This window comes from Poecilia mexicana, unplaced genomic scaffold (genome assembly GCF_051168715.1).
Source record: "Poecilia mexicana isolate PSO_F unplaced genomic scaffold, ASM5116871v1 scaffold_5, whole genome shotgun sequence".
Classification (NCBI taxonomy): Eukaryota; Metazoa; Chordata; class Actinopteri; order Cyprinodontiformes; family Poeciliidae; genus Poecilia; species Poecilia mexicana.
Genome location: NW_028263374.1, coordinates 25,541,066 through 25,603,670, shown reverse-complemented (window position 1 = coordinate 25,603,670; position 62,605 = coordinate 25,541,066). Strand labels below are relative to the sequence as shown.

The window sequence follows — 62,605 nt, the reverse complement described above, 5'->3', positions numbered from 1 at the left end:
TTTGCAGTGTGACCTTAATTAACATCAGACTTTTCGCTCTCCTAGTCAAATTTAGTTCTCTACAGCGGCTCTATATTGGTGAGAAACATCTTACATAATCACTTTAATGTGCTTTAGCAATCTAACTTTCCAAAGACAGTCTTTTAAAGGATTTCTGTAAGTAAAAAAGAACTTTGAAGAACATATTTACCCTAAAGAATTATGCTGTTATGCATTTATGTTTCTTTTTTCAACAGTAGTGTAAGGTAATTCTACAAAAATATTTCAAAGAAACAAAAATATCCGAAGTTATCAAATTACACCATTCTGCTTTCTGTTTCTTGATTTGTCTAGTTACACGTCACAATTTTCTAATGTTTAAGTAAAACAAACCATTCCTTCACTGGCTTTTGCCAGCTGAGAAAATAAAACCTTTGGAGTGCAAAAACATTTTTGAGATGGTAAACCGTTTGCTTCTTCTTTTTATTTTCTCAGCTGGCACCTGCTGGCCTTGTTATGTGGCGCCCAACCGAGATGCTCATGTAATACCAGGGATGACCACAATGTGTCACTAATAATTGCTTAGATACAGGACATCCTAAAATGAGCACGATTTTAATAATCAAAACCTATATGATAATAAACAGTTGTTTTGTTTGGCAGTTGAATTTTGGTTGAGGATTTAACATGGAAATTTAAATGTAACCAGACGCAAAGAACATTAAAAGGAATTATGCAAGTGTGTGTTCTTCTCACATTGAGAACTACAGGAGTTGCCTTTTTGACTATTAGTTTCAGACATATAATCCTTCTTCACACATATACACTAATATAGACTATATTAGTGTTATTTGTTAGCAATTTCATCAGACATTTATCTGAATAAAAAGGGAGGGAAGGAAGGGTGATATAATTGCACATGTTCAGAGAGGTAGGATGGAACCAGACCATGTAAAGACTTAAAAACAAATAAAAGATTCTTAAAACAAAACAAAACAAAAAAAATCTAGGTTACTCATTTCATCAAGATACTTAATCATTGACTCCATGTAATAGAGTTACATGTCTTGTTTCATGTGAACACATACCTGGTTGTCATCAGCACAAAGATGAAAGGAACATTTGTACTTTTTCAAAAGTGGAGCGCAAGGGAAACAGAAGCAATTAAAAATGAACAGACCCAAGAAATAAGCCTTGTGGTACCCCACAAGAAAGGCACACAGAGGACAATTTGAAAATGCACAGAATGTGCTCTCTGTCAGATACAACCAACATTCCAACAAAAGAAAGTCCTTTGAAAACCTATATGGTGTTCTAAGCAAGAAATTAAAACGCCTGTGTCCACAGTATCAAATGCAGCTGTTAAACCCAATAAAACCAACATCACACAATTTCTGGAGCCTGTGGTTGGAACGATGTCATTAAAAATCCTAAGCAGTGCACACTCTGTGCTGTGACTAAGTAAATAAAAATGTATTAATTTAGAACCTTCAAGATTAATATTACAAAATGAAATACAAAGACTTTCACAAAAACAAATTTAAAATATATCTTAATATATATTTTGTTTTAAAGTGTATATACATGTGGGTATACATGAAGTGTATACTCACATGTATACACTTCAGAGAATACAGCTGCAACAAATAAAGCTTTGCCCAATTGTTCACTTCCAGAACCTCTGTGTCTTAGTCATCAGACTGCATCTTAGGCAACCGACTGATTTGAGATTTTAGTAATTGTTATTTGAGCTTTCATCCACTTGGGTGTGCCATTGTGTTAGAGTCTGTTCAAAGGCCTTTTAGGCTCTCAGGCTCATTATTTTGAAAAAAAAAAAAAAAAAAACTGTCACAAAACCAATTATGCAGAGTAATTTGTGAAGTTAGTCAATGTTATTTAGTTGTTTTTGCCAAGCGTATTTACTTGGCTCTCTAGTCTAGTATCAATAGAAAGATAAAAGTTTAAATAGTTCCTGTTGAGTTTGAGCCTGAAGTCCACTGTTAAGAAAGCAATCACTTTGCTGTTGTCTTCATTTAGGCTTGGGAAGGTATTTAAAATAACTCCGGGAGCTAGATTAATTGTTCCTCTGAAACAATGAAAATTCCTGGAGTCAAAGGCTGTCGTGAAGTAACTTCCTCTTTGCTAGGTCCGTTTGCGTTTGTTTTGATTAATTTCTTCAAAGAGAACCCCAACCTTCACATTGATGCCTTTTTGAACTGTTTTTACTGTATGAAAGAGTTTGGGAATGACGGTCGAGAGGCCTCTGGCATCAAAGATTGCTTGTTAGTTTAAGAATTACTCAGTTTTCTTGTCATTGTTTTATAACTCTCTGATTTGTCCCTCTACTGTTTGCACAGCAAGGATGACTATTGTGAAAAAGGATATTTAGTCTGATTCAGCCCCAGCAGACATCCCCTCCCTGCTGCAGACAAACTTCACAGACAAGGTTAGGAGATTACGGGCATCCTGTTGTTTAACATGTTGGCTGAACACTGCATCAATATGAACACCTATACACAAGGAGTATTGCACAATACTGACCAAGCTTGTATGAGCAAGAACTTGAGGAACACTGGCTGTCCAGTGGTTGACCTTTACATTTAAACAGGAATGTTTCAGAATAGAATAGAATAGAATAGAATAGAATAGAATAGAATCATCCTTTATTGTTCCACAGGGGGGAAATTCAGGTGTCTTAATAAGTTTAGGTAAGCAGGAACATACATATTCAAAACATATAAAAAATTAAAAATAAGGAACTGTTCAGTACTGTCAAATTTACAGCATAAGAAAGGTAATACTGTGCATTTGTTTAAAAAATAGTTTACCCACATGTAAAAGTAATGTGCAGCTTGGTAGGTTAATTTCAACAAGAAGACAAATGTACAAAATGTGCTTGAATAAGTGAAAAAATCTATGCAAAACATGGATGTGCAAATAACAGCAGAGTTATAAAGACATATTTAGTCTGTTGGGTGAGGTGATGGTTATAAAGTTTTACAGCTGCTGTGACTCAGCTCCGCTGCCGTACTTGAATAGGTCCTTTTTGTTTTCTCACAATCTCTTGAAGTTCCTTTAAGTGGCATTAGTGGCAACACTGGCATAAGATTTACAAGAGCTTAAAGTGTTTCCACCTTATCGGTAGAAACAGGACGGCTGAATAGATCAAGCACACTCATTACTTCAATTCCCACACACCAGATCAAAATAATAGGCTTTTTTTTCCATTGACATGACGACATGCTGGGTAGCGTGTCGTGATGTGTGCGGAAGAACAAGGCTCCAGTGTTTTACAGAGCTGTCTTTGCTAATGAAAGATCCATTGGCAGAGCCTTTGTGCTGCCATTGGGTTTAGTTTTGTTCCCCATATATTCTTTCTCAGATACGACCATGATAGTTTTAAACTAATTTAAAGTCATATAAGCTCCCTGGATGCAGCCAGTGATGTGATAAAAATACTAGAGGTCTTTGTTTGTTGACAGAAAGAGGATAGGACAAAAAGTTAAGGGAACATTTATATTTTCCTCTAATTAAAACAGCAACTGTACCCCACATGTTTAATACAGACTTCTAATATCTATTTTTTATTTGTTGTGACTCACTTCAAGACTCAAGATACTTTATGTGATCAACATTTTGTGCCAACCACAAAGAAAACAACCCATTACTTGTTAATGAACTATGTTTTATAGGTCAGAATTAGAATTCACTCAAATTAAATGCAACTCACACTTGTTCTAAGTAATAATTTATTTTCATAACTTGATCATGGTTTTTGTGAAACAATTTCTGTTGTTTTGATTTCCTATTGAGATAGGACTAAGACTCATCTCTCTTTATTTACCTTTGGTCAAAATTGGTAAGACAAGAGCACATGCCTTTCAAGTAGGTCAGATTTCCATTGGCCTTCCTGCTTGCCTAACATTGTCCATTTCTACATTCAACAATTAAAGCTGTAATGGAAATGTTTGGAAAAGACCCACTGCACAAATATTTTGGCACCACACCAAGTTAGTACGTTTGAAAGAGAGCTGAAAATAACTCTCCAAAGTCTACCGTCACAGAAGAGATACACACGTTTCTATGATTAAACTACTTCAATTAGACGTTAAGTTTTTTCTTCTGCACATAAAGATAGGTTTGTCTCTGTAAGATTACAACTACTCCCTTGTTGTATATCAAAACGATGGTAAGATATTCAAAGTGCACATGTAAAAATGTTTGAATATGTTTTGTTTCATTATTTGGAAAGCTTTGGCATTAAATTGTAAATGTCTAACTATATGTCCTGATATGTTAATTGGAATCACTGCCATGTTTTTACTGCTTACAGGGATGAGGCAGTGACCACATATGAAAATAACATCTTCCTGCATGCAGGTGTTTCAGAAGTCAGATGAGTCACAGGAAATACCTTCACCACCAGCTGTAGTTAATGCTGATCAACTGGTTACTCTATGAACTTACCTTGTTCATGGATCAGTTTTGGAACATCAACTACATAGTGGTTGATGGCAGTTGTGGCACTGAAATCTAGTTCTGAGTATCTGTCCTTCTCTTTTACTTGATAGGTTAGTGATAGTCAGCTTTTCTAGGAACCCAATTGGCAGACGTGACGGAAATGATGAAATCCTAAAGCATTTATCTCACCAAAGCATCATAGAGAAAAAAAGAAAAAAAACTTTCCATGAGCTGTAAAAGAGAGAAGAAAATGTGCCAACTGTCTTTCAAGGGGCCAATAAAGCTCCCATCCCTCAGAAAAAACAGTAAATTAACTCAGTATGAGCAAACTAAATGTATCTCCCCTGAGAGTGTGTGTGGACTGTAGCTGCATAAATTAATGGAAGTCAATGCAAAGTCCTGGTAAAGATAAAAAAACAAAACATGTGTGCGTGTGTCTGTGGGTGGATGAGTGACGTAGAAAAAGCATTTCAGGTCAATGAATGTAAATGAATGAGGATCTTAAAGTCAGGATATAAGAGGAGCTCTGCTTTTCCTGTTTGCTTAGCTTAGTGGTTTGTACCCACTGGTTTTGGTTTCATTAGCAGAGAAGTAGAGGCAGATTTAAAACTACTGCATAACATTCATTCATGTTGTGGTTGGTAAGGCTGGCTGCTGCAGCACAGTGCAGCATGCCGCCCTGCACGCACACAGTTTCTTCTTCCCCGTTTGTCGGCATAAGAGTGTGGCGAGGTTTTAGACCACAGGAGCTTGTGATGTATCAAAAGGCAGAGTGTGAAAAGAGGCTTAGAGAGTTTGGTAGCCTGGAAATCATCAGTGAGTCAGACAGAAAGACTGAATAGGCGAGGAGGAGACTTGCACGTCCGCAGTGAAGAAGGAGAGAATGAAAAGGTTTGGATTTTACTAGTTCATATTAAAAAGGAGAATGAATAACATATATGGCCAGTTGCAAGAACTACTTTTCTAAGGAGACAGGTCATATAACTGATGAACTGATTGCAACATAAAGAAACTTACTTACAGGAAGAGGACATGAAAGAAGAAAACTAACACATTGTAGAAAAATTTAATCTTTGAGAAAATGATAATTGAGATGGCAAATAGCAGCACCCGTCACCCCAGGATATTCTATTCTTATGTTCAAGGTTAAAAAAATTACAGAGTAGAGTCACATGTTTGGCTTCTCCTTCGTGCCAATTGCCTCTCAAGGTTCGCTTTTACCCAAAGAGAATCAGGAAGAAACAGAAGAAGTATGACGAAGTGATTGAGATATAAACTGGTGAATTAATCCATTGTTGTACAGTGTTGTTTTATTTATTTATTTCGAACATGATAGGAGTATAAAATCACACAAATGAACAAGGAATGCAAAAGACACATTTTTATACTACAATAAACTTAAAATGCTCAAAAAAGGTTAGGAAGAAATAAGAAACTTATGAACTCCTGCCCCATAAATGTTGACATTGACACAGTTAAATGCAATATTTTTACATAATGTGAAAATGTATTAGTCCCACTACATCCAGATTCTGTTTAATGCTCATGTCACATTTAAGTGAGTCAGATCACCAGCCAGACAAGGATAAATACAAAATACAGATTTTAGTTTTCCCTTTCAGTTATCAAGTGAAAAATGTTATCCCAGGTATACTGACTTTATGGGAAAAATCCCAAACTTTGTATAATGGTTACATCACCCTTGACATCAACAACAGCCATCAGCGGTCTGTTTAAGATCCTGCAACAGAATCTCTGTTTTATTTAAATTTGGACTTTGGCTTAACATTTTCTTTTTTTTGCAGTTTCAAGTTTAACTTGTTGGTGTGTTTCAGACCAGCTACGTAAACTCAAGTGTAGTTAAGTTTAAAGTCACCAACTGATGGAGAAATCTTCACCTTCAGGATTTTCTGCTAGAAAACAGAATCATGGCTCTTCAGCACAAAAGCGATTCCAGCACCATCATACTGCCACTCACATATTTTATTGGCAGTAAGATGCTTTATTTCTGAAATGCTTTACTCTATGTCAAATATAATCAGATTCACACTTTTCAGAAAGTTTAATTTTTGCCTCATCTGTCTCCAATGTTTTTTCAAAAGTTTTGGGGACCTATCATATTAATTTTGGTCAGCAGTGATTTTGATTTTGGAACGCATCATGAATGCCAAGCTTTGATTATTTGGTTTCTATTACAAAATTGATTTCAAATATTTTATTTATATCCCTGTATATGCTAGTAAAAATGGATTTTAGAGGAATAATTTAATAATCCATTCATATGATCCTATTTTCACCATAAATTCATTTGCTAATCAGCCCCATGAAATAGTCATCAGCATAGTGTTCATTTAAACTAAAGGAGAAAACCGGTCTGTTTTTATCCTGTGAAAATACTGAAAGTTTCATGTCTCAATTTCTTAACAAATATCACTTTTGGTTGACCTTTTTATAATTTAGTTTTAGAACTTACTGACTGATTTGTTCTCTGTACTCAACCTTTGTCAAATCACAAAGAGGGAGGAGCAAAGAGAGCAAGAAGCTTCAAAATCAACAACCACAAGTAAAAATGAGAGAGGGAAAAAAATTAAAGAGCAACTAGTGAATTATGCAGCATCAGACACAGGGTGAGTGTGTTACTGGTCATGCCACAATCCATGCAGAGCCAGTGTAGTCCTGAATGACCTGGATGATATGGCATTCCCTCTGTCACAGGTTGCAAGGTTAATAATGCATTGCAATCGTGCAAACAACAGATCGCTTCAGGTTTCCTGCCTCCACATTTACGAAGCTCTCACCACTTTGCCTGATCACAAGAAGCACTGAAACTATCCTTCCAGTTCCATTAAAAAAATTGTTCCACATTACGAATTTCCTCTTTTACCATTAAAACACAATTTATTAATTAACTTCCAGCTGTGCTTGGACAATTTTCTAATTTCTTAGCTATTTTTCTTTTAATATATTGATATAATTTTCTCTCAAATGAGGCACTCAGTTCAATTCCCAAGGCACACAGGACCAACAATCATGCATGCACACACTCACGCAAAGACAACATTTATTTCAGTTCATTTTATGTAAAAAAAAAAAACAAACAAAAAAAACAAAACAGACTCAACTGAGTTCATATCAGCAAAAATCATGTCATTCAATCCAGTAAATCCAATTAGATGCAATTAAAACACAATTCTGAACAATTAGATTTAGACCAGTCGGCAGAAAGTTGTCAATCTAAACATGACTTTTGGCACGATGCAAATAGCAGCTATTATGACCTTCTCTTGCCACTTTTTAGTGCAACTCTTGTCATGTTTTTAGCTTAAGTCTTAACATCAATCTAATAAGGGACGGTCAGATGGAATATGTCGTTTGAGGGTGTGACTTATCATTCTGTTTGAATAATTTTATTAACGTGGGTCCAAGGCATAACAAATGTCTTTCCAAGGGATTTTACAAGACAAATATTAAATTCAACTGCATATAATAACAGTGCAGTTCTAGTTATTACTTGAGTTTATGATGACAGTAGTTGTGTTGAGTTACAGTGTTTCTTCCTCAAAATGCTTTACCAGATTGTAATGGCCTACTATGGGTGCCATATTCATTTAGTGGAGACAAACAACAGAGTTGTTGCCACTTGCAAATTTTCCTACCTTCTCAGTTACTGTGTGACACTGGTGTGCAGTGACAGGATGGACACACACTCTTATTAATTACCTCACAGAAGAGGACCATGGTCCTCCATGTTCTCTGTTTTGGCTTGGTTCACCTCTTACCTCATTTGGCTCTGGGGATCCAGACCTCAGAGATGCTCCAATGAGCTTCAGCAAACACCGCACACTCACACTAATGCAATGCGACAATCTGTTTTTTCTTTCCGCACGGTACTGAAGGGAGCCAATGGAGTGATGTTTTTCTAATTGCAGAAAATGGTGAGGAGAGAAGTAGGTGTGTTCCCTGTTCAGCGTGACTTTTTGATTCTTTTGTGAATGTGGGCTACCAGTTGGTCAAAACCCAGGAGATAGTTCTGGTGTTTATTTGTTTATTGGTCCTGAGAATTCAAATTGAATGTAGTGACATTACCACATATGTCAAAGTGACATCAATGGGCACTCAATACGAAGTCTCTCTTTCAGCAAAAACTGTAAATCAGATCCATTGAAGAGATTTTAACAACTACTTAAACGGATTAATTAGAAGCTCAATACACCAACCAATAAGTTTGGGTAATGTAAATTCCTCACCAAACATCACAATGGCAACAAGGTCATGGGAAAGCTTACCACTAAACATTCACAATGACATTTACAAGTTTGATATTATATACTGGCCTCCTTTGTTCCCGGATGTTTAATTAGTGAGGAATTAAACACATTTAGTTCCAAACACAATCACACACCTCAGTGGCATCTTAATTCCTGGCAGCCTTCGGGGCCAGCAGCAGCAGTAACGCAGCCTTTGTGGGTCCTGCACTGAAAGGAGTGTGTCAGCAGTTCAGCAGAGATCTAGAGCCATGTTTTTTTTTCCAGCTGCCCGGTCTACTGCGCTTCTGTAGCAGGCAGTGAGCAGAGCTACAGAATTGGTCACTGTGAATCAGGGCCTTGTTGGGAATGGGTAACCTCACAAAGATGTGTGAGGCATAATGGGGAAAAAAAGAAAGTGCATTCAGTCCTTCTGTGGAATCTGGCTCGTTTGGGAGCAGTCGGTTCATTCTGGTTAGCTTTTGGGTTGTGCCAGGCCTCCACAGTGCCAAAAGCTATGAGTAATGCTGCACCGGCACATGGGTGCCAACAAGTGCAGAAATACATTTTTCTCACAGGGAAAGAAACAGATTTTAAACTCACAATGCATTATCTTAAATCTAAAATGTAATGAACACTGAAAATGTCTGTGTGTCTGCAAAATGACTATTTGAGCATTTCATCCACTCTAGTTGCATTTCCATTATAAATGTGCAGAAAACGTTGTCCATATTCCGCTAATGTTGAAAAAACACAACTTTGCAATTGCAGTGTTTCCAGTAAATAAGAAAAGGTATTAGAATCACACATTAGTTAGTCAACATGAAAAACATGCGGTCCCAAGATCCTCAAACTACTTCCTGTTGTCTTCTTCTTCATGGTTTCCCAGAGGCAACATCTGGTTGTTAATCATGTGACATGTATGATGCAAAAAATTGCTTCCATTGTGAAATTCTTTAGTCTATCTAAACCATCCCAATCTAGTGCCAACATTTTTATTTAAAAAAAGAGAGAGTTTTCCCATGGAGCACATATATTTTCTAAATGAAATTCTGTAATTATGTTGTCATTGGAAACACAGCTACCTTAACCTTCCTGAGGAACCACGGATTACATAATAAATTATCAGAAAAAGATTTTTTCTAAACATGGAATGCAAACAAGATATGGAAAAGTTTTGTAGAGAAATGCCACACAGTCTTTTGAGAACTTGAGTTGTTACCACACCTGGCCATATGTTAACTTCTGTGCTTTATCTCCAAGTTTCACAACCAGAGTGGAACTGAAAAACAGTCAGAGCCCTTGGATCACGTTCCTGTTTTCTTTAAATCCTGTCACACTTGTTATAGGTTGTTGAAAATGTCTGCTGCAACTATTTCTTCTGAACCTGAATCTTCATTTTATCTTGTGAATCACTCAAATTAAATGCTTGTTTAACCAGTTTGTGTAAATGTTTTAGTTTGTTTGTCAAGCAACTGCTCTGGATTTCTTTTTCTTAAGAGATGTCTACGTTTTTAGAGCACTGCTTGGAGTCACAACCTACCTAAACTAAAAGATGTTGTGTAATCAGTGGACTGTCGCCATGTAGGCCAGAGATCTGTATCAGCTCATGGTGGATTTAGGGTTATTTTAAATATTTTTTGTCTCTGTCTTGGTTACACAGTTAAAACCAGATGTTTACATACGTTTAATAATAATAGTGGAAAAGACTTTTTTCTGAGTGTTTGACATTAAATCAGGGAAAATGATGGTTCGTGTCTTCATGGTTTGTTTTTGGATCTCTTACTCCATTTGCTCATCATTAGTAGAAGTTTTGGATTTTTTTTAAATAATCTTGACCTTTCATATGTTGTTGCCCATCATTTGTCTGAACTGAATGAAGCCTTCTGAAGAACGCTACAGGTCCATCAAAACCTTGCTATTCCCAAAGTTGTTACCACAATAAACTTTGAATTTTAAGCACCACATTAAACATAATACCACATTAACTTAAAGCAATTTTCAGAGGATTATCTCTATGGTTGCTATGCATTATGTATTTTATCCATTTTAATTTAAAATAAAACCCGGCTCTTCAGTGTGCTGAATTTTGCTTTATGCTTACACAATGACTATAAAGAATTTGATTTTATTTAAAAATCATTGAAACCTTCTGAGAGATCATCTGCACTAAGCTAAATTTCACTGTTTCTGTACTTTGAGCATAAAGTGGCGTTAACACGTGTGTAGGAATGTTATGCAAAAACTCTAAATTCTTAGAAACAATAACATTCTTTGTGTTGGTGAAGCAAGAGTTTGAGTAAACAAAAGTAGAGACAATGCCCATGTGTTTCCACGTGAATTTGCTCCAGAGTACTCAATTATTGAGTTGCTCATTGAGCAATAACATCTGGTCAGTTTGGAGTTTGCTTCCTACGCCTGCAAGCAAAGCAGAGTATTTTAATAAACTCATAATTCAGGCCAATGGTCAAGAGTTTGAATTTATCAATATTTGTACATTGTCACAGGCATATATTATTGGCTGTAGTACTTATTGCTATATAAGGAAACAAGTAAGCAACATGCAAAACAAAACTGTCATGAGAGGTGGGCAGCTTTGCAGCGTCTTTAATCACGTTTTGCTACACCACAAGGGCTTGAAAAATGAAAATCCTTTAAAAGATCAAGGGAAACAGGAAACTCCTTCCATGAAAGCCAGCTGATCAATCACCTGACCAGTTTGTTGGAAACCACTGAGCAAATTCTTGGCAATTGTTTTCAACAAATTAGAGAGCAGCAGCTCTGCCAAGAAACAGTTTCAGCGCATTATAATCATGGCTTTGTTACAACTTTTCACCTTTACGTAAGTCTTCATTGGCGTTCCGGGTGCTTGGCTAATTTGCTTAGCTGTCCCCGTTAACAAAGAGAGCATGAATAAAGATAGCACTGGTGTTTAAAAATATAAAAATCTCATCAAAATCAATCTACAGAATAGTGAATCAGAAAGTTTCTTCATATTGGAGTAAAAAGATTTGCCTTGCTATACAAGTTGTATTTTCCATCAGCATGTGATTTTTTTCATATGTTGAATAACAGCAATATGAAATCATCATTTCTTTTGGTTACCTTTCTCCCAGAAGCACACACAACTCTTTGTTGAAGGAGTTACCTATTTATAATCATCAAAATTGTTTTCATTTTCTCTAGATGCAACTGGGGTACAACCTTTGAAAAAAAAAAAAACAGATATAACGAGATCTTGATCTAAAGAAATTCAAGAATACATAAGAAACAAAGTCATCAACATGAGTTTATAAAAAACGTCTCAAACCCTTTTCTGTCATAAATTACGTGGTCAGACGTGGTGAGGATGAACACAGGACCCAGGTTGTGAAGAAAATTATGAATTAATGTTGAAGCTCACACAGTCCGATACAGGTGGCACGGCAGAGAGTATAGCACAGAGCTAGTTACCGGTAGCAACTGATACATTTAAGACAGAAAACGAGAGCTAAGCAGACCAGGACTTCTCAGTTCAACTGGAGAGCCGACACACAACAACTGACATACGACAACGATCAGACAAGAGATAAAGACAACAGGTGGACTTAAATACACAGGGAGGGTAATCAAGGAATGAGATACATCTGGGAAGCAATCAATGGGGAAGACGCAGGAACAGAGACTCACAGGAAGGAAACTGAACACAGAAAACCCTAAAAGTAAATACACAGAAACACGGATCATGACATTTTCTACTTTGGATTCCAGCAATTTACAGAGAAAACACGGAATAGTGGTGAACATTAGGGACAAAACAACCTGCTTATTGTAAAATGTCATTTTGTTTCTAAAAGAACAATGTTAGTTTTTTTCAGTTTGGTTTGTAGTTTCTATATGTCTAAATTCAGCTTTCTTTGTGTTAATTACTCAAAGGAAGCTGTATGTTTGCTCTTTTCTAACCCCCTGTTTAACTCACCTGCATTGATTTTTCCATCAAAGTGCCTGTTACTTTATCTGTGCTCCATGTCCTCTCCATGCTCTGTTTGAAATGTGTAGTTTTTAAACCATCACAAATTTTATCCCTAGTTCCTGTCTGCATTTTGGTCTTATAAAAAAACCTACAAAACATTACACAATTGGGTTATGTTAAAGGAGTATGATCTGAACCACACCAGTAACTTGATCTCTCAGTGACTCAAACAGAAAAAAAAACATCTGAATGAACTAAAACAAAATGAGTTGTGACAGGCCTACTCAATATTTTGCCTTAAATCTAAGTGAGATGATGTGACGTAACCTCAAACAGACTGTTTTGAGTCGTAGCCCCACCAAAATGGCTGAATGAAAATGATTCTGAAATAAATTGTGCACCAAAAGTACTCAGCAGCGAAGTAAAAGACTTATTGTCAGTTATTGCAAAATACTTGGTGGTAGGTGTTCCTCCCAAGGGTGGTACAACCAGTTATTAGGAGGCAATTATTTCTACAAAGAGCCAGCCTGTTTCAACAGATTTTCACTCATAACAAGTGAAATCATCATTTTAAAACGGCATTTTTGTAATAAATGGGGTTATATTTGTCTGATATTAAAATGTGTACAATAATGTTAAATATTTCAGTGTGATTAAAAATACAAAAACAGCAGAAATCTATAAAGGTCTTGTTTTTCACAGGGTGTTGGTAAAGAAGTTATCTGTCTGATCCCCTTGTATTGCCCCCGTTATGCTAACCATTAGCCTCACTCCTGTGTGAGAGAATTATCTCCTGCTTCTCCAAGCCCATTGTGATTTTCTGTTCATAGCAATAAATCCAGTATGTACCAACTGTTGCTAACCCTTTCATGGAGCCCCACTCCATGAGGTCCTGACTGTTCCTTTAAGGGGTTAAATAAAAGCTCACCTATTGCACTGAGGTACTATGAACAGTGAAGCGGTACACACACACATGCATTCGTGTTGACTCTTGATAGAGCCTATTGTATTGCTCTAGGCTTGTGTGACGACACATTGGAAATTATTATCTTTAAAGAGAGACAGACATTGAATTTTTGAATGGCAGTAAGAGAGTCTGCTTGCATACAAACACTAGGTTATCGGTCTTCCTGATAGGCTCTGTTCAGATAGATATCCCAGTTTGAGACGTGTTGATTGCTGAGGTTTCAGGTCTAATTAATGGACACAAAGGAAGCATCAAGATAAACTGTAGAAATCCATTGTTCTTTCTGTGAAATAAGTTACTGGTAAATTGATTTGCTCAGCTGTGGAAACACAGTGACAAACATATAAAAACAGTTTTTCTAACAAATACACATGGAAGTGAGAATTCCACATTCAAGCACAAAGGAGGAAAAAAAGAGCATGATTTCAGTCATAGTACAATAAAAGCTTTTATTTTTAATGTTGATCAATCATAGTTGAGTTGAACTCAGCACAACTTCTCTCCCCAAAACAATTTCATCAGTCAGACGTCTGCTGGACCGACAAAAAGATATCGCAGTCTGGAACAAAGTAATGGAGCAATAGTCACAAACAAGCTGAGAAACTGTTGTCCGTAGAGACAGTCTGTGAGAATTGTTAAGAAACACAGACCTACATAACTGTGACCCTCTCTGGGTTAGAGCTGTCATCCAGAGTCAGTTTGGTATCCATGGTTTTGCCAGTGATGCCTTTGAGAACCTCTTGGATGGTCACAGTCCTATTCATGAAGTGGACAGATCCCTGCACTTCAACAGCCAACCCTTTTTGGCACAGCACATTATTAGATCCTATCAGCCAATTATGCTCAAAGCCCTTAAAAAGGAGGATGACATGTTTGTGTTTGGGTTTCTAACAAAAAAAAGCAACCAAGAAAGAAAACAAGGCCTGAATGCTGCCGACGGGTGAAAGATATTTATGTTTTTTGATCCTGATAAATTAAAGGAATCTACCCAAGGATTAAACTGAGAAGTTGTGGTCATGTTGACAATTAAGTTCTGTAAACAAAACAGTTATTGAATTAAAAAATTTAAAGTTTTGGTGACATAGCAACAAAAAAAGAAGAAAAGGAACAACTTTATGATTAACAGGAATGAAAATAAGAATTGTAATAACACAAGACTTTATACAAATGTTAATGCTGCTGAAGGCTAACTTGTGATGCTGTAAGTCACAGGTTTTAATAACCAGCCGTACGGAAACAACAGGAGCCAGTTGTGTACCGCTTTCTCCTCATGATGAAAGAAAGCCTTTGATACATTTGTTTAGATGGAGGACAACCCAGATCTTGCTTATCAGGAAATAAATCTGATTTTTGACAGACCCAAGCCCAGGCTCTAGGGACACAGTATTGCGTCTGCATGTTTGGTCAACAGAAGGCCTCCAACAAAGATACAAAGCGTGCCGGACATGCACATGTCATTGTACACATCCTGCTGTCGCACTTCCGCTTATAGATCTGAATTTCTTATCTTAATGTTATCATTCACTTTGAGTGGTGATCAAAAATAAGGAAGTTCCAAAATCTCACCTTGATTCCATAACAAATAAAACACCAGAGAAGCAGCAACTATTAATGCTAGACTTAAGCATTTGATGAGGCGCGGTAAAGAAAAAAACGATAAGGTTATTTTGCTTCTTTGTTAGTTTTTTTTTTTTATACTAAATTAACCAGACATGACAGCTGCTTGGCCTTAAGGTGGCATCTTCATTAACACTGATCTGTACTGATTTTTATTAGCTTGTTGCTAATGCAGTTATGATACATGTGTAAACTAGCATCAATAGCAGTGATGAATTAAATTATATGCAAGTTACTGCTATATAATTATTTTATTACAATGGGTCATGAACTGAATGAGAATTTAAAAGTTCTGATTCCAAGATCTCAGTTTCCAACTTTGCACTTTGGGACCTTTCTCCCCCACTCTTTATGCCCATTTACTGTCTGACTGCTGCAATAATGGATCCATTAGTGCCATTCTTTCACTAAATGCAAATGAACAAATCAAGTCGTACTCTGCCTCACGCCCAATGACCTCCAGAGTTAATCACCAGCCTCCCGTGATCCTGCAGAGATAAGAAGTTTGGACAATAGATGGATTGATGAATGGAGTTTGCTCCGAGAAAGTAAACACATTCTACACCAAATCTACAATTTTAACCTGGTCTATCCTTCGATTTAAAATTAATTAAACTTTACCTCAGGTGGAAAGAGCTACAGACCACAAATTCAATCTTGTTGTAGTTGCAGTAGGGAGTTCTGAGAAAACTTGAACAAGCACACCTTACAGCTTCATCACCTTTGCTCTCTGCTGTGCTACAGCTCGCTATCCATTGCTCTTCCTTCACTGCATAGCCTGCTGACAACTGGAGAAATCTGCAATTTTTCTGTTGTTTCTGCGCCATTAGCACAGCTACAGCACACTGAACGACAATACCTGCTGAACAGAGTAAGGGTGTGGGTGTGCCCAAGAGCATGACATATGTCTTTTTAACATGTCCTGTCCTGCAGTGTGGCACTCAGAGTATTTTTCTGAGTGTCAAGGTGAGGCCCAACAGATTTACTTTCACAAGCGGAGCATTTTGGCTTTCGCCATGGTGTTCGAGTTGATATGAAACGTTGCCAAAAATAGCTTTGGGTTTATTTCAGATGTACAGAAATTAAAGGAAGAAAGGTAGGGGAAATGTTTAAAGGGACAAGAGTTAGGAGTGGAGGAAAGAACGCAGCACAGACAGAACACAAGTCACACTGTAAGACGGCCTCTAGACCTGCAGAAAGATAAAAAAAAGAAAAAAACAAGAAAAGACAGCTACAAACAAAACATGCATATATAATACTAATTATTATAACATCACTGAAAAGTACATGTTACAATTTAAAACAAGATAGTATATTTAGTGGCAACCACACCCCATAGAGTGTAACTGAAGAACATCTAAGGCCCTCCTTCTGGCTCTGATTTGTTGTTTTTGACCTTATGAGCATGTGTGAATGTGGATTCATGTTCTCAAATTGTCAAATTCACAAATTGGAAAATTTGGGTTTGAAGCAAAACTTTTGTTGTTATTCAAAGCACATACCTATGCTTATTTTCAAGCGGGTGAGTCAGGAAACAAAGTAATCCTTAATCTGTTCACCTTTGTGAATAAAACACCCTCTCTTGTCTCCTATTCATATTTCAACTTGATATATTTATGCAACCTGAAACACACAGCCAGGAATCAACCGTTAAGCAGTTTCAGGATGACATAATGATGACAACACAAGCTTTTGATTAACAGGATCTTTTTAATACATACGAAACGTCACTAAAAAGGAATAGAAATACCAAGTATTAGGAAGATAAAGTCAAGAACCTTGGTTTTATAAGTACAGTATATATCATATTTGAAGACTTGAGCGCAGATTGTACAGGTAGACGTTCTGATGTGTTCCTGTAACATTTCTGGTGGAAAACAAAACTGTATAAATGTAGAAGTAGTTTTGATGTTAATTCTGGCTAAATTTGGTAAAAAAAACCCTACTATACAAGTGTTCAAAACACCACTCTACCTATCCCTACAAGTAAGGTGGGTGAAATCAGCCTTATATTTTCCAAGGAACTCTACAGTTGACTGCTTTTTACTTTTAGCATATTGTTTAAGGGGAAGTTCCCCGTGTGAGTACAGTTCTTCTTTTGCTCATAGTTGCAGCATCACTGCTAGCTGATAAGTATCATATGTGCACAGAAACATGAAACACTTAATGAATTATAATTAAAACAATTTTTTCATAGAAAATTGCTGCTTCTCTGTGTAATCACTCTACACATTAACTGAATATACTCTGAAAAGTTAGAGAAAAGTGTCCTGAGAAGAGCATTTGGGGCACAAAGAAAGACTGACTCACTGCGAAGCAAGGGAGGCTACGTGCGTGAGGACACAGATCAGGTGCGGACTCTCTTTGTGAACAGGTGAATTCGAGCCGCCTGTTGAGTCATGAGAAAATTATCCTGGGCACTGTCCGGTGTATTTGATCTCACCATGTTTACCTGCCTGCAAAGAGAGAATCTGAAGGTCTCACATCCATGGCACAAATCAGTTCAAACAGAAATTATGTTAAAGTGCCTGACAAAAACGTTCATGCCATCAATAATTTTGCACATTTCTTCACGAGACAACCAAAAAAACCCTCTGCTTTTTGTAGAGACTTAATCTGATAAATGAATCATGCAAAAAGTAAAAGTCATGCATGATTATGTGCCTTTTCTTTCAAGCTTATTTTCATGGATACCCCTAGAGAAAATCCACTGTAGTCTTCTGAAGTCACATTGTTAGCAATAACAATCCACCTGTGTGTAATTTAATCTCAGTATAAATAGAGCTGGAAAGGTCTCAGAGGTTTGTCAGAGAAAATTAGTGAACAAACAGCATCATGAAGACCAAAGAACATGGCAGACATCTCTGAGAAAATATTGTTGAAAAGTTTAAAGAAGGGCTGGATTGAAAAACAATATCCCGAATTTTGAACATCTCACGGAGCTCTGTTCATTCCATCGTCTGATTGAAGATGGAAGCAGTACTTGCACCGCTTTATTACTTTGCATATAAAAGCATCAGAATCAAAATCTGCCTTATTCACCAAGTTTGTGCACATACTGCTTTGCTCTCAGTTAAAATGTAAGCACTTAGAAAGGCAAAATAAAAATATCATGTATGTGTATTTTACAAAAGAGGAAGACGAGGTTGAATTAGTGCAATTATGCATAGCATCAATCTGGGCATTCTGCATTTACAAAAACACAGCCTTGGGGAGAAAAACTGTCTCCCTGGTGATTGGTTTTAGCAAGAAGTGTTCTGTAGTGTCAACCTGATGGCAAAAGTCTAAATAGTCTCCAGGATGTGTGGGGTCTGCAGAGATGTTAGCTATCCTTTTTCTTACCCTAGCAAATTCTGGATGGAGGGAAAGCCCTAATAATCCTCTCAGCAGACATGGTTGCATTGTATGCTGTCAGTTTTTCTAACCTGTCGTTTTACTTGAAGAAGTAAAATGTAAAATTGTCATTTTACTTGTTTTTTTTTCTGAGGCAGTTATGCTTGTTTGGAAATACCTGTTGTAACTGAAGATAATTTTGCCTGGTTATACCCATTGGCTCGCAGTTGCTGAATTTTCTATAAAACCTAACTTCTGTGTATCCAATAACTTATGTAACATTTATCTTCAGGCAGTACGCAGCTTTTCATCATTTGCAGACACAATAGAAATCATGTCAGAGGATTCTTGGAAAGTACAACATACAGAAAACTTTGGGTGAAACATCCTGCAGTGTGTACTCCGTATTGCGGTTTTATACGTAAAGGCTTTGTTCACAAAAGACCAGACTTGAACTCCATGTGACAGCCATCCTGACCGTTTGATTTACGACACAATACCACCCTTCAGAGCATTTGCTCCTTTGTTCCAGGAATATGGCTGTTATTGTTTTTGTTGGCGTTTCAAAGGATTTGCTGGTTGAAATCAAGCAATAACAAACAGTTTCAGAGTTTGCCATTTTTCCTCTTCGTCTCTGCTACTGCATGGATGCAGACGTTCTTCCTCCTCTGCTATCATGATTATTTTTCTTTTGATTTCTGTGAGATCTCGCAGGATACAAGCTTTGGCAATGTGCATCATGGAAGTTTTATCCTTGCATCTAGACTGTGCGCATTATGTTATTTTGTTTGTTTAAGAAATGGACAAAAGATTTCCCCCCAAAAGTTGAGTAAATACGTTTGAATAATAAAAGTGAAACTAGATTCAGCTTCAGATTTTCTTCCTCCATGTTTTCAGTGGACTGTTGTCTTAAGATTTCAAAGGCAATGAAGAAAAATACAGGCCAAATTTTGACAAACGTATCCTTCCTCCCCATGGTGCTTTCAGGTGCTCTGCAAACACATGTGTTTCCTTTACAATCCTTGAAATTATTTTCTTTTCAGTTTTTGTAACAACCTCTGGACACCTTTCAAAATCCCACACAAAAGTTCTTAGTTTTCATTTTTAATATTTATTTTTTGAAGCGCTTGGAAGCAAACACTACAATTTCACAGCAGAGAGGCTGAATGAAAGGCAAACTCATGGGAAAATCCATAGCTTGTTGTTTATGGAATGAGACCTGAAGATCAAACAGATTTTGCTGTCACGGAGCTAGAGATAAATTATTGAAAAATGACTTAAGCCACAGAAGCAGTTAATCACCCAAGAGGCTACAGTAGTGACATGCTTACTCATGAGTCTAATAATAAATTGAATAAAATTAACCCTGAAACGTTAACTTTTTGCCAGAGTGAATTTTGCTTTAATTTCAAGTGAAGCCAAATATTGTCAGAAAGACAATAGATTTTAACTTGCTGAAAACCAAAATAAATCACCAAATTTAGTACTAATAAAACTAATCAATTTCATTTTTCTCAAAACATCAATTTTAGTATATATTTTTTGGGGGATATTTAGAAACCATGTCAAAAAGTAGTTTCCAACTTTAAAGTTACACAAAGAACCCCAGTAGATTTTGGACCATGTTCAATATTTTTGCAAATAAAGATGGAATATAATTCCTTATGCTTTATGTCTCGCAAAGGTTAAAGGAAACATCATAAAAAAATGTATATATAAACAAAACTGTGCAGGCAAGCGGGTGTGGGATTTATAAAATCTTTTAACAACAAACAACATTTCAAAAGCAGATGATTCATAAACAGAACAAAATTAGGGACCGCCAAACTAAACTTAATATAAGAGAGGATTACTTGCGATCAAGGGAAGGGAGTCAAGTGAAGACTCAATTTTCAAGGAGGAAATTAACATGGGACCAGTTAGATATAGAGTAAATTAAGCCTAAGTACGCAGATAGAGCAGAAGACATGATTAAGAACAAGCAAATAAGGAAAAGACAGAGTAAGTACTGGACTTTAATCAACGGCTTTATGTGATACAAAGTCTCCACTGGCGGGGGTTTTCCAGGCCCTCTTTATTCAGCTAGAAACCGGAAAAATGTGACGTTTGAGATCGCATAAAGTCCACTTGGAATGCAAGGACCGCCTTTTAGAATATAGTTTGGTCAGTTCTTGCATTTTTATGAAGATATAAAGAGTTATGAAGAGTAAGCCATTACTAATCACTGTTTCTGAAACTAACTCTCCAAGCAAATCAGAGAAAGGTTTATTGAAAAGAATTATACAACCAGTGCTGTTGGACACCATTGACTTAATATCCTTCTCTGTGGTTCTGGTGTGGCTTAACTGACAGTTTCAACTTTCAATAAGTAGTATGGCAAATGTTGACACACTTTTTCAACCTTTTTCATTAATCCCCAAACTCTTGAATAGGCTTTGCTTCATAATTATTTTAAGGCTACATGCTTTTGTAAATCTTTGTTTGGTACACTTTTTCCTTCCACTCAACTTTACATAATCCAGGGTATACAGCAATGACCTCCTGTAGTATACCCATCTTTTGGGGTATGTCAATGACTGCTGCACAACTGTCAAGTCAGTTTTCCCAAGGACTGTGTAGGTCAACTGTAACAATTTTTGCATTCAAATAATTTTTATTGGTGTTGTGTAACATTAAAATTTTCTGATAAACCGATTTTTTAAAGCCGCTGTAAATATTCAACCTTAAATTTGCGTACATCACCCTGTGTAATATGCAATGTGTTTGTCTGCATGAATAAAATTAACTTTCGACGATATTCCGGCTGATTAAAAGTCACATGTAAGTACAAGGCGAGAGGGAGGAGCTTTATTTTTTTTATGGACCTCCTACATTTTCCAGTGTTTGATAATACACAAATGGTCAGGACTCGCTCCTCTACGGGCTTCCGCTAAGTGGGAGGACCTTCATTTGCTTCGGACAACCCATTTAGAAACTCGTCATCTTTGCTATATCAACGCGTGGCTCAGCTCATGTCTGCATGTCTGTTTCCATAAGGTTGAAGAGGCAGAAGGCTGCTGGACCTGGAAGTTTTTACACATCCACGAAAACTGCGTGAGACGAAACAGAAGAAAGGAGATCTCATTTCAACCGACGGAAGGGTGAAGGTCCAGACCTGATACAAGGTTAAAGAGAGAGATACCACGCTGAAACAGAGAGAGACTTCTTGAAAAGTAGAAAACTCCCAAGACTCAAAGGCTTTTCAGAGGAACAGAAGCTTAGTAAAGATGAACAATTTCTGAACGGAGATCCGTAGGAAGGCTGTCCATCAACTCTAACGATAAACTGACAGACAAAGAGAAAAACGCCTTTCTCCTTTCGCTGCCATGGACTCAGGAAAGGTAATAAAACTTCGCAACAGCAAGCTCTCTATCCTGTCAAACTCGTTTAGTTGCCGGTGGTTTTAAAGGCATTGCGTGAGATTTCACTTCACCCAGTTCTTATTTTTTAACCCGTTGGGCGCCATGACACAGCTAATACTTAAACATCCTTTTGTCTGCTTATTACATAGTTGTTGCGTCTGATAGTCTTTTAATCCCAAAATTATAGCTATTATAGTCTTGATTTCATCTCAAGTCAATATGTGTGTCTTTATTTAATAGGTCCGGTCACATTCAAATTATTTAAAGTTGCGGGAATATTAAGTCCACATGTTTCATTTTTTTTTACTATGCGTCATGACGTCACGGAAGGGGGCTCGATGCAGACTGAGGTGGTCCGTTCCTGTAAGGGGCTACGTGACTAAAGTTACAAAAGACCCCCGGATACGTCATGATTAATACTTATGTGTGTGGTACTAATATTCCGAATGTATTCAACGTTAATCCTTTTAGTTATGAAAATAAAACAATAAAAGTAACATTTAAAACAAAAATAAGTAAGATAATCAGGATTACATTTTAGATTTTATTTTTCAAAACAAAAGGAAGGGGTAAAAAAAAAAGATCTGGTTTATAACTTCTGCCTATCTGATTACTGTTTCAAAGTAATTTCTGGAGTAAAATACATGAAAGAGAATCTCATAGGGTTCGTATTATTTTTGCTAAATATTGTAATACCACAGGAATTTAGAAGGCGTTTCATACTAGGATGTGTTTATTAAACTTGAAGTTTATGAAAGTTTAAGTATAGGCCAACAAAATATTCTCAGTGTGAAAATCTTATTAAAATACTAAAAAGTGGCACATTTTTCTTATAAAACTAATAAAAAGTTAACAAATTTTTAGTTGCTGGAAAATGATTAGCTTGGTTTGAAAATAATGACATGTGCCTTTAATAATTTTGCTGCCTATTATATTCAAAGATACTAATGTTTAGCTTTAGTCTAGTATCAACATTTTTTAAAGGGATTTACTTTCAAAACAATTTTCCTTAACAGTCGATGTTTTTGACAATCTGGTTTCAGAACATTCTAACATTTTGTATCAGGAACAATTTATAAAAACTGGTGACACTCTGTCAGTCCTGCTGATACAGTATCAAGCTATCAACTAAAGGTTCTGGTTTGTTTCAGAACAAAAATATTTAAACTAATCATATCGGAACAGTATGATGGTGTATTTGTCTCATTAAGTTCAGAGTTATGTATTATAATGCTCCATGTCCTGAAAATATGACTTATCTGCTGCGTGATAATGTTAGCTCCATCCTGCTACGTTTTTTGGTCACAAGTTGCACGAAGACCAGTGAAGCATAAACACTACAGGACTTCAGCCCCCCCATCCTCCTCCTGCTCTTCCCTTGATGTTTCCCTGGCTGTCCTTTATGTCCCTCCATCTGCAGGGGGGGCTCAGGGACAATATGGGAATGATTCTCAGTGTTTCCATTTCACAGTGTGATGGTGACACAGAGTTGCTCCTGAATAAGAGCTCTTAGAGAAAATAGTGAGTCTTCAAGCCTAGAGCTCCCTCTGTGTCAGATGTTGCTTTCATTGGTTCTTCTGAGCTGTTGTGTGTATTTATGTTTCCGTGCATAGGCTAATCGCCGTCTTGTGATCGGGATTTTAATATGTGGCGTTCAATTAGAGTTGGGTAGTTAAGAGCAGATTAACACGTCACCAGTCATAGTTTGGCCTCCATTGAAGTGATTCATTTGTTTAATCTGCAGCGTCTCTATTGGCAACTATTGTCCCAACAAGGTGCGGCTTGTTAATGCTGTAGAGGAAGGCCATTGTTTATGGAAAGTGCTTTGGTAATTATTTCTAATATCTTGAACTTATCCTTTTAGCATTGGATTTTCAGCAATTTTTGTCAACTGGAAAATCCCCCCCACCCCCCCACCCCCGTTTTCAAACCCAAATGAGGATTGTTAACTGGGGCCAAGCACATGGCTGATCTGCTCTGTTTGGAACTGGAGAGCTGTTAACTTCTTGCCAACTCGTATGGCAGCAGGTATTTTGATTGGGGGGTCCAGAGTCAGTACCGTTGGCTCATAGTACATCAGCAATGACAGCAGCTGAAGTCTTTTCCATTCCCTGCTTGTCAGACCTCTGCCAACTCTGACCGCTCTTAAAATGCTCCAGTAGTTTTTCCTTTCATCTGCAATACTGCCTCCCCTCGGCATGTCTCCTAATGTAACTGTCATCTTTGTTGTAATGAGGCACAATGAGGATTTTCTGCAAAAGAAGATTTCACTACAACTTGACTATGATGCAGAGTGAAGCAAGATTCCATGTTTAAGGTATTTTATTAGTCCTCTGACTGGTATGAAGTCAGACATACTGTGTTTAACATGTATTAAGGTGTACCCTACCATTGTTGGTAGTTTGGAGACTTTTTGGAGGATAGAAGGGCAAAACCTGCTTGACCCAAAGACAGAACAGCTCCATTAGCTGAGAATCAGCTGTACACCCTCATTGAAAGGATAAGGGACAGTATTTTGGGGACAGTAAAGCCCACATATTTTTAGTAAAAGTGACTGTCAGTAAATAGAGAAAAGAAAGCAGCTCCTGGTGGATTCTCCACCATGTTTGTCTTCACATAATGTCCGACCATCTGTGACCACAGTTTCTTTAACACATGAATGCCACTTGGGTCAACAGTAAACATGCTTCATATTGACTTCAAAAGCATTAAAGCCCCAGGAAGTGGTTGAATCCTTTTTTTTTTTTTATAACAAGTGAAATTTGTTCTGAAAAACAAGACCGATTCTCAGCTCCTTCGAATCTGCACTAGACATGGCCAGTCTAAAATTGTATAAATGTTTTAAGCAGTAATAGTTTCAAAAGCACTTCAATGAGTTACCATAGCATTCCTACACTTCAGAGTGCCTTTAATGAGGTAAATACTGAGGAAAAGATTTTAGTCTCTTGTGGGTATTTGACATGGAAAACACAGTGGCACAATGCTGTCCCTCTCCCCTGTTACTGTGCACTGCCTGAAAGAAGGCTGATATATTTTTATCTTTCGTGCAATACCGCTAATCTCAGTTTGAAATATCTTTAGACAATTCCCTTTAAACTAGCAGAGCACCATCTTACTTACTCGTAACCCTTTAGCTACTTCAATATTGAATTCTTTTGTGATCAATGGATCATAAAGACCATGATTAAACCCACCATGCATCGTAAATCTTATGTGTTCAGAGGTCCAGATTGTTTTAAATACTGATGGGAGCTGGAATAAATTGGAGTGTTTAAACATGTGGAATTGACGTGAATAGTTAGCAGGAACTTAGTTTGTAAAGATTTTATAAAGATAAAGAGCAGAATGCCGGAAAATATAAAATTCTAAGTAAGAAGAATATTTTCTTGAAAACTACATATTTAACAGTTGTTTATTCTAATTTTGTACCTGAGGTTTCACTTGTACAAAACAACAATAAACATAGTGTGCCGACGATCAGTTTGTAACATTTTATAAACTACAACGAAATGAAAGTGGCTAGATCATATTACACATGTTGTTTTGGATTTTATTTTTGTTTTGATGCTGTCATGGTTAAGTTGGCCACCCATGCCTTATGTCCAGAAATATACACACTGTTGACTTTAATATTACAAGTGAGCTGTCACTAGTGTCACAATTAAATTCAGTCAACACATTCCTGGGGGCGGAGCAGACTATAAATACGTCTTTATCTGTGTCTGGTTGAAGTGTCACTGGCACTGATAGATAAGGCCCTGAAGACTTTTGCAGTGGCATTGGCTGAGTACCCCGTACATAGTGTACAGGTGACCCGATGTTCTGCGTGAGACCAATTGGAAATGCTTTACACGGCAAACATGCAACGTTAGCTGCTTCATATTCTTAACTGTGGACACAAATGTGGATAATGAAGCTGGGGTTGCATACAAAAGATGATTTCCTGCAGATATTTCATGATACAGCCCTTCCGAAAGAAGGAGATATCTCGTGTTGCAAGAAATTTCACAAGAAATACTTGGCAAATTGAAAGTACGTCTGGGCCCAATTCCTTCTTTTCTTATTAAAAATGGAAGTCTATTCCTTATTTTGTTGGGATTTTATTTAACCTTCAACTTTTCAGTAGTAACCTAAACAAGTCCAGATCTGAAACAACAACAATGGGTTAACATATTTGGCATATCAAAACAGAAGAGGCAGACAGCTGTTTATTTTTTTCCTTGTTGGGATTTGAATGATTTATATTTTGTTGGTATGTAACAGTTTTACCTCCACAACAACAGCAAAAGATTACGGATCATTTCTGGAAAGACAAATTTAGAGCTGTGCCCAATTTTCGAAATTTTTTCAAATTAATAAATTTTTTTGTAGCTGGATGTTTTTGTTCCTGTTAACTAAGAATTTCAAATGTAAGCAAAAAATGAAAATGTTATATACTTTGCATTGTTCCCAACATTTTTCATGTTAAGAGTATTTAAATTTGTCAAATTTAAATCCTGGCAGTCCAAACATTATTGAATTGCGTGTAGGGGCCAAACAAAATCACTCCAGTGTCCACAAATGGCCTCTGAACCACACTTTGGACACCCCTCATGTAGACAATGCTTGTCATGATTTGCATTTTTTTTTTTTTAATCATCTGACTTTTTTTAATTCACTACAGTATCACAAGATAAAGGACATTTCTTTCAGAATCTAAGCTATAGCTTTATTAATCACAAAGATGGATGTATTCTCTGCTGACCACTGCTTAACTGTTAAGTGACCACCGTGGGGAAGCAGGGTTTGCTATCAGTGTGAGGGCGCTCTAGGAGGCGGGCGTATGTCGGGATCCGCACAGCTGTGTAAGCTGAGACCAAAGAGATGACATGCTGAGAGACGTGATGGGTGTAGTGTAGGCCAGAGCGGTTGATCCGGCGCAGACTGGCAAAAAGGAAATGAAATGAGTCGCACTTCTGCCTGCTTTTAATCCTTTACTCATTCACCGGGGAAGTACTTATGAATGGCTAAGATGAGTCACCGAGAAACAGAAAAACTACCTTTTGCAGAGCTTCACTTATTACAAATATGTTTTGCTTAGTTTATGCAAAAATGTTTTATTCCATAATATTACATTTGTAGTGTTTTTAAGTGAATATTTTTTGTGTCTTAGAACATCCTCAAGGACGTTTGAAAAGTGTTTGTAATTTTATAGACCAGACACCAAAAACCATTTGTAGCTCTATGTTTGTGAGTGCAAGTGAGATAGTTTTAAACATTTATGACTTATTTTGCATTTTAAAAACACAAGGCTGCTCAAAACTCTCTGTTGAAGTGACCTACTTTTTGATTGCAGCAGTTTTGAAGTTCCTTATTTGGAGTCGAACCAAAGTGGTTTTCCTTTTAATGTGCCTTGTGATGAAATGTAATTTTTTTTTCTCATATGACACGTGGAATGCAAATTAAAAGAAACTAAAGATCACAGACACTGCTGCTCATGTGTGAAAAAACTGTGGTAAGCAGTTGGTTATACATCCGTTTTTCTTCTATTACATCAGATTGAACTCATTGCTCCCTTCGTAAAGAATCTGTTTTTTCTATTTTACACTTCATGAATGGAGATGCTATACTTTGTGCCATGTTTGTTGGATAAAATTAATTTTTTATGACTTAAAGGGCTTCTCATGTTTTTGTATCTAAATTTAAGGCATTAAAATGACTTAAAATCTTTTATAATCTAAATAAGTTAATCACAGGTCTTAAATTCTGTCATTGCATGACTACTTAATTTTCTATATTCTATGTAGTTTTTCTTTTTCTCATGGGACGTTTTCGTCAGGCAAAAGTTTGAGTCGCACACAAACATTTTTGTTGCGTTCTGTGACTTGAGGCAGTGGAGACTACCACTAGTATAAACTATCTGCTAGTATAGCTTTTCTGTGTCCATTGTGGGTAAATTCAAATTTGTTACCAGTTGGATGGATGACGATTGTTTTTGCCATTGGCTCACTTCTGTTACCAAATCCATAAAAGGTTAGGTATATTCTGTGCACACCAACTTTTAAGCTAGGCACTGTGGATGTCAAGGCTGTAGAGAGTCATATGCTGTTTGAAAAACACAAAGCTGCTGCCAAGAGCCACAAATAGACCCCAGAAGTTTCACTGATTTGCTTGTAATACTATGATCCCCCAACCATCAACTATATTTATAATTTTTTTGGTCTTAATTTTAATTCAGGGTGGTAATAAAAAAAGTCTTCAACTTAACTTGCCACAGCCCGCAGATACTCTTATTTTTAAGGTTTTTTAAGGTTTTGAGGATGCTAAAAGGATGCTTTTAAGGACCTTATCTGGCAACAGGTGTTGAATCACTTGTGGATTTCCTGTTGACATCCCTTTTTGTAGCTAAACCCTCATTTTCTTGATTAAATTATCATGAATTGACGTCACCTCTCTGTCAGCTGGCTTGGATTCTCACAGCCTGGGCTGTATTTCCTTTTTTGACCTTCACGGTCGTCAGGATAAGGAGAAATATTCAACTGCACAAAGAGTATAAGGATGTTAGGAGGGAGATTCTCCTTTATCAACAGGAGATTCTGTACTTCAGCACACTGATCCCTTCAGGTCCCCTGGCTGAGCGGGAGGATGGAGAGTGAAATGCTGGTTCATGTCAGTGGTTGTGGTTACACATGCCCAAATTTGGGTCGGGGCTTCTGCCCTGCTTCATTTCCTCCTACGTTTTATTGTTGCGTCAACTGAACAAGAGCCAGTTCTACGTGACTGAAAAAAGGATCAGAATGGCTGAGCGTCTACCGATTTGACGGTGGTTTTTCAACTCTTCCTGTTCTGCTCATCTGACTGTACCAGTTTACATGTGCTCATTGTTGGCTGTGTTTTGTGCACTGCTGCCATGACTGGACAGAAAAGTCCTGCTTGCAGACTTATGTCTTGCTTAAACCTTCACATGCAAACAAAAAACATTTGCATGAAGGGATCCAGGAAGGGCTTTGATAAAGTTTATTCAAAAACCTTGTGACTGCTTGCTCAGGTCAAACCACTTGTTTTGGAAATGTAAACACATCTGAAAGCTCCTGCTGCATTAAACATGCCAGGGATGTAACACGAATCTGAGAGGCGAAGCACGAGGAGAGAAGGATTGGCTCCAACGTTTCGATAGTAGGATAGTTCTAATGGGTGTAACCTCACTGTTTCTCTTGTGAGGAAGCAAAGTATAATGCTGGCCTTCTTGTTTATGAGTTCCAGGAAACATAAAATATCTCACCTACTTTCTTATTCTGGATTTTCACAGTAAACAAGGAAGGGTTTGTTATCATCTGGGAGAGTCAGTTCTGGTTAAACTGTTAGGATTTCTTTAGAATGCTCTCTTAAAGTTTTACTCTGTGCTTCTCATAAATTTGATTCCCTGTGCAGTTTGTGTGATTTGAAGGGTTGAAAGCTAGAGTATCTAAGTGCTAAGAGCCGTTTGTGGCTGAAGTCAAACATCCACATTTGAGGAGATTTTTTTTTTTTTTTGTGGACAAATACATCTATTCCCTGAAGAGAGGAGGGATTTAAATAGATAGATTTGTCCCAGAGGCACCAACAGGATTTCATTGTTGATAGTAAAAGGCAGCTGGTAGTTCTCTGAGAGCTCTTCAGAATATACCTTCAGAATCAGAATGTGGGTTTCCTCATTTACCCCAAGGCCTGCTTTAAACCTCAAACCCAGAATGCTAAACGAAGTCAGTGTGTGTTTTAATATACAGCTGACAAACTGCGTTACGAACTCGATGACCTGAAAAACGGGAGCCGCTATTGGCTGAAAAAGTAAGAGTCAGTTTGTACGTGTCCTTTATAGAAAACAGGCGTGCAGCGACAGCCTCCAAAAAACCCACACACAGGTTTTCTTCTTCACTATCAGATCTAGGGGGAGAAAACTGGGCAGTTTCAGGCTTGCCAGGTCTTCTGTCACATTTAAAAGTAGCGGTGTGCGCTTTCATAATATCTCAGAGGAGAACAGTTTACATAATCATCTGAAATAGTTTCTCAGGGCTGTTTTTTTTTTGTTTTTTTTTAATGAAACGCTGAGAGGTTTTCTTCAAAATAATCTTGTTTTTATTACGTGAAAAGTTTAATGTAAATGCCAGGCTGCTATGAAGATTTCAGCAAAATTGGAGATTTCTGGAGAAACAACAGCAGTCATCACTGTGTAAAGAGCAACCTTCTGAAAAAGCAAGAAAGAATTTGGTTTGTTTGTCGCTCAGTGGACCATATTAGCTTTGCGGCAGAAAAAGCTGGTTGTTAATGAGATCAGCTGGAACTGATTCACATTTGGCATTCGGTTTCACCTGCTGTGCTTCTTTTTCAAAATACTTAAAAAAAAAAAACATATGTACCTTTTTATTGAGAACTTTTTGGGTTTGTTACCTTAATAGTTTTCAGACTTTTCACCAATCTCCCAAAATTAAGAAAATCAGCGCAGATAAATCTGTGCACCCCTGGTACCGGCTAATGTCAGTCATTTTGTAACAAAACAAGTGTTATACCTCTTAAAAAATAAATTTTTAATGTAATTTGAACTGAATTTGAATTAACGGAAACGTAGCTCCGCTACTAGTGCGTTGGTGTGCCCACCATTGCTTTTCTTCCACAACATAAGCATTAATAATGAATACCCATATTGTTAAACATTTCCCAATCAGTATCCCTAGTTTAAAGCAAACAAACAAAATAGTTATAATGTATTGAATATACTTTTCACCACTCCCTCCATTCCTAGTATGGAGAATAACTTTCAGTTCTTCTGGTGATAAAGAACGGACCTTCATGCTCTGCGTTGAACATGGACTCACCAGAAGGGCTGGTTACCGAAACAAAAACCGATGAATTTAGCTTCCTCCTGAGGAATTTAGCATCACCAGCATGAAGCCTCAAACAGTGCTGCTCTAATTGCATGATAGAAATGTTCTTGGCAGTTTGGGTCCCATAAACCCACTTAGTCATCACTGAAGGTTTATAGTCATAGTTTCCAAACTTCTTATTGCTACTTCCAGTCACATGTCACAAAAGGTGTTTTATATTACTTACCCTACACGTGATAATGAATAAACTGTCTCTTGGACTTTAGCATGTCATTATTTACAGCCTCAGGGAGTGCTTGTCCTTTTTTGACTTTAATATCATTATGTGGCTAAACTCGGTAAGGCCTCTGCTTGGTTACTTCTCCTCAGGTTAGAAAAAGCCTTTGAGGTGACATCCAGGCATGTGATTGTCTTATGTTTCCAAAATACGAGGCAGCTATCCAGAGTAAATCACTGAAACAGCACTGGACGTATAAACAACATGAACTTTCCAGCCTGGATGATCTCAGTGAGTTATAAAAGACAAAACAGTTAAAAACTAGTCATGGGAGGTTCTCACAGTATGAAAACCTAAAGTAGAACTACCATAAAATTCTACAAAACAGACAAACTAAATCATATAGGATATTACACTTATATTAGAGATTATGTTGACTGACATAACCTAGAACAAAGAAACACAAGTATAGCAAACCGGTTAAAATGTTTTATTGGTGATTGAGCGAGCTGATCAGATAACTCCTGAATCGACAGGCCACTAAAAATAGTGTCATGTTAAGACAGTTGGTTGTTATTCCTTTAGATTTTTTCCTTACATGAATGTTTTGTCTATTTTTTCTGGATTTGAGTGACACAAAAGTTAAGTGGTCTTTTTTCAGCCAAGCTGAATGACAGTGCTTTGCAACAAGTGCGGGAGTGACAGGGTTTTGTTACACCATATACCCAGAGAACATATGATTGAGAATTTTTTAAAACTTTAAAATAATTAAAGCCTTCATTTACCATGAATTGAGGCAATATACTCAATTAATTTTTTTTTTTTTTTTTTTTTTTGTGAAAATGTTAATTTCTGCAATTTATGTATATAACCACAGCAACTCGTAGTTCTGCAGAAAGTCGTTGTGGCTAAAAGACAAAAAGATAGTGTTTTAATAAGGTTGCTATTTCCTTGGCCTGCAGGAGGAAAGATGAAAGCAGCATACCCCACCATGCTTTATTTACTTCTTGGTATGAGGAAAATCCTTTCTAATCTATGGGGCTCTACTGAGCTTCAGCTCAAAATGAGCTCTGTAATCACAGGAACACGAACACAGACAAAGCATCACTCCACCTGGGGTTAACCAGGACCGTTTTCATCAGAGAGGCTTACATAGAAAACCCCGGTCAAAAGTTCAGGGACAATAAGGATGACTACATGGGGTTGAATATGCCTCATGGTCAAATACCTTAAACATAAAAAGCAATACAGAGGGATAATATTGAAAGTAATAAGAGCAGTGGAAGGTCTGGTAAAGATATCAAAGTGCAAAAAGTAAAAATTTCCAAACATGCAACGGTTAATATGGTAAGATTAATATGGTTAATATATTTTCGCGAGAACCCAGATGAAATGTTGACAAAAGCCTTCTCTACCTGTTACTGCACACTGCCTATCAGCTGACTGAAAGAAGACTAATGCAATTTTATCTCCCTTAAAAAAAAGACAAATAATATTTTGAGCCACCCTTATGAAGGTTAAATGTTTTTGTGCAAGCAATTGATAACCAAGTCAAGTTTTGACTTAATATGGACATTAACATGTCATTATTACAAAACCAAATCAAGGTTAAAATCAAGGTTATCAAGCAGTAGAATCCCATACCGACCGCTACCAAGAAACATTCCTTACTATTCAGTCATAACATTTATCTTAATCTGTTTTGTTTTTTCATTGTAAATATATAAATATAATTTATGCTACATGTTGCAATATTCTTTTACTTATTATCTATGAGCCTTACATTATATAATATTCTGCAGATCTGGATGTCAAATCAATCCTTCTGTAGCATTTGGAAATTAACCGTGAACTACGTTATTACAAATAACTACTACTTTTAAACATGCAGAAAAAGCCATAGAATAATATCTTTCTCAAAAAAAAAAAACATAACTAAAACAATATCAGACAAAACTTTTCCCGGAAAGTGGAAAGCAGAGCTGCATCAGAGTTTTTAGCCAAATAAAATAGACTCAGTAAAGTGATGCTGTTTTAGCCTTATAATCTGAAGTCATTTGTGCTTTTGAAATAATGAATGTTTGTTGGTTAAGATGGTGAGTAACTGGTTGAGATGGTCTTTTCACTGAATACAAAACCTGTGCTTTGTGTTTTTGATTGCAGCAAATAACGTTTCCCTTGTTGATGAGCGTTGGCACTGCGGTGATTGGCTCCCTGCAGTTCGGCTACAACACAGGTGTCATCAATGCTCCACAGAAGGTGAGTTGGACACTCAACCTTAGATTATCAGGACATGAGTCCATTTTAGACCAATAGTACAAATTAACAAAGCATTAAATATCTGTTAAAAAAAAAAAAAAAAAAAAAAAAAATTAGTTAACTCTGAATTTGTTTGCTTGCATGACTGGATGCCAGGACAGAATAGGAAAAGTTTGGGTTAAGAGAAGAGATAAAAGTAGCTCTCTTCTGTCCTAATAAGTCCAAGGACATTAGTACCAGAGTTTCTGTGCCCTAAAAAGGACGTCGTCTGTTCAGCAGTCTGCTGGAAAAGGGCAGCATTTTTTTCTTAGAAAAAATAATATGCAAACACTTACCTATCCCTGTAGCTAAATAAAATAATGAAAAATAAATCTTCATGCCCCCAGAGGAGCATTTGTAATGTGGGTTTTATTGACAGACTGGGAGACCAGAGAGACTAATTTCTCCTGGAATGTCAAACATTTCATCACAAGTAAATAACTTTTGTGAGATGGCTTTGCATTGGTCCGGACACACCCTGCAGCCACACAGCTGCCTTTTCATATGACTCACAGGTTGCCAAACAGGTCAGATATATTTTTTTATCACCTTGACCATGCTCACACCTAACAATTTCTGCTTACAGTACAAGAAAAAAACACCTTAATTATCATGCTGTCAAAAATGTTCTAGGCTGTGATTTAAACAGACTTCAAAAATGTGGAGAAATCTGGAGAAGAACTCCGACAATGACATGAAATGTAAAAAAAACACCCTGAATTTCTTTACCTTCCCTTTTTAAGACCTGAGGTTTTTTTTACAGAAACCTGATATATTACCTGTCAGCTGAATCATCCTTTTCTCAGCCTCTTGTGAAATTAAAAGTTGATTGAAACAAAAGAAATGTTTTCAGATCTGACAGAGATAAAATCACTTCCTGACGATATAACATGAACCACTAAATCGGGAACAGGTGGAAAGAGGTTATATTTCTAAGTAAATATTCAAATGTGGGGTCTTTTTCAGAGGACAATCATTAACATAATTAGTTACAACCATAAAACCAAGAAAATTGTTTATTGTTGACAATATGTTAAGTATCACAGAGCTAGAAGTTGTTCCTTACAGAAAGGACATTCTTTAAAGATATTCTCTTCTTTTGCCTCGAGAACATTGAAGCTGTGAGCACAGCCACTTATCTTTTTTTTTTCTAAGCACAATAAATGGTGGCTGTCTGCCCCATGGCTCAGATATGAAATGCCTTGCATGTTGCTGTCAGCTGAGTCGGATGCCTTTCTCCTGGGACAACCTGACCCAGTGTAAAACTCTCCTCTCCCTTTCACACACACTCAGGTTTGAGCAACCTCAGATTCTTGAAAGATGAAAAATGATGCTCTTTTATGCTTAATTCTTACCCAACCAGAATGCGGCATCCGCCGTTTAGATTATCGCCGCCACTTTTTTCTCCCCAGCCCCAGTTTTTTGATAAAAGCTGCAGTGATGCTGCTGTTAGAGCAGACCTTGAGCCTCGTCTCTGATTAGATGCACTCAAGGACCTTGTTTCCTACTGTTCTGTAGTATCCTCCTTACTTTACATGTGCCGTTCTGAACCCAACCAAACTGGTTGGGTTCAGAACCCAACCAGTTTGGTTCTGAACCCAACCAAACTGGTTGGGTTCAGAACGAGCTCCAGCCAGAACAAGCTCACCCTAGAAACGACAGAAACATCCGTAGTTGTTTAGCATTGTTTGTGCTGTTACCATCAACAGCATTTTTTGTTTTAATTACATGCTTAGAATCTGACAGTCAGTCAGTAGGCACTGTGAAATGTGACGTTGGCAGACATGTGCTACTCTTCAAAGGCCACAAGTTTCTGAAGGGGCATATTGCTCCTATGATCCTTATAATATCTGCGTTTGGGAATATAGAAACTTTAAACATTTCAGATGCTATTTATTGTTAAGTTTTCACATTTAATTTCCTCCGTCTGTCACTACATGTGTCCTTAGAGTTTCTCTTCCACTTCCTTCTCTCATTGTATGACGCTAGACTGTCTTTGTGTTTGATTGGCTATTGTGTGAGCCAATCATAGTGAAGTCCCGCCCTCATGTGCGTGGATTCTCAGCAGAGCTGATCAGGGGCATCTGAGGACTCAGCTCTCAGCAGCAGGAGTTCACTCTTCTTGTTTGCTACAAAGAGGCTTTTTTCAAGTGACACATCACTACTCTGAGCAAAATATGTCTGACTAATGTTGTTTGTTGGTATTTTAAACTACGGTAGCTTTAAAACTATTTTTGAAGTGTTAACTACTTTGTATTTAATATAAAAACCCAAAATAGGAACTGAATCAGCCAGCAGCTAGGAGGCCTACTTGACCTAGCTACAGCTGCTAGGTTAACTGGAATAAATTAATTGCTTTCTGTCTGAACAAAAAAAGAAAAAAACAGACACCAAATAATAATTCAACGGTCAAACAGTCTCTTTTTAATTTTTTATGCCAATGAAAAGTGGAATCCAAGTGCCTCAAAACAGATTTTTCTAGTTTATGTAAAACAATAAAAGCCATATGAATCTTAAAAAATATGAAAGGAAAAAGCTAATACAGATACTAAAATATTTCTAAGATTACAGTAGATCAAGAGCCTTATGTGGCTCTTTGAACCTTCCACAATGGCTCTTTATAATTTGATCTAAAAGTAATTAGGAACTAAATAATGTTTTAAATATATATATATGCATTTGTTTTAGTTCTTGTAAAAAAAAGTTGTTTTGCATTTCCACTGAATGAGACTAAAAATGCAATTACTAATAGTTTAAATATTTTTTTTCCTGGTCATTAGGTTGAAATCCGGGCTTCCTCCCCATTCCTCACTATATTTGTTCTACAAACTTGCAAAAGATGTTTTTTGTGTTTTACAACTTAAAATAAAAAAAAAGGCTGTGGTTTAAAAATGCTGCATGTCCTAAAGTAGATAAGTATTAAATGTTCTTTCTTCAGTAGCTCTGGTAACTTTTGTGCCTCTTATTGAGTTTTATTCAGCTGAACTCCAGGCAAAAATGGCTCTTTGGGTTTGAAAAGGTCGCATAAAAAGCAATATTGAAGATTTTACATGCAACTTTTGCACATGAAGTTGTGCCTCTAAATAAAGTGGCAGACGTGTGTATGTGAAGGTCATGGGTACAGTGCAATGCATGATAGCATATTTGTTATATCGCCAAGCGGGGTCTTGTGAGTGTAAGTTGATAGTGGAAATGACCCAGGCTCTGTGGTCACAGTGTCAGTGTACATGTGTGCTGCCACCAAAGGAAAGCCCTTGATAAGTGATAGCCACGCTCTTTAACCACGTTGCCAGGACACTGCTGACTTTCTAATTCCCCTTGCCTCTCCTCAGCTTCCAGTGCATTAAGATCTCTGGTCAGGAGACGGATGACACAACCGGGGCAAGCAGGACTGACTGAAGTTCAGACTAGGCGGTGACCTTCATGAGTCTTATGAGAGATGACTCCTAAACAGACGCTGGTGTCGCCGCTCGTGGGAGTGTTTTGTTGACATGGTGATTAGTGACGGGAACTGTGGCAACGGGGGAGGGGAGGAGAAATCTGACACTCCTTTGTGTCACTGACAAACTTCCTGGTTTATACAGGAAGTTATGGTGATTACATAGAGTAGTTAGTACCGCCCTCAGCTGGTTGCTGCTCTGCCAACATCTGTGATTTAAGAAGGAGGACAACATTGCGCGCATGATCAGACTCAGGCACTTATGTAACTGTGATGATCGCATTAGAAATGTGCACTGCCGTGAATTGGAGCTGTGTTTAATTATGTAACATTAAAATCTATGATCCTATTTGCAGTGAGAACCTGCCTGAAAGCCTCTAACTTTGACACAATTTCTGATAAGGAATATATGTATTACATGACCACTTTCATTCATGGGAGAGGGGAGATGGGTTACTGTTCAGAAAGAGATGGAAGCTAGTAAGTTTGGAAGCTAAGGGTGCAAAACTCATGTGCAATCAATTCTTAAGGTGTCTTAGCAATGCTGCCTAATACTTCATATTTTGGCTCCAGTCTACTACCAATTAAATACGTTGCCAGTATCGCCAATACCAATACCGATCACCATCAAACTTCTGACATTTAGATGTTTTTGTAGTTCTTTCTTTGAATAATTTATTAAAACTCAGGGCAGAATTTACGTAGTTTACAAAATACAAAGTACAAAAAAATCGCCATTTGACGGAACATCAAAACAAAATCTTTTTTCAGGTAGAGTTGAGTTGAAATTTCAAGAGGGAATCTGAAAGTAAAGATCACACCATGCTATTATTGATCTGATTTCGACTTGGTATCGATGCTATCAATATTTTGGATCGATTGACCGACCTCTACAGTTTAAATGTGGAACTTTTTCCCAATCAACATCTGAAAATACCAGGAGTTTCCAGGCACCGGCCTCGTGTAAGCGCAGCATAAATCTGTGATATTTGTGCACTAAAAGAATGTGTTCTTTTCTTAAACAGATCATAGAGAATTTCATCAATGAAACGTATAGAGACCGTTACCAGGAGCCCATCTCCGAGAGCTTCCTCACAGCAATCTGGTCCATTTCTGTGTCCATCTTCTCTGTCGGAGGCATTTTTGGTTCCTTCTCTGTTGGATTCTTTGTCAACCGTTTGGGAAGGTAAATAAATTACACCTGAGCCATAAGCACTGAAGCAAAGCATCTCATTTACCATTCTTTAATTTACAGACATGACTTTTAAATGGTTCTGTGACTTCTACAGGAGGAACTCCATGCTCATAGCCAACATTTTAGCCTTCATCGCAGCTGCTCTGATGGGTTTTTCAAAGATGGCCAGCTCTTGGGAAATGCTCATCATTGGTCGTTTTGTAGTGGGTCTCTACTCCGGCCTCTCCACTGGTTTTGTGCCCATGTATGTCGGCGAAGTCTCTCCGACAGCCCTGAGAGGCGCATTGGGCACGCTGCACCAGCTGGGAATCGTCATAGGCATCCTCATTGCACAGGTTGGTGATCAGAGGATGCTCCTATTTTAACCTCGTGTAATGTTCCTGTTCCTGTGCTGTCCTGTCATGTTCTTTGCCGCTGGTTTATAATGGGGCTGCACAGTGGTGCAGTTGGTAGAGCTGTTGCCTTGCAGCAAGAAGGCTCTGAGTTCAATTCCCAGCCTTGAGTCTTTCTGCATGGAGTTTGCATGTTCTCCCTGTGCTCTCTGGTTCTCTCTGGGTTCTCCAGCTTCCTCCAAAAACATGACTGTCAGGTTAATTGGAGTCTCTCTAAATTCTCCTTAGGTGTGAGTGTGTGTGGTTGTTTGTCCTGTGTGCCTCTGTGTTGCCCTGCGACAGACTGGCAACCTGGCCAGGGTGTACCCCGCCCCTCGCCCGGAACGTTAGCTGGAGATAGGCACCAGCAACCCTCCCAACCCCACTAGGGACAAGGGTGTACAGAAAATGGATGGATGGTCTATAATGTTCTGGTTGTTTTCTTTTCTCCAGATATTCGGGTTGGAGATGATCATGGGTAACGCTGAGTTTTGGCCGCTGCTGCTGGGCTTCCTCTTCATCCCGTCTGTGATACAGTCCATCCTGCTGCCGCTGTGCCCAGAGAGCCCCCGTTTTCTGCTCATCAACAAGAATGAAGAGAACAAAGCCAAAACAGGTGACTTAAACAAACTCATGATTATTTTAGTAATTGATTACTCTATCAGTTATTCTAATGATTAATCAGTTAATCAGATAAAACCAAATGGCACATTCTGCAGATTTGTCATTAAACCACCGGAGCCTTCTTAAACATTTCTATAAATAGATTAAAAAAATACAAATAAACAAATTATTAATTACTTTTTAAATAAGAAATTAAAAATTGTATTGCCTAAAATGCCATAACAGCATTTTGTTAGTTTATGTCTTGATCATTTGTAGCAAAGAATGCATTTGCAGCTAAAAAATACTTAGAACATCAGCATATAAAAAACTCAGCATTTCTGCTTGACTCAACATTGATACAGTGTAGGGTTGATCTATCGTCTATTTTTTTGATCAGCCGATTAATTATTGCACAGTAAACGTGATTATTTGGAGATTTTTGTTTTTTACTAAATTTAAACCATGTAAAGCTAAAACTGCCTCTTGAGGAGTTCTGAGTAGAAGATATTTACAGACAAAAGTGTTTTATATGTTAAATGCAAAATGTATATTTTTTTGTACAGTTTTACTTTAGTTGTTTTTTAAGAAAATAGCCTTTTTTGAGTCGGTACTCAACAGTCACTAAATTAGATGACAATTAGTTCAATAATCGATTCATCACGATTCATCCAATTAATCTCTTCCTAACTACAGATTAGAAGTTAGTGATATTAGTATCACTAACTAACTATAAGGCATAGTAACAACCATGCCTTGTTGCTATAGTTTTGTTGGAATATGCCTGCATGGTTTAAAATTACTCCAAGATGCAAGAAGAGAAAGAATAATCTGGCTTAATTTACAACTAATACCTTTTTTTGACCCATTTTAGTCCTGAAGAAGCTCAGAGGGGCGACAGACGTGAGTTCTGACATGCAGGAGATGAAGGAGGAAAGCCGGCAGATGATGAGGGAGAAAAAAGTGACCATCCTGGAGCTTTTCCGCTCTCCGCTCTATCGCCAGCCCATCATCATCGCCATCATCCTGCAGCTCTCCCAGCAGCTCTCTGGAATCAATGCTGTGAGTTATTAGATATTTACGCATGTATTGTGTGTGTTGTAAATGTCGGAAGGTGCTGAAGACACTGACATGAGGATTGTGTGTTTTTCTGCTTTAGGTCTTCTATTACTCCACACGCATCTTTGAGAAAGCCAAAGTCCCACAGCCAGTGTACGCCACCATCGGAGCTGGTGTTGTTAACACTGCTTTCACTGTAGTTTCTGTAAGTACTGCATGAAGATCGGCTCTTATGACAAAAGTAATGTTAAATGTATTAAAACAAGCAATATAAAAAATATCTGGATATTTTTATGCTTGAAGCCAAACTGTAAATGTAAAGTCGTTTGACTAATTTCTGTTTGATTAGTGACTCCACTCTGCATGATCATCCATTGACTGCAGACACAAATGTCAGCAAAAGGATTGCAGTTGTTTGTAATTTCCATACAGCTGCACTGCCTTCACTCAAAATTCAACCATTTTAGTTTTATCTTATTTTTGATTGGGTTGATTTTTGCTTTATTCATTCATAAGTTTTAAATTTGCTTAAATTGGATCCGATTAAATCTGCCCAGATACAATTTGTTCAGCCAGAAATAACGGTGAACCCAGCTGTCCGAGCTCTGCTTGGTGTAACTGTATTTCCTCATCTGTTTTTCAGCTGTTCGTTGTGGAGCGTGCAGGACGCAGGACTTTGCACCTCCTGGGACTGATGGGCATGGCCGTGTCTGCCGTCCTGATGACCATAGCCTTGGCTCTGCTGGTAGGCTCGCCTTTCAAGAAACACTAAACATGTACTTTCCGCATCACGCATATTTTTCATCTTCCTTCTCGTCTTTTATTTCTGCAGGAGAAACTCGAGTGGATGTCCTATTTGAGCATTGTGGCCATTTTCGCCTTTGTGGCGTTCTTTGAGATGGGCCCGGGTCCCATCCCCTGGTTCATCGTGGCGGAGTTGTTCTCTCAGGGACCCAGGCCGTCGGCCATCGCTGTAGCTGGTTTCTCCAACTGGACAGCCAACTTTATAGTGGCACTGAGCTTCCAGTATATAGAGGTGAGTGGAAAAAAACAGAGTGGCCTGGTGATAAACTTAGTCAAGCACGGCCTCGTGTGGCCAGAAGATAAAATGCAACTTCTTGCTTTTAGGCAGAGGCTTTCAGCACAGAGAGCTCTCTCTCTGTGCACATTACCAATTAAATACAAATTTTAACAAACCCAAATGATAATTTTAAGGATTATGACACTAACATCATGCTTACACCTTACATCCCCTGAATATTAATGTATTATTTATAATTAAAGAGAGTTTCATTTGGAATTTACAGAAAAAAATGACGCATTGTTAAAGGTATGAATGTGTATTTTAGAACTTTTAATTTAAAGGTGCCGCTCGCCACACATTACAACATGAAATGTTCTGTTTCTTTGGACATGGTTGCTAATCTTCCACCTTTAGCATTTCCATGTATAAAACAATTCACAAATATGGTATTGCACTGCAAAAACACAAAATCTTACTAAGTATTTCTGGTCTGGTTTCTAGTGCAAATTTCTAGAAATAAAAAACAAAAAAACAAAAAGAAAAATGACTTTTAGCAAAATATGGGAGTTTGTTGTCATGACAGAATTCATGACTAATTATAAAAAAGTACTTATTCCACTGGCAGATTATTTCACTTATAATTTATGTTCATGAGTGAAATAATCTGCCAGGCAAATTAGTATTTTTTTTTAAACCAATTTTAAGAAATTATTCACTTAAACAAGCTCCTAAATCTTGCTGGAAGGTTACTTGTAAACTAATTTTGTTTTATCTCAAATGTGCTAAGATGTTTACACCAAAAACTAAACCAAAAATACTTGGTAAGATTTTGTGCTTTCGCACTGTAGCAAAGATTACTGTAAGTACACAAACAAGTCAGAAAGTATGGAGTTGTAGTGTTTAAAACTGGAAGAAAAAGAAGAAGGAACACATTTCGAAGTGATAACTGTTGTTCTCTTTTTATGTCTTCACAGCGAGTCTGCGGCCCCTACGTGTTTGTCATCTTTACTATCCTGCTGCTCTTCTTCTTCATCTTCACATACTTCAAAGTGCCAGAGACCCGGGGCCGGACGTTTGACGACATCGCCGCCGGCTTCCGCCAGACGGCCGGCGGAGGAGCAGAGAAGCACTCGCCGGAGGAGCTGAACAGCCTGGGAGCGGACTCTCAGCTCTGAGCGGACGAATGCAAATGTTTCAGACAAACTCTTTTTTGCAGGCCGAGTGCGAGCTGGAAGGGTCCGCTGGTTAGAAGTAGACAGATCTTCTGGTCGGACTAATTTTCACTCTGTCACCACATTTCGGACATCGTCTCCAAAGCGACAGTAGATATATATATATATATATATATATATATATATATATATATATATATATATATATATATATATATATATATATATATATATATATATATATATATATAGTTGAGGTGTCTCCTGACTGTAGGGAAGAGAGGAGCTGACGAGAGATCTGGAGGAAATATTTTTTAAAGGAAAAGATGTATTTGCATCACTCCACCAGCTTCTACCACCTATTTTTTTTTAGTATTTTACTGATATTTTCTTTACTGATCAATGTGATAACAAACTCAGCATATTGAGTTTTTTATCTGGCTAAAGAGTGCTATAACTGTAAAAACAAGTTCACTGTGGAGAGATTCCTGTTTTTATCGACCAGACTGTATTGCTGTATCTTTTTAAGACTCCGGTGCCGTTGTGCTACTGTGTTCTTCCACCAGATGGGGCTATTACTTTACAAAAGGTGCCCAATGTTCCACTCCGACGAAACAGAATGAAGTTACTTAGTATGCAAACCGTGATGGCAAGCAGTTGAATGTTTCTTAAATTAACTCCTTGTTTAGTTACTATGTCAAAATTTATTCTGCTTAAAAAGACCTTTCATACCTAAAATGTCATTTTTAAAAATCTATTTGTGTTCTTTCTTTAGTTGCTTTCACAACTAATGACATTAGTTTTAAGAAAAGGAACTGGAAATACTCCATCTCTGGAGTAAGCTGCAACAATTTAATTAAATCACTCACAACCAGCTACCATAAAACCAGAAAAAATGCCTCACTTAGGTTTAAGTGTCCACCTGAATCAATGGTGTTTCCCCAGCTGTCACTAGACATACTTCAGGTCAGACTGACCTCATCCAGACCGAAAAGCTTCAGTTTAAATTCTCTAATGTCCAAGAGTTGAGAGTTTGGTGCAATAGCTGAAAAAAAAAAAAAAAAAAAAAAACGTGTTTTTCTCTGTCTGGAGCTGCTTGCCGTTCAGAGACGGAAGTAAAGTAGACCAAACTGAATGAAAGGATTTCTGTTACCCTGATTATGTTTTGTTACAAGTTCTGCTAATGTTAGTGTTTGTTACTGTTTTGCCACCAGTACTGAATTGAGCAGAATGTTTCTGCTTTCTTGCTATTCTGTAGTCATGTCTTTTACTCTGCACGGATGTTTGTGAAACAAAACAACAACAACAAAAACTGAAACAAACCCAGTTTGCCTTGCTGCACAAATCGCTGTCTATCTCTGCTGTATCCCTTGTGAGAAACCGTGTCTTCTCTCTGAGTTTGAGAAAGGTTATCGTTTTAGCAGCACTTTATTATTCACAATGAGACAAACGATGAGGTCGAGTCTGTTACCTTTCGATGCACCGTGTGTGTGTGTACTTTGTCACTACAGTGAGATGGAAGAACTGCTGACAGATTTTTCAAAAATGTTTTTTGTAAGATGGAACCTTGGAACGTTGTGCTTGTGTTTGTATCGTCCGTAGCCCTTTTTCTCCACAGATTTGAACCAATCATATCACAGCAATGAAGACGTTTAACATTAGCAACAAAAAGAAGTTTTTAACCATTCGAGGACCAGCAGTCTGCTATTTGTGTAGCAGTTCTTTCCGTAACACTGTAACATCTCCACTCTTTGCCTTTGTGTGCCTTTCACTTAATATCAACAGAAACGTTTTATAGTAGCAGCACCAACTGAGGTCTATTGCCGATACTAAAACTGTTATAATTTCACTCTTGTATATACTTTATTAAATATGTTTGGGCATTGAATTGTCGTATGTATAGGCTGTGATATTGAGTACGCAGATTAAAGACCTGGGATGAAGACAACACATAGATACATACCCGTCAGATAACGTAAATCTTTTACTTTTTAATGTTTTTTTTTACACTTAAATTATTAATGATGTAGAGCAGCACATTTTGCCTTATTTTTCTGTCTGACTACATTGTTTCCACTTTTCAATACTGTAACTTTTAGATTTGCATGTACAAATTTTTGTAGTGCTTAGAGGATTGTGGAAGAAGTCTTGTTGGGTAATATGAACTGTGAGAGCTGATGCTGTATGTAAAAATGGTTTAAAACTTGTGTTTGTCAGTTGAATAAACAAAATCATACAAACAGATTTGTGAAGTTTTATTTGATCCTTTCAGTTTCTGTTCTTTGCTTTTGTTTTGCCACATTTGATTTAGATCAACAATTGATCTAAGTAGTAAAACATGCCTGTTTATCTGTTTGGTTTGGAAATTTTCTTCCTCAATAAATGAGTTAATTTTCTGAAAATTGTTTTTTTTTTTTAGTTAGTCAGGCTACCAATAGTATTGCATTTTATTTAAAACATTAAAGTGTGACAAAAAAGCAAAAAGCTATTAAATATTTGAGGGGACAAATTTTTTGAAAGCACTCTGTTCAAGTTAGTTTATGTTCTCTTGTATTTTGATTTTGAAGAGTAAATACATCGTCACATTTACATTCCATGGCCAAAAGATGTCAGAGGTTTCCAGCAAAAAGGTTCCGCAGTACTCTGATCAATCTAAAAAAATAAACATATTTTAGTTACATTTAATAAAGAGGATTTGTTAGGTGATCAGAGTTAAAAAAAAAATACCACAATAAAGAAAGTCTGGTAAATGCATAAAGATCCCTGGTTGAAACCTGATAAGAGAATTTAAACCGCAGGCAGGTAGAGAAGCTCAGTGTGAATTGAAACCAACAAAACATCAAAAATTATATAAACACAAATCAAAGGTTTAGTTTGAAAAAAAAAATAGTATTGTACTAAAACAAAAATATAATCTTCCCTATAGTGCCTGTGAGCATGTATATTTAAATAAAACGCATTAAATTAAAGTGAAAGGAGGCAGGATGTACTGACAGCTTGGGCCTTGACTTGAACCTTTAACTTTATTTATTTATTCACATTTTTTTAATTAAAAAGTACAGTTTGATTATGAAACAATACATTTCAAGGCAATTAAATTTTACACCAAGGTTATTGTCCAGACTTTCTCTTTTTCCACATTTTGCAACGTCAACTGTGGCTCAATATTTTTATGTAATCTATGAAAACAGTTATAACTCTGAAGGGGTAAAGTATTTCTGTTCTTAAACATATTTTTTTTGTAGAGAATACAAATGGATGTGTTGACTTTTCTTGATGAAAAGAAAAGAGGAGGAAAGGAGATGATTTCAAGACTTGCAGCATCAAAACGAGCAGGTCAATCTGTATTTGAGACATACTTAACTTCCTTCATGTCTTTCTGCTGCCTTTAATAATGTACAAGCGTTTCACCCCCACTTTGCGGCTTTTCGCTGACATCTGTTACAACTTAAAACCAGAGGCTATTTCACTTTTATCTCTTGTCTCTGGACTTCTCAAAAGGCTGCTTGAAAACTTTCAAGTGTGCCATCTATAAAGGGACAGATGTACAACTGTCACATTTAAGGTTTGAAGCAATTTGCAAAAAAGTACTTGTGCAGCCGAGAGAAAAGGTGCATATTGCATTTGGAAATCCAGGACCCTCCCTGTGAATTTTAACCATCGTTCAAGGTTGCATAGAGACCTGCATGCGTAATGAGATGCAGGAGAGGCTCCGGCAAATGTAAGCATTTGAATATGTTTGATCATGTCCTGCCAAAGGAGTGACTACAGACGAGACAGGAAGACTTCAAGGTGGAACAAAGTAGCACACAGGGTCCTTGGCTTACCTTCCACATTTTCTACCTTTATTACGCTGCACATATGAACCTCTTTGACAAGCTGTGTTTAGGGTTGATTCTTTATTTTTTTTTTTTTTTTTTGCTGAATACCTCTGTGAACATGAACTGGAGTCTGATTATTGATTTGACAGAAAAAAGCAAAGTAAATTCTTCAGGAGTATAGGAGAAACATTGTGCTGAAGTCGGTTAAAAAACTAATTTGCATGTATTACCTTAGATTCATGCTTGTGCAGTTGTTATGACAGCTGCAGCCAAAGTGTCTGATAGTGTTCTCTGCTATTTAATCCCACAGTAGGCTGGAGTGGAAAAGAAGAAACGGTCTTTTACCTAAATTTGTATTTCTTCATTTCTTCAAGTGCAACTGTTGGACTAAATTTAGTTAGGAAGTATTATGAGGCTAGAATATGATCTTATTGCTTTAAAACAACCAACAATGACTGATCAGCATCCAGGTACTGTTTACTACATTTAGCTATCCATGAATCCACCAAAAGAAGCCACTGGGGCTACAAATAGAAACTAGCTTAAGCTAAATCTGGTGCAAAGCATCTTTTATACCCCTTTTTTGCACATTGTCCCTGTTAAATGAACTAAGCTAAACCGGGTTAAACTAAGCTAAGCTAGGCTATAGGCTAAGCTTTCCCCTTTTCTAAGACAACTTAAGTTTTCAGTGTGTTGCAACTATCTATTATTATGTGTTTTTCACTGTCCAATAACAGGTTAAAGAGCAAAATAACATTTAAAAAAAACCTTTGTGCTAACTTGATGGTAAAAAGATGATTAAAAATTATTTAAATATCAGATGTTGCCTTGATGGTTGCTTTTCTGTCATTTTCATTCCTCTACTTCCTGAAAATGAAAGTGTTAAAAGTGTTAAAATATCTGAATGAACTGAACTTCACACATTGCCCACATTGGAAATCCAGCCAATAGAAAACTACCTACATGAGCAAAGAGAAGAGAAAACAATTCAACAGTTTGTTTAAAAGTGTTAGAAGATGTATTTTTTAATTCCATTCAGATGCAATATGATAAAACAATGAGAACTAGTTCCTGATGGAGCTGTGAAATTAGTTCAAAAAGGTTGTTTGATCTGATGGAACTGGCACTGAACATTGAAGACAGATGTCATTATCCTCGAGCAGGATCTCTGTCCAGTCCCACTGATCTCACTGCCATGAGAACAGACTGTGACCTTTGTGGGTGGCTGGTGTACCAAAACAACTTGGCTGTAATAATAACTCGACCATCCGAAAATCTTATGGCTTAAGAAAGAACCACAAGCCTGTAAATTGCCTTTTAACATGGAGGTTTGACCCCTATTTCCTGTGGGGCATAGCTTTCAGCAGCCAATACTTGGAAAATGGAGCTTTTTATAGGGGAATGATCATCAGACAAGTTGATCCTGACAAGTCAATGTGAAACCATTCTCTAGAGAACTAAATGTCAGAGTGTAAAGAGCAGGGACTGTGAAAGAGTTAAGGTTGAAATGGCTCAAGCTGCAGCCGATCCTTAAAAGACCGAATGGCAGCTTCTAATAATACATTCTTTAGGTTGAAAGCTACTATTGGACAGGAAGTAGCTTCTGTCTCAATTTTTACAGACCTGCAAGTCTTTGCCAGGACCAGGCTGGATCAACTAAAGGTCTGCCATCAGACTTTCAAGAATGTGCCAACTGTGGCACAATCACAACATAGACCGCCTGGCACCGCTCTCATATTATTGTCCTTCATCGAGTTGCAACAGTTTTGTCATAACTGGATTTTAAACATCAGAAGAAACTTGGGGAAAAAACATGTTTTTAATATCTCTGTCTGGGCCATTTATAGGAGCAAACTATCATGTTAAAAGATAATCAGAAACAACCTAATTTCTTTTTGTTCTCTCATTTTGAAGAGCTGAATTTTTACTGCCGGGATTGGACGAAAAGCTCCTGGGCTTGTGAAGAAAATCTAATACAATGCAAATTGAAATACCCAGGTTATGAAAATCTTTTCAGTTTTTTTTTTTTTACTGATATTCGGTATAGCCATTCTGGGGTAATTGTAATTTATTAAATTCTGACTTGCCAGCCATTTTGTACAAGAAAAAAGTTTTCAGATTTCTCCAGTTTAATGCTGTGTCACATTGTTTTTATCTTTTTGTTTTTTTTTAAAGACAGCAAGTAATTTTCGAAAGATCTATGGGCTAAATATTAGAACTGGTTATGATGGCCTTTGGCCAATTTCGCTATCTGCAAATATAAGCTGTGCCTCAAGTTGATAATAAATACTGACTGTGTGCATATTTTAACAGAAAATAGCACTTTGGGGCACACAGCTCAGCGGTTGAGCAGGCACACCATATGCAGAGGCCACAGTACTCAATGCAGTTGCTCCAGGTTTGCTGCATGTCTACCCTTCTCTCTGTTCATCTACTGGTGAAAGCCACTAGTGCCACAAAAACCTAAAAAGGATATATAACACTTAAAATATGTTTTAAAAAGATTGCTATGCAACTATGAAAGATTTAAGTCACTCCCTCATTTCTTTGTACTTAATTTGCTTCAACTGAGTCAGACTTTGTTTTGAAGACCATAAAGTTGTCTTCAGGATTTCTGATTGTTTAAATTTTTTCTCTGGAGTATTTCTAGTACTGGACTGAAAATCAAAGAAAAATGAGCAACACTAAATTAGTGTGATGTGCACGTATAATACAACTTGGCATAGGACCGATTTCAAACTGGATCTCTGGAGAAATGACTTGAAGCCTGTCGTTCTCTGACGGTGTAGTAAACACAAGCACATCAGCTTTGACCTTTTTCTACTTTTACTGTTTTCCTCCATCTCCCTTTAACATAACTTTGCTGGATGTTTCAGATGTTCTGGTAAAGTTTTGTTGTGTCCAAGTAGAATGTGATATAATGTTGGCTTTAAGTCTCAGACAAATAGAAGGTTTGTCTGAGTGCTTGTAAAGGTCAACGTTTCTCTTAAGTTAATGATAAGATTTAATCAATTAAAAGTTTACATTTTTTTTTAAATAATCCACAAGCATTATAGCTAATTTTAAATACAAGTCAATGTGCACCTGCTTATTCTTTGTATGAGAAAAAGAGATAAAACCAAGATTAGAAACCTGACTTGGTTTTGTCACTTCTCAGCATCAGAACCACCACAATAAAACAGGAAACAAAGATATTTTAGTGTGGTCAGACATGGCTGTTCACTTTTATCGAACCAACTGTGTCTGTATAGGTAGTTTCTTTCTCCTCCACCTCTGTTTGCTGGAAGTGGCTAAAGGTTCTCTAGTTTGTATTCAGAACTGTGCAATGCCCTTAACGGAAGTTACCAAAAGACATTGAAATGTGGCATTATTTTACATATGATAGTGAAATATGCAGTGGATGTTATAAATAAAAAAACAACTATTGCAAACTGAATCTTGAAAGAGTAATCAATCATTTCTGACCTGGTCTAGCAAGGCTTCTTCTGTTTCATCTGCTTTTGACTGAGCCTTCAGAGTCATCAGCTCACTGCAAATGTAAGCTGCTAGCTGAGACCTAGCAAGAGAAACTAATAGCCAATCAGAGGTGGAAGAGATGTGTCATGCTTTTCCCCTGAACAATATTCCTTAGACTGAGAGACTTTACAAAGCACCAAAAATGTCAGTAAGCTAACAGTTTAGAAAAAATACCTCTTGATAGCACTGTTTTCACATTGCAATTTTTCAAAAGTAGATAATCACCAAGATTTACATTCAAGGTATTACGTTAACTCCCTTGGATTATTTTAAAGTTTCCGTTATTTTGAAGATCCCAACCTGTGTTAAATAAGGGTTATTTTACAAAAGATACAGTTCAATAAGGACCTTTAGAAGTGAGAAAGCCAGTTCTCAAAGGTGTAAAACTGAACAGGAGGTGTTCAAGTAAACTACATGTCATCTAATGATGAAGAGAAAAATAAGGACAGCAATCTACATATTATAATAATAATAGTGGTGCATAATCTTTCATTATTGAATATATTACATTCATCTTGCATCTCTAGCAGTCAGTGCCATTACAAACCAAGGCATCATTTATTATTCATAGGTAATAAGTGATGTGTGTGATTTTTGATTCTTTTTATAAAATAAATCAATAAAAAGTGTTAAAGAAATGGTAACATAATCAGCAATGTTTACCAAATCCGCAAAAAAAAAAAAAAAAATTCTGAAGTATTCAGTGGTTAGTTTACTTAAAATTAGGCCTTTGTTAATTACATCAGTAAAAGCTATTTGTACAAGCCTGGCATACACTGCAAAGATTAACTACTTAATAAAATACCCTTACAGAATACAAAATGAATCCACAGGCACAGATAAGCCATTTTAAGCTGTTTACAAAACTGACTGTATGTGTAGGATATGGCGAGGAGGTTGGTGTTGCTCAGCAGGTGTCGACTAATCGCAGAGTAACCCTTTTTATCTTTAGCAAAATGCCCTTGAGCATAGCATCCAGCCTAAAATTACACACAAAAATTTTACATCCATTAACTTGTAACCTTTCAGACATGCTTCCCCTGTCGCCTTGAAACTATCTTCAATTCCTTGTAATTTCTTATCATAATTGGATTTTGTTGTAAGGCGTAGCCTTTAATACTTGTATCTGCAGCTTTGATGATGTTTTAAAAAAAATGACATTCAAAATTATCTCTGTGAAACGTATTTGATCTGTGAACTTTATTTAAAAGATGTTTAAATAAAGGTAAGAAAATTAAAGCAATCAGACAAATCAGAGTAAAATCTTCCACTACAATTAACATCCTGTATTTAAAAAAAAAAGTGTAAGTAGATTTCTGAGTTTGGAAATGTGCACATATCAGTTTCCATCATAGTACATTCACAGGCTGTTTGTTTCAGCAGTGTGCATGCAGAGGAGGAGGCTGAAATCAACATTAAAATCTCCCCCCTGACAGCAGCTGTGAGTAATCAAGATTTTATTATGCAAATCCAATAGAAAGCTTAGATACCTCAGGGTCGTCAAGCTAAAGACTCCAGTTTTCCAGTCAAAACACACCTTCAGTTTACATTTAATATCCAGTCTGCCTTGACAAGTATAAACAATGTAAAGTCTTTATTTGGTTTATTACCCATGATGCTTTGAGTAAAATGTGTGCACAACAATTGGACTAGTATTCTTGCAGTTAAACAAACTATCTTTTTAAATAGTGGAGAGACAGATTTTTTTTTTTAAATGAGGGACAAAACATAAATTAAACTTTAAATGGGACGAAATAAGGCTATTTTGCCCCAACGACTTGTGGCATTCATCCTAATGCCACAAGTCAAAGATGCCTGGGCTCAAAGGTGCATGCTCAATACACAATTGTTGAAGCCATAAGCTGAGCCTCATCCATCTGCAAATAGTCAGGTGAGTTTCACAGGGAAATTACCTTTTGTGTGTATTATTGAAAACAACATCAAATAAATTATTACTAATTTTAATACAGCCAAGAATAAGTTTGAAAACTAGCCCAAAAAATTTTAAATTAATTAAAAAAAATAATAATAAAAAATGTTTTAGATAAAGCAGTAAAACGTCAGATTTCATTAACATTCAAATAGTCTGCGCTGGCTGGAAACACATAAGTCAGTTAAACAAATGACAGATTGATTTTACTTGTCACTGGGTCTGATGTGGCTAATCGGTAGAAAATAGGAAAATTCCTGTTGAGACAGCTGGGTTTAGGGAGGACAGGCCAGGCTTACACTCACAGGTACAACCTTGGTTAAAACAAGCTTAGCTTCTAGATTTTGTCTCTATTCCAGGGTGTAATTTTAGAAAATAAGAGTAATGCTTTCACTGTTTTTATTAAATCCCAGTGTTCACTGTGTGCTGGGTAAATATTTATTCTAGGTGAGAGTTCTTCATAAATATTAATGGTGGTGAAAAACAACTCGATTTAGCTCAAAATACCAAACAAAATGCCTCCAGCTGTACAGAGATGAAGGGATTCATATGAACTTCACCTTAAGTGTTGACAAAAGCTAAAAGGTTTAGAGCATGAGTCTTCATTTAGAGCTGCTGTGGGTCAGTACACCACATTAGGTGGACCACATAGACTCAACATAGAACGTTACAATACATAAGCATGTTACATACACATCTTCCATAGATATGTGAACATATTTTTGGTGCTAATGTAACCCCATAGATTTACACCTGCTCCTTCCTTGGTCACATCCAACTTCAGTTTGTTCCAGTCTGAAGTTGGAAAACCAAGGGGAATTTGTTAGTTGCTATGCTCAGTGACCTGGCCATAAGCCATAACTGTATGTAAAAAATTGTTTCAATATCTCTGTCCTCTCCTCAGTGAGCTAACACAGTAAAATGAGAAAGATTGAATGATATTTGATGTTTGCCCAAAAACGAGCAGCTTATCATTTTCCCCCTCACAGACTGGCCTCTGTGCAAATAACTGTGACAAACTGAGGCAAATATCCACATTTGTTACTGTCACTTTGAGCTATATGACAATTAAGCCAAACTTGGCATACGGAGGAAGGGCAAAACCTGGATATTAATATGAAACAGCTAAACATCAGCAGCATATTGGAGAGGAAATGATGAGGAGGACAGGGAATAATCTAAATATGAGTTGAGAGAACACCTATCACTGAGTCCTTTGGTTATAAGTCTGTTCATCCATCAATCAAGCCACTCATCTTGATGGATAAATCAGCATGGACACAGAGACAGTAGCCTGTGGGGAGCCTCTAATAAGGCAGGAGTTCTGGGGACGCCACTGAATACTAATGAGGAGCAAAACTAATTCTCATTAGTTGGCCTGATGCTGTGCTGGAGCACGGGCGCAGCTGAAGCATCGTGTCTGTGAGGTGAAACGCAAATTTGACATTTTGAGGGAGGCAGACTGGGAGAAACAAGTACAAGTGTTCCCCCAAGCTGATCCATTTTCTCCACGGTAACCGAGGTCAGACAAATTTAGCGCTCCGTGTTTGCTAAGGATCACTCAGCCTCTGTTAGGCTGTCATTTGTATTTGTGAGGGCCCTCGTTTGTCTGAACATCAACTCGTGATTAAGCGGGTTATGGATTCATGGCGAATATTTCAGAGTGAGGGAGTTTGTTCCAACAATTGATCTCGATGTTTCAATCAAGAACCTGTTGCAGTTTAAATGAAAACCAAAAGAACTTTTTGGCTGTTCTTTGAGTGAAGCTTTGGAATAAATTATTTCTACGTTTCATGCCGAGAATAATAGAATCACAATCGCCAAATCTGGCGGCTGCTAGCTTTTAGAAAAAGAGTTATATAAAACTGACAAAGAACACCCCATTTGAGATTTAGTGAAAAGGAAAGACAGGGATCGTTCATTCACAGTGCTATGGAAGTCAACACTGCAGAGAGGAACGGAGGCAAACAGAGCTGGGGACATGAATAATTCAGCAGCTCTGCCACACAGAGCCCTGGATTCCCATCCTCCACATCTTCTACTTCACCAAACGGGATCCCACGAGACCAGCAATGGGATTGTAGCACAGAACAGTCAGCATAGCGAGTACATTCTGGCCCACACCTCTGTGAATGGAACCATAGAGCCTCATTATGTTGAGGAAAAAACGTACATTAATAAAGCAGACCCTTGTTTTAAATCATAATGATGATTCTACTGCCAACTGAATGCAGATTAGCCGGTGTACTTTGCGATAAACCGGTGACCTGTTCGAGTGAGTCGCAACATTTGTTCCCTTTATTATATGAATAGGTAGTTAAAGAAAAACGACAGATAGACGGATGGACGGACAGATAAATAAATGGATGAATTCAGCACTTCATCCATCATTCTCAGTTATTATACACTGCGCTAAAGAAGCAACTACCCTCAGAGAAATTTTTCATAAATGTATTCTGGTAATTTTCTGAGAGTAAGCAGATTTGGATGAGAACTGGAAGAAGCTTTGAATGCAAAATAAGTTTCAAAATGAGATGCAGCAGAGCTTCGGAGTGTTTGGTTAAATGTGAAGATTGACAGACTACCATTCAGACGGACAAACAGTCGTACTGAATCTTTATATCAGGGTACTGTGAATACTGTGAATGAAAAGTATCTGGAAGTCTGATTAGCATGTGGTTTAATGAGAAACAGTGGTGGGTAGACTACCAAAACACTTTTCTCAAGTATGAGCAGCAGTACTTCAACATATTTTTACTCAAGTAAAAAGTAGCTGTCCAAGAAATTAACCAAGTTACAAAAAAAAGTATATGGTAAAAAAATTTAAATAAAAAAATCAATTATTTAATGTTTAATAATTATATCATCAGACAAACCATAGCTTTGTGTAAATGTTGGATGGTTGGAATTGGAGTTGGAAGGGTCAGACCGGGAACCCTCAAAGCTTGTGGGAGTGAAACTGGTTGCTGCCTAACTCTGATGAGAAACCACATCCAGATTTGATTTATTTCATCCATTCAATTTGAAGAAATGAGTCTGTGGAATGTTTTTAATTACACGTTTTTAAATGTTTGGGTGTTTCTGTATTGTTGTTTAGAAGTTGTAGTGAGTTTCTCAAGGTGCTCTTTGCGTTTCAGTGCATACAGAAAACAAACCAGGCTAAGATACAAAGTTAATTAAAAATGAACAGACTTTTTTTTGAACAGGGTAATATGTCATTCTCTATTATTCACAGGGCTATGAAAGTTAAACTCTACTGTCCTATACACTCTTATGTGTAAACTGAATGAAACACAAACTGAGGCTTAATCACAGCACAGGGATGCAAGCTTGAAACTCACTTTTCCGACTTCAATATTTCTTTGCAGCTCTTGTGGGACAGCAAGTGGTCTGCTAGGATACACCTCAAAGCAGTTTATATATATTCCTCAGTTGTTTTTATTTGTTCTTCAGAACAGATTTATTGTCTTCTGAAGATGAGTTTTCACTGCTGGAGCCATTTCCAGGAACCCAATTACCCTAAAGAAACAGACCTGTTGCTGAGGTACTACCATGGAAATTATTGCTGGTTATTAATGTTTCTGATTGATGGAGATTTACAAATTCAGAATGGGATAAATAGTATTGAAAGGGAAAATATGGATTAATCATTTGATTGATTTTCACTGTTTCCATTCTTTAGTGTAAAGAGAAAGTAATCATATTTCATTTTTTCTAACTATGCTTCCTGGTTTGGGAGTGTTGAAGACTACTTTCTAAACAACTGCACCTCTGATGAAGAACATCAGGAAGACACAGATGTGCAGCAAAGGAGCATTAATTAAATTCACAACAAGGTCGTAACAGTGACAAATATATGTGTGTAAGTTAGTAGAAAATTCATATTGCTTTTTCTTTTCACACACTTAACATCTTGAAAGAAAATACGTTGTTGCTGGAAAATTTTTGTTTTAATGCCTGTTAATCATCTATTTTAATAAAAAAAATATTCATCTATATTATGAACATGTACTGTTAAAAACCTAAATGGCTGCTATCACAAAAGGAGGAAAAAAACAACAGCAAATCATAAACAACTGGATAAATTTTTAATATTTTGCAGCTTACTGGGGATTTTTGTTGCCACTTTTCTAGCTTCCTGTGGCAGCTAGCTGTACTTCAGTGCAACAACTCCCTTCTGTATATGAACATTTTCTGCTTTATTTGTTTTTTAATGTGAGTTCTCTCAAATTAAATTGAGACTGGACCCAAAACTCCACCCACATGAATAAATGGTCTTTTTAAAAAAATATTTTTTCATAAAGAAAATCTGAAAACACCTGCTTCTGCACCTTCGATTGTTTTAAATAACAAATGGGAAAGTCTGATTATGTATAGTAGCATATTTAGTTGCTTCACCAACTCCACTGATCAGAGAGAGAAGCTATGAACCAATGTAAAAAGTTCTCAGGCATACCAGTATTCACAAAGTAATAAGATTGGCCGACATAGAACCCACTCAGAACCTTAACACCACAAATCAACAGAAAAAGTAGGCTGAGATATTTTGGGGCTTATGTGATAAAGCTGCCTCACAACTGCTACAATATGAAGGTAAATATATTAATCAACTCTGTAGTAGTGTAGTGGAATTTTTCTATGCTTTTAAATCTAAACTAATTGGTTAAAAGGAAGTTTTCTGTTTTAGGCAGAGAAGTTTGTCAGAGATGAAATGACTGGTATGTCATGTGATTGTGAGCAAAGGAAATGCAATGAAGGAACATAGAAGAACGTATAACTGACCAAATAACTATATGAGGTAAAGATATTCCAAATAGAAGCACAGGCTTTTGCTGATTACTTCAGATTTAGATTCCTCAGCCCCACTTTCCTCCTTTATTTAACGGTAACCTTTGGAATATGAACAATCATGTTTCACTTTGGGTGCACGTTCAAGATACAATTGTTGAAGCTTCACGTCAGGATTCAAGATACCTGAAGACGCCAACAGCACAAAAGTACCAGATCTAACGATAGCATACCAATCTGATTAATTTATTACCATATTTTTGTTGTCAGTTTGTGGTTAAATAAAATGTCAAATAGAAAAACGGCCTTCAGAACCAGCTTTGACATTCATTTGTCATTTATATTGTGGAATAGAAGTCTCATGTCACCTTCTATGACAGAAGCTGTATATCATTTAGACATGCTGAGACTACCAATTGCAACCAGGGAGATCTACATAATCGGCTCTTAAAGATAATTTCAATGAAATCCTCTCTGAGATTTAAAGGAACTTAAGGTCTTGGTGCTGGTGGTCACAGAGCATCATAAGATTTAAGTGTAATTGATCCACCAGGGAAACCACAAGTCTGTTGCAGTTCTCCAGCACAGTACGCGTTTGTCAGGTCCAAGATGAATTGTACAGGTATTGAGACAGCTACAACAATGTGAGAGCCAGTGTTAGGTAATTCAAGACATAATAGTTTAAAATTATTATCCATGACAAAAAAGCAGAACAATCATTCAGAATATATGACAGCTATTACACAATATAAACATACACAAACTTATACACACGGAATATTCAGTGAAATAAATTATAAACCTGTTTGCTGATATTTTCCAGCATTAAAAGTCAAAATACTTGGTATTTGTTGGAAAAAGTCACTTTCCTCTTGGTGTCAAATTTTTGTCCAGTTAAAGGAAGAAAACAGTTTTGTCGTTATTGTTTCTTTAACAAAAAAAATATAACTTTTTGTTTAAGAATAAAAATAGAACAAAATTATTTTAAAAATTTATTTGTTTTTTTATGCTTTCTAATGACTTCACAAATTGTTAACACCTTGACTTTGACCTTGAATGTTTGCTGTTGTTTAAGATGTATGAGGGTTTTGGTGTGCTGAAACTAACAAACAATGCAAACTTAAAGATGAACCTGAATGACATCTGACTATTGCTGCATTTTATTTCGCACTATTTGATGACAATAAAGCGTTTCTATTTTGTTCTGATGCTCCAGTAGATTTACAGATGCACCGAAACCACAGAAACCTTAAAATAAATATGTTGGGTTTTTAGTCTTTGAGAGAGTTCTTGCAGGCAAAATATGTCTGACTCATCTGTTGTTCAGTCGTAGGAGGTTAGTGGTTTGAAATCCCAACAGAATTTGAATTTTTCCTTGTACAGATACTTTTTTTAATTAGACAGAATTAAGAAGGAGTCTGTTGCATTTGGTAGTTTTCCATTTTTACAGATTGATTGACTTTGTTTTTGAGTAAACAATTCGCAGACCTCACTTTTTCATCCACATACACAACAGACATCCCTACCTGCACCTGCTGCCTTGCTTTACTGTTTTCAATCACTGAGGTGGGCATTATGGGGGAGCTCCTTTTTCATGGCTGCCCAGCTGTAATACAGAGGTTTATTACAACAGTACAAAGATTAAACTGGGTTTTATTGATCAAAGGCTCAATGAAGTCAACAGTCACCAGAAGGGAAATAGAGACTCTTCTAAGAGGTGAAGTGTGTGTGTGCGCGCGCGCGTGTGCGTGTGTGTGTGTGTGTGTGTGTGTTTGTTTGTAATACCTTGTGGGGACGATTTTCCTGACATATACTATATACTACGTTGTGGGGACCAATTGCTCCTTGTGGGGACCGGAGCCTGGTCCCCACAAGGGGAAACCCTGTTTTTGGGTCAGGGGTCAGAGTTAGGGCTGAGGTATGAATTGAGTTTTGGTTAGGGTTAGGTATGTGATGGATAGGGTTAGGAAAAGGGTAAAGGTAAGGTTTAGGCTGTAGAAATGAATGGAAGTCAATGGAAAGTCCCCACAAAGATAGCAACACAAACATATGTGTGTGTGTGTGTGTATGTGTGTGTGTGTGTGTGTGTGTGTGTGTGTGTGCGTGTGTGTGTGTGTGCGTATGTGTGTGGGGTGGGGCGATCTGTAAACATCTGCAATGGTCTTGAATATTTAGATCTCTTGCAAGCCAAAGATATGAGGGTGAAAGTCCTTCAGCATCATGTGAAAAGAAGAGCTGTGTTTTTGGTTTGAGCATGTTATTGACGTGCAGAATTGTTTTTTTTTTTTTTCAAATAAACAACTGACAACCCTCCTACATGATTTCTTGGCCTCTTTTGTTGTGTGCCTATCAAACAACACCCACATGTCAGGATCATGTGTGGCTTAAAGAAAAAAAAACCTTTCAAGACAAATCAATTTGTGCACATTCACCAGCCAAAGAAGTCATCATCACTGATAGAACACAGTATCATCTAGGACAAAAAGAAAAGCAGTATTCCAACCCACATAACATCATCTGGATTGTTCTTTTAAAAAAATATTTATCATATTAAAGAATTAATTAAAATCGAGGATTTTTTTTACTAAAGAGATTCTACATCAATTCCTTTCAGTTCTGTTTATTTGGCATAACAGAGATACTTTTCTTAATACACAACAAATACTGTGCCTTGCAAAAGTATTTTCATTTTCTAAATATTTTGACATTTTGTCAAATTCCAACCACAATTTTTAATGTATTTTAACAGGATTTTCAGTATTAAACAAGCATAAAGTTTTTATGATGTAAAGCACTTTGCTATGCCTTGTTGCTGAAATGTGTTACACAAATAAACTCGTTTGATTGATAAAGTATTGCATATTTATAAGGAGATAGTTACAAGTTTTACTTTTTTTTTTTAGTAAAAAAAACTGAAATGTTTATCTGTGTGTAATTCTCAGGACAAATACAGTGGCTCAGAGCTTTATTAAGCATGAAATGAGCCAAAAGTCTCCAGTTATGGAGAGGCTGTACAGATCCGCAGCTCAGGTTGAGGTCAGCTCTTCTATTAGCTGTGCTCTCCAAGTAGAAAGCCAGACAAAGTTTCAACCTACGTGATGACATTAGTGGGGACAGCATCATGGTCTGGGCATGCCTTTTTTTCCCCAACAGGACAGGGCAGCTTGTTCAAGTTGATTGATTAGTGAATGATTGAAAGATGGATGGAGCTTAATGCAGTGCAATCCTGAAAAAAAAAAAAATCTGCGAGAGGCAGCAAACGAGTTAAGACTGGGAGTTAAGACTGGGAGTTAAGACTTTAGAGTCATTGGCCTTCCAGCCAATGACTCTAAAGAGCCAGAGATATAATAGATTGGTTTAGATCATGTGTTAAACTGGCTCAACACCAATTCTGTAACGTAAGCGGTGCTCAAATGTTGCCATCATTGATCAGATCTGAATGATATTAAGCTAATTTGGAATAATGAAAATTACACTCACTAGAAATGTTAGACATATACTCCAAAAAACTTTGCACCTATAACTGCAGCAGAAAGCTGTTCTACAAAGTGCTAACTCAAATGGGCTGAATAAAAACGCTCTCCAGAAAGCCGTTTTATTTTTCCTTCTATTTGATGAAATTTTACTTCCATTTTACAATTTTTATACCACTTTATGTTGGTGTACCATATTAAGCTTATCCACGGCAGAGCAATAAAAACACATGGAGTGAGACACTGCTTTTTCAAAAGCCACCACATATCATCTCTTTTTTTTTCATCAGTCTGTTTCTGATGGTGGGCACCATATGTCTATGTGTTACGTGAACAAAGAGTGACTCACATCGAATGGGAACTCAAGGGAGAATGAAAAATTATCTTTAATAAGTGCAATTAATAGAGTTTTCTAAAAGGTTCTTTTTTGTTGTTGTTTTTTTTTAGAAATCATGAGCTGATTCTGTGGCAGTGAAACATAATTAATCAAAAGTGGCACACAACAATGAGAGCAGATGGAGGAGGACAGAGAGGCAGTAACACTGCTCTGTGTGACTGCAGAAAAGCCAGGATATGACAGTCCCTTCCAGGGTTCTGATAATCAGCGTCATCCGAGGTGATATTGGCTGCTACCATAAGCTACTATTGAAGAGGATGTAATGTTATTTGATTAACAGGAGAACCTCAAGTTGAGGGGAATTGTGACACCTGTTCACCTCTTTCTCTGAATTAGAGGATTTGTTCAGATCAGGTTGTTCTGATAAACTCTGTGGCTCTGAATTAGGTCAATAATAAACTAATTAAGGGGTTCCAAGGGAAGAAAACCTAAAAATGGGCTGTAAAATTTCTGCTTAGCATTAAGAAAGTATGTTTTTTTTCTCATTTCCTGTTAAACTTTTACAATTACTTAATGTATTGCCATAGAAACATACTTAAATTTTTAAATTGTCGTTCTGCTGTCTACAAAAAACTTGAAAGCTGGGAATAATTTCTCCACGTTTCCTTACCAAAACCACACGGCTATGCTACCTTCTCTAAAACTCTTTATTCCGTGTTGGATTTGATCTAAAATATGTCTGTCTTTTTTCTTCTTTTTTTTTTGCAATGTTTTGTTTTCATTCAAATAAAACATGTTGAAACGTTGGACTCAGAAGTAATACTTTCTTTCCTCTATCATTTGTGAACAGGCCACAAGGGACAAAATAAGCAGCAAAGCCAAGGATTTATGAGGCAGCAGACCATGGAGGAATAATGACATGACTTCTGCTTGAGCAACGCCTGATGGATGGATTTGTACCAGCTGTCCATGGCTTAATTGCTGCTCAGTGAAATTTTTGAAAATAACTAGAGAAGCTAGAGAATAAATTATGTATATTGTTCGTAGCATTCGTGCATGTTGTTGGTTTCCTTCTCACACTTTCATGATTTCAAGAGACATAAAACATTAATGTTAAATGTCAAAAAGTCATGTATGGTGATATTTTCTGGCTCAAACTGAAAGGAATTTAAATTCCAACACACTTAATTTTTGGATGTTTCTATATTCATTCCCATTTAAAGTTCCTGGTTAGATTGTTCCACAGTAATACTGAAATATAGGAAAGGCCGTTTTTTTCTGCGAATACTTTAGAGTAATATTCTACAGAAACAAGGAATCTAATAAATCGTCAGCTGTTTGACGTGTTGACCTCACTGACTGATGCACACTCTTACAATTATGACCACATGTTTACAGAAATAATTCAATTATGCAGAATTAGAAACATGTATTTTGCTCTACTACAACCACAAGTAAATATATTTGTCATGTAGAAATAAAATCTCTTGCAACATTAGCGGTCAGGTAATACTGATATTATTTTGAACCCTGCATTATTTCTTTCTGTTTCTATGTTCTGCTGGGTTGACTGGGTGTGACGACTGGAGGAGCATGCAAATGTTTACACCTCTGTTGCTTATGGCGAGACTTTGTCAGAAACATCAAGGGTATCTTTACAGAAAACATACAAAAGTACTGTGTATATGTGCAAGTTTGATGATACAGAATAAGTCTTACTAACTTTAATTGAAAATATATGAAAAGAAAATTGATCCCCTCATCCTGTTAACAAATCAACATAATCGTTTATTATCAGTTTATTATCATTCATCATCAGTCACACTAAGATTGCAGTTTGCTACACACACGTCATGTTTATATTTTCCCTGAAAACTTTCAGTGCAACTGAGGTCTGAGTAATGAATACTGATCTGTTAAGCAGCCTCGGTGCCCTTCACCTTTCAGGTATACTGTCCTTGCTCAGCCCATTTGAAAGCAGTCTGCTCTGTCAATTATCATCTGATTTAAGTGTTTGGCCGTGGCTCTTAACAGAACAATGTCACACAGCAGCACTTTGAACAACAAATAAGTGCTCTTTTAAAAGAAAATGTAAAAATCATTAGTTATGCTTCACTATAATGTGATTGCATTGAGCTTTTAAGCAAATCTGGTTTCAGGCAGAGTTCTTGAGAACATCATCAAAACATCTATGGAAATATGTTCTTCAGTTATAAAAGCAAACCTGTCAAATCATAAACACTATTCACATCTGTAGTGAAAAAAAATATTTTCAATATGGGGGGCTGTAGTAGTGTGTATTATAAGTTGCATATTCAGATAGACAGCATATGAATGACATTATTAGTCTGACAGTCCCCCCTTTTTGTGCATCTGCCAGCTCAGTGACATTAATCCATTACTCAGTTTCTGAATGTCACTCTCTGTTTTGCAAGATTGAAATTTTCCAGGCCTCGAAAATCTAATACCCTCCTTGTTAATGACAGAACAGTTAGTGGAGATGATTGGATTTCTTTCAATGAGCTCTGTACATTCCAAGAAAAATCAATAGCAATTTGAAAATTTGGT

General features: G+C 37.0%; 1 protein-coding gene and 1 long non-coding RNA gene across 2 annotated transcripts; one reads left to right on the top strand and one right to left on the bottom strand.

The window, feature by feature from the left end:
- Positions 1-14,035: 14,035 nt before the first annotated feature.
- Positions 14,036-16,610, bottom strand: LOC106918236 (uncharacterized). The gene is made up of 4 exons (XR_015762962.1): positions 15,842-16,610; positions 15,658-15,708; positions 14,254-14,402; positions 14,036-14,162 (listed from the first exon to the last, which is right to left on the bottom strand). It is a non-coding gene; the product is annotated as an uncharacterized LOC106918236 (long non-coding RNA).
- A 4,918-nt stretch (positions 16,611-21,528) lies between these two features.
- slc2a1b (solute carrier family 2 member 1b) lies at positions 21,529-44,416 on the top strand. Its single transcript, XM_014987842.2, has 10 exons — positions 21,529-21,933; positions 33,175-33,270; positions 37,774-37,934; positions 38,038-38,278; positions 38,768-38,930; positions 39,792-39,979; positions 40,077-40,181; positions 40,620-40,721; positions 40,809-41,012; positions 41,975-44,416. Exons 1-10 carry the CDS (start codon positions 21,919-21,921, stop codon positions 42,173-42,175), a joined length of 1,476 nt encoding a protein of 491 aa, XP_014843328.2. The 5' UTR covers positions 21,529-21,918; the 3' UTR covers positions 42,176-44,416.
- The last annotated feature ends 18,189 nt before the right edge of the window (positions 44,417-62,605 follow it).

Excerpts from the sequence above, each read along its gene's own strand:
- slc2a1b (XM_014987842.2), top strand. Across the intron at positions 40,182-40,619 it reads CTGCTTTCACTGTAGTTTCT|CTGTTCGTTGTGGAGCGTGC; the intron begins GTAAGTACTGCA and ends TCTGTTTTTCAG. Across the intron at positions 40,722-40,808 it reads CCATAGCCTTGGCTCTGCTG|GAGAAACTCGAGTGGATGTC; the intron begins GTAGGCTCGCCT and ends TTATTTCTGCAG.